Source organism: Xyrauchen texanus, chromosome 28 (genome assembly GCF_025860055.1).
Source record: "Xyrauchen texanus isolate HMW12.3.18 chromosome 28, RBS_HiC_50CHRs, whole genome shotgun sequence".
NCBI lineage: Eukaryota > Metazoa > Chordata > Actinopteri > Cypriniformes > Catostomidae > Xyrauchen > Xyrauchen texanus.
The window spans coordinates 35,247,254-35,319,342 of NC_068303.1; the positions used below are offsets into that span (position 1 = coordinate 35,247,254).

The 72,089-nt window shown below is 40.3% G+C and overlaps 1 pseudogene; it reads left to right on the forward strand.

The window, feature by feature from the left end:
- The first annotated feature begins 20,884 nt into the window (after positions 1 to 20,884).
- Positions 20,885 to 58,492, forward strand: LOC127621719 (centrosomal protein of 128 kDa-like; annotated as a pseudogene).
- Positions 58,493 to 72,089: the final 13,597 nt, after the last annotated feature.

A 72,089-nucleotide genomic window follows, 5' to 3' on the forward strand; every position in this document is an offset into this window, starting at 1 on the left:
CCACGAGCCGGCCAGAGGCGAGCTATTTAGTGGGGTATGACAGGGCGCCCTTACCTACAAGGTGGGGCGCTCCTTGTACAAACACAAGTACACATCTTATGTACTGAGTTTTTTGTGTACTGGTACGCATAATAAACCCTCTAAGTCGGTCAGAGACGGACCTTATAAGGGAGGAGATAATGCCCAGCATGTACATACTCCAGCTCATTCCACAGTCAGACTGATAGAATGTTGGAATGTAGTGAGGGGACATGTAGGTTATAAAACCTGATAAATGTCGAAGGCGAGGCCCAGCCTGCCGCTGCACAAATATCTTCAATGGGTATCCCACTCGACCATGCCCACGAGGAGGCCATGCTCCTTGTAGAGTGAGCTCTGACGCCTAAGGGGCATTGAAGGCCCTTGGCTTCATAAGCTAGCGCTATAGCATCCACTATCCAGCGCGATATTCGTTGCTTTGAAACAGCGAGACCCTTAGTTCGGCCGCCAAAGCATACGAATAATTGTTCCGTCTGTCTGAACAGTGCAGAACGTTCCAAATATACTCTGAGCGCCCTGACCGGGCAGAGTAAATTTGCGTCGCCTTCGTCTGCTGAGGACGATAGCGCTGCCAGAGATATCACCTGTGCTCTGAAGGGTGTGGAGAGCACCTTAGGAATATACCCGTGCTTTGGCCTAAGGACAACTCTGCAGTCGTTATGTCCAAATTCCAGGCAAGCAGCGCTTGATGACAGCGCGTGCAGGTCGCCCACTCTTTTAACTGAAGCGAGTGCCAGCAAGAGCGTGGTTTTGAGCGAGAGCTGCTTGAGGTGCACGGTTCGGAGAGGTTTGAACGGGGCACCTTTGAGTGCATCCAGGACCGTGGCCAGGTCCCAGATCGGCACCGAAGGTGGGCGAGGAGGGTTCATCCTCCTAGCGCCTCTTAGGAAACGAACGATCAGATCGTTTTTTCCTAATGAATGTCCTTTATCAGGACTGTGTGACGCCGCTATGGCAGCCACATAGACTTTGAGCGTGGAGGGTGTGCGGCCCGCCTCCAGCAGCTCCTGCAAAAAGGCGAGTACGCTCGGTATCTCGCACGTTTTGGGGTTCAAGCTCTTGGTATCACACCAGTCACTGAACACTTTCCACTTTTGGGCATACAAGCGCCTCGTAGAGGGGGCTCGTGCTTCAGCAATGGTTTTCAGAACTCCACTGGGGAGGTTCTCGGGAACCCGTTGAGGGGCCATGCATGGAGGGCCCACAGATCGGGGCGGGGATGAAGAATCATCCCGCTGGCCTGTCCGAGGAGGTCTTGCCTCAGCGGAATCGGCCATGGGGCAGATTGCATCATCTGTACCAGCTCTGGAAACCACGTCTGGTTTTTCCAGAGTGGGGCTACCAGGAGCACTGCACATTTCACCTCCCTGATCCGACTGATGACCTGAGGCAGCATCGCGATCGGGGGAAAAGCATACAAGGGGCGGCTCGGCCAGATTTGGGCGGCAGCGTCCGTGCTTTTGAGAAGAAGAGAGGGCAGTCGCGCGTTTTCCTTGGAGGCGAAGAGGTCGACCTCTGCCTCGCCAAAGGTTCGCCATAACCACTGAACCGTCAGAGGGTGGAGAGACCATTCTCCTGGGAGAACTTTGTCTCTGGATAGCATGTCCGCTCCTTGGTTCAGGACGCCTGGCACGTGCGCTGCTCTTAGCGAGCGCAGGTGGTGTTGTGACCATAGAATGAGCTCCCTGGCCATAGAGTGCAGGGAGCTCGACCTGAGTCCACCTTGGCGATTTATATACGAAACTACCGTCATGTTGTCCGTTCGGACCAGGACGTGTTCGTTTTGCAGGTACGGAAGCAGGGCTCTGAGAGCCAAGGCGACCGCTTTCATTTCCAGACAGTTTATGTGTAGGCGCTTTTCCGGGTTTGACCAAAAACCGGAAACAGGCCTGCCCTCGTAAAGGGCCCCCCATCCTATTTTGGAGGCATCTGTCGTGATCATTTTTCTCCGCGTATTCACGCCCAGACTCACGCCGGTTTGATACCATTATATGGCTTTCCAGGGCGTCAGGGCTTTTATACAGCCGTGATTCGCTCTGATCAAAAAGTGGCCTGAGCGCCACGCGTGAGTGGGGACGCGGCTCTTGAGCCAGCGCTGGAGAGGACGCATGTGCAACAATCCTAGCTGGAGTACAGCTGATGCCGAGGCCATGAGGCCGAGCATTCTCTGAAAATCGTTTGACGGGGGCTTGCGCGCCCGTTCTGAACGATGTTGCAAGGCGTCGAATAGAAAGCGCGCGCTCTGATGAGAGGTGCGCTGTCATCTGCACTGAGTCTAGCACTATTCCCAGAAAAGAAATATTCTGGCTGGGGGATAGCACGCTCTTTGCAAAATTTATTCTCAGACCCAGGCATTGTAAATGGCTGATAGTCCAAGATCTGTGTGTCATTAACTGAACCTCTGATTGTGCTATGATTAGCCAATCGTTGAGGTAATTCAGTATCCGCACTCCCCGCTGTCTCAGGGGGGAAAGTGCTGCATCCATACATTTCGTGAATGTACGGGAGGCCAATGATAGGCCGAATGGTAGTACTGTGTACTGGTATGACTGTCCCTCGAAAGTGAATCTCAGAAAGGGCCTGTGATGAGGCGCTATCGGGATGTGAAAGTAAGTGTCTTTCAAATCCACTGATAGAAACCAATCCCGGGCGAACTTGTGCGAGGATGTGTTTGGTTGTTAACATTCTGAACGAGCGAATCATTAACGCTTTGTTCAGATGTCTGAGATCCAGGATGGGGCGAAGGCCACCGTCCTTTTTCGGGACGAGAAAAATAGCGGCTGTAAAAACCCGCCTCGCTCAAAGAGGGAGGAACAGTTTCTATAGCGCCCTTCTCTATCAGTTTGAGCACCTCAGTGCGTAGAACATGTGACGCATCTTTCCTCACTTTCGTCTCGACCACCGCTGAAAAGCGGGGTGGTCTGCGAGCGAATTGAAGTGAGTATCCGTGTTTTATTATGTTCAAAAACCCATTTCGGCATGTCGGGATTTTTTCCCAGGCTTCTGCTCGCACAGATATGGGCTGAATGCCGGCTGGGGGTGTGTCGCAGTGACGTATGGGCCCCGCCGGCAAATCGCTTTGTGCTAACACAGAATCTACGGCTCTCAGAGGCGCAGGTGCGCGCTGAGCAGCTGTATTGAGTGCCGAGTGCAGAGGTGTGTGTGAGAGTACAGGCACATGCGCTATTTCCGAAATGCTGACAGCATGAGTGCTTGAAACTGTATGAACAGTGTTTTGAAGTGGGGGTGCATTCATCATTATGGGCACGCGCGCCACGTTCATAAAGCTTTCCGCATTTAGCGGGGAGTTTCTTAGCTCGCGCATTACATCTGTGATGTTTGCGGCATAGCTGTTTGAAACTGTGTGGGTAGCTGTGTGTAGGGGTGCGTGCAATACAGCAGGCACACGCGCTACACTTATAGCACTTCCCGTTTTTACTGGGGAAGCGTTTATAACTGTGGGAACAGCGCTTGTGTGTAGTGGTGCATACATGACAATAGGCACACGATCTACATATTTGAGACATCCAGCCTGAGCTGGGGAGGTGTTTGGCACTGTTTGGACAGTACTGATATGTGGGAATGCGCACTTTAGCATGGACACGTGAACCCTTAGTGACACAGGCAGAAAATGACTCTTTTGGTGATTTCTGTGTGTCGCCGTGAAAACGGCGTTTGATTGCAGGTGAGCGAGTTTTATGACTGGCCCATTGACTGCTGTATAGACATTTCCAACCGCCTGTAAGGGGACTGGGTAATGTTCTAATGTTCTACACTGAGCTTACAGCTCTCAGAGGCGCGTGCGCGCGCTGAGCAGCTTTGTTGAGTGCGTGTGAGATTACAGGCACGCGCGTTATCTCCGTAATGCTCTGCAGAAAGAGCCGGAGAAATGTTAGAAACTACAGTGTTTACGGGTGGGGTTGCATACATAGGCACGCGTGCCACTTCCATAAAGCTTCCCGCTCTTAGCGGGTAGTTTCTTGGCCCGCGCGTCGCATCTGTGATGCTCGCGGCTCTGTTTGGAACTGTATGGGCAGGCTTATGGGTGGGGGTGCATACTGTGGTAGGCACGCCGCCACATAAAGCTTTCCGCATTTAGCGGGAGTTTCTTAGCTCGCGCATTGCATCTGTGATGCTTGCGGCATTTAGAGAGCTGTGTGAAACTGTATGGGTATGTGTGTGTAGGGGTGCGTGCATGACAGCAGGCACGCGCGCTATACTTATAGTACTTCCCGCTTTTACTGGGGAAGCATTTATAACTGTGGGAACAGTGCTTGTGTGTAGTGGTGCATACATGACAGTAGGCACGCGATCTACATTTATGGGTCATCCAGCTGGAGCTGGGGAAGTATTTGGCACTGTTTGGACAGTATTGATAAGTGGGAGTGCGCACTTTAGCGTGGACACGTGACCCCTTAGTGACACAGGCAGAAAATGATTTTTTGTGTTTTCTGTGTGTTGCCGTTAACACGGCGTTTGAGTGCAGGTGAGCGAGTTCTGTGACTGGCCCATCGACTGCTGTACAGACATTTCCAGCCGCCTGTAAGGGGACTGGGTAATGTTTTACACGTTTTGCTTGCTGCTGCTGAGGCGGTCTCTTCCATGCTGGTGCCCGGCTCGTGTCCGCAGATGTCGATGGCGCTGGGTCGAACGAGCCCGGCCAGTCGTTGGATGCAGCGTCAATAGAAAGAATGTCATCCTTTCCATCGTCGTCCCTGGCGCGCGAACGAGACGAGACCCACCGCTCTGTTGGAGGGGTGCTGGTCCGCCTCGTGGGCGGCGAGGAGATCTCTGGTAGCGGTGAAGTACGCGGGGACTGGGCCGGCGTGGCGTCACCGAAGTCTACGTGCTCTGGCAGCCTCTGTGAGCGGCACTTTTCTTGCGTGGCTCGAACAGAGGTGGCAGCACGGTGGCAGCCGGCTCAGCTGCGGTGAAAGCGGCAAAGCGAGCGCCAGCTCGGCGAGGCCCAGTGAGTCGCATTCGGGGCATCCGCCCTGAATGAGTGCAGCTTCTGCGTGGTCTGGTCCCAGCGAGTGCAAATGATGTGACGATCCCCGTCAGGAAGAGGGCCTCTGCACGAGGCGCAGGCTGAAGGCATCTGAAACAACACCTTAGAAACATCACTCTTTTACTTAAAGCGTCGCGGGGGCGAGCGCTTGCAGTAAAAGGATATGCTTAGTAAAAGGATATGCGATGCGCGCCGGATGGCGTAGCAGAAGGCTTCGAAGGCGGCTGAAGGTGCCGGCGTCCTCTCAGCAGTCCCGCTGTAAGCGTGTCAACGGCGGCGAAAGACTCCAACAATCCGGAGGATCCAGCGAAGAGAAGGTCTTCGCTGAAGGAGATTAAATCTAAAGAACCGGAATGACGGGATGCTCATTATATAGCCCTCATATGCTAATTTCAGCAGGCTATGAGCGCGCGAAAGCGGGGCGCGCCCCCATTGGTGGCGCGTTCTAAATCGCCCGTCATTGGTTCGAGCAGTTGCCGCAGCACAGCCAATGACCGAGCTGCCTCGCTCATCACTGTCTGCTGTGCAGCTGCAATGCGTTTTACATAAAGACTTCAATATTTCTCGAGAAACTGAGTTTTCCCATAGCGTAAGCTACTTACGCAATAGGAGAGACCTCTCGATAAGGGAACTGCAGAACCGCAGAACCATACGTCATAGCAGTGTGAGGACGACAGCGCCAGCCTAACCGTCTGATGCCGGAAGTCGGCGCGGCAAGGCATTGCGCTACTTCAGCGATTTGGAACGTTTTAAAGTTTAAAAAAACTTTATTATAAATACTTTTTTTTAAACGATTTCATTGAAAAGATATATATATATATATATATATATATATCAATTCTCAAATAGTATAAAAGATAAGAATTATGTTTTGTCCAACAAAAGACAATATACTACTATTAACAAATGTTAATAGTTTTTTAAAAGTTAAAATGATACTTTATCCATTTGTTTTGTTGAGTCAAATGATTAACAATATAAATTTAACAAAGCTTAAAACAAAAAAATACAATGAAAACAAAGCTTGAGCGTTTGAACATTTGATTTAATTGAAAATAATTTTTAATACTCAACCAACAATTTTTTTCATAGAACACAACAATTATATGATGGACTGAAAAAACACAAATGATTAATTTAAATAAAATTAGTTTTTTCCTCAAATCATCTTTTGAAATATGAAAAGAATCACACACTAGCTGTACCTGCTCCAAATAAATAATAGTAATTAAATAAAAATACAAAATTGAACTAAATAATAAATAAATTATATAAAACTAAATTAAACCAAAGAATATAAATCTTATAAAAGTTATGCAGGCACACATTTAACAATAATTCTCAAGAGAAAAATAATTAAAATAAATAAAAACTCCATACAAATGCAGTTAATCCTGAGAGCCTTTCATCATGACACTTGCTAAGAAAAAGTTCCATGTCTTCCTTAAACTGGAACTGAAACATGAAAGGCTCTTTGGCCAGTTCCAGATCATCTTTCTTTTCTGCCTGATCAAGTTTAAAGGGTAACTAAACCCTAAACCAACTTTTTTTAGTTAATGATCTGTAAGAATGGGGCTTTATTAGTACTGGTCATTGATTCAAGTAATTTTTTTGACATTTGTGTATAAAGTGTTTTAATTCTACAATATATGGTGTAAAAACGTCTGAGTGCTGCCCTCTTCAGGTTGAACGGTGGCTACTGCAGTTGAATTTTCCTATTGGCTGTTTGCGGTACTCGTGATGTAAGCGGTGACAGCTGACGTAAGCAGGTTCCAGCTCACCACGCCAGATTCATGTACATGTCGTCTTGCGACCGTTTGAGGAATAATAATAACATAGAGTCTGACAACAGCTGTCAATTAATCCGTCACTAGGAGTCTCAGGTCCCCCCTGCTCGGTTCGTTCCCTCTATCCCGCCGGGTCTGCCCACTTTTCCAGCATTTTCAAATATTTCTAGTGGGTGGAGTCAGACTCTGAGCAGGTGTTTAGTTACCCTTTAAGGGCCTTTTCCTGGTCTTCCTTATTTAGGTTAAGATACCACGGCTCATCCACAAAAGGCTCACCCACAAAACCTCTGAACGAGTGGCAGTTTTCCCGGAGCCATGCAGCTCCTGTCCTGAGGTCTTTGACTATCTGTGGTTCCTTGAGAGAGGAGCACAAAAAGGAATGAAATATTTAATTCATTTAAAAGAAATTATTCTCACAAGAGAAAAGATGGTTTGCACCACATTTAGCTGCTAGCTAATTTCCATCTGTTGTCCCTGGGGAGATTGGAAGTGTCCTCAACAATACATTGTGTTTTAATCAGGATGCATGTAAATTATTGTTTTGAAATTATGCTCTTTCATGTGCCCGTTTGAGACGATAAAAACATACCTTGTCGTCGATTTCAGTTTCTTGTGCTTTAGGTGGCACCTGCACATCAACGGCAGCATGTTTCCTGTGACAAATTAATTTTTAAGTTAATTTATAGAGAGAGAAAAACTTGAGAGCGAGAGAGTTACCTTTCAATGGCAAAGTTCTCCATCAGAATAAGGCACCACCATTTTCGAATAAGAGGGAAATCAGACTTGCATAAGGGGGGAAAAAAGTGTTAATAGATCAATTTAATAGATTATATTATTTAGTTAAAATATATATTTTTAACAAAGACTTACAGCTGTGAAATCAAAGGGTGCCTCAAAGACCATCACAAAAGGGCAGTGAAAATTTCTGCAGCATGTTGTGCATTGCTCCAAAGGTGGTAGCGCTGAAGCTCTCTGAATCGTTATGTGGTTCTATAGGTGAAATAAAATACAATTAATGCAATTCTCATGGTCAGAAAATTTAACAAATGCCGTAAAATACAACGCTAACAACAAATTAAATCAAAAACCATGAATATGTAACCTAACAAAGTGATACAATCCAACTGTAAAATAACGATACGTGATCAAGTGCCTTCGTCACAATTCACACTTAGTCACATTTATTATATAGCACTTTTTACAATACAGATTGTTTCAAAGCAGCTTTACAGGGATAATAGGAAAATTATGCAACAAAGTTTGTCTCTGTAGATCTAGAACAAAATAGTGTCATAATCCAGCTTAAGTAAGTTCAGTGTTGATTAATTTCTGTTGTAAAAAAGTTATTAATTCTGTTAATTAATCTATATAGCCATTCTGGAGAAAACAGTGATGTTATCATCCAGTTCAGTTCTCATATGTCAATGACAGATCAATAGTATTGTTGGATATTAACTTACAAAATACTTAGAGCCGTTTTGCATAAGCGTATAACGTTAAGTATGTTGCCTCCATCAAAGATATAACTTCTTTTTACCTTCTCTTCTTCTTTTCCTTGTTCTACCGTGTGCTCCGCCATAGTTAAACATGAACTCCGCCCACTTCCGGCATTAGACTGCTACCCCGCCCACTTCCGGCATCAGACGGTTAGGCTGGCGCTGTCGTCCTCACACTGCTATGACGTATGGTTCTGCGGTTCTGCAGTTGGTTATTATTGGAATAACTCCAGAACGGAGGGGCGGGGAGACCAAAGCTCATTATCATTTAAAGTCATATGCTCTGAAACGGCGTGCTGAAAACAGAGCTGTTTTTGAGCAGGTAAAATTAGTGTTTTCTTAAAATACTAATGAGAATTTTTAATAAAAGTATATTACAAAGTTTTCATTTAGACCCTAAAGATTCATATTAACTTGTACAAAAATGGCATTATATGACCCCTTTAAATGAATAGGTTTTATCAATGTTACTTTCATTAGGATACTATGAAAATTGTTTATATTTTATAATTACTGTTAAGCATTATAGCTAATATGAATGTAGTAATACTCACATTAACATGTTATCTATATTACCATACAACAATAAAACCACCTGCCTAATATCGTCCCCCTTGTGCTGCTAAAACAGCTCTGAGGCATGGACTCCACAAGACCTCTGAAGGGGGTCGCACACCGAACGCATCTGGCGGAAGATATGGCTCGTTCTAAAATTAGAAACAACAATTTTCAATGAAGGTATGCACACTGCCACCACCACTCGGCGTCTGTCGGCAGCGCCCAGCTACGGCTCTGAAGGCTGCACAAATTTCTGCCGCACCGCTGAGTGCAACTCGCATATTTTCCATTAAATTCAACCCAAATATTATCAAAGGACATAAATTATTTACTTGAGCATTCTTCAATCTATAACAATGGAAAAACCTTGGTAACCGCAGCGACGTGCCCTAAATTAAAAGCTTAATTTAATGAACGAAACAGCTTTCAACAGTGTTTGATATAATGGCAATGGTAATGGTTTTCTAGTACCAAATTGTTAATTTAGCTTGATTACTCAAGGATAAGGTGTTGGAGTGATGGTTGCTGCAAAGGGGTTTATAATGGGAAATTAAAATCCCCTTCCCAGTTTCAGTTAAATTTAAGAGTGAATTTATAGAGACAAGTTCATTAAACTCAAAATATTAACGATTCAGGTTACTTAAAATTGTCTGTTTCGGGAACTCAAAAGAAAGTTCTGTATACTAACGAAGGTTAATTTATTTGAACTAATTTGTATGATTTAATTTTTCCCTACTCAATACCATTAATTATTTTGAGCATTATGGTTTACAGTGATATATATATATATATATATATATATATATATATATATATATATATTTTTTTTTTGAGTTTCTATGAGCATTTCTATTGAAATTTCAATTTAGCAGTACTGCAATTATTTGTAAAAGTATTTAAAATAACATCAAAGATGCAACTATCACATCAAGATATTTCAATTCAACAATATTATGCTTAATGTAAGACTTTGTACTATATTGACACACAATATCCACATGTGAATGAGTGTGTGTGAGAGTGTGTGAGAGTGTGTGGATGTGTGTGTGGTATGTGGGGGTTGTGTATGTGGTGCTTGGAATGTTGTGTATGCACACACAGCCTTTCTTCATTACTTCAAACACCTCAGATAATGACACAATCTCTTATATTGCATTTCATTTATACTGGTAATAATGAGAGGTGAAAATGTATTATACATTAGGTAAAATAGAAAAAAGATTGGCAATGATTATATTCTGGTTATTGATTATATTCCTTTGTGATTTAGTAATTCAAGCATCAGAGGTTTAAGTTGAAACAAGAAATAAAGAAACAGCTCTGAGCGTGTTTTGTTTTTGGTACATCCTGTGTTTCTTAAGTCTGTGTGGAAGTAATCAAGATCCTTTCTTGTGTCTCTCTTATCCAGAGAATAAACTGATATCATACACCTCTCCTGATTTTGTACCTAACAAATAATGTGTGATGTTTTTAAAGTTGCTATAAATATTTCCATATTCCTCATTTTAGAATCTTAGAATGACATTTAAATGTAATTGAACTTGTTACAATTATTTAATGACTTTTATTATTAGGCTAAATAATTTCTGCCCAGCCAGTAACACTTATAGGTTTTATATGTTTAACATGACTTAATGCATTAGTTATCATAAACTAGCAATGAACAATATATTTTACAGCAGTTAATAATCTTGGTTAATGTTAATTTTTAAGTATACTATGGTTAATTTTTAATTCATGTTTGTTCATAATGCTTTATCTAATGTTTTTTTTTTTTAATGTTAGTTGATGTTAACTCTTGCATTACCTAATGTTAACATTTACAACCAACTTGTAAAGTGTTACCATATAGCCTAATCTTTAACAGTTTTGTTGTTTATGTTCATTAAAAAAGCCCATATGAGAATTATTAGGCCTATGTGAATATAGACATGACACTGAATCTGTTAACCATTATAATCTAATGTGTATTAATCTTATTAACCCTCATGTTGTTGAAACAGAATGTATGTTTTTATGTTATGCAGAAATAATAACAGTCATTTCTAAATAAACGTTTTATTTTCCCTTCAGATTCTTTTATGTAATAAGTTCCTCTGACTAAATTATATCCAAGTAGGAAGATTTTGTTGAAGCTTTTACCCTCTGTTGTCTCACAGAGTAGGCACTTTTCAGGGATGTGACATGTATCCTTTCTAATTAAGTTGTTTCTCTTTTGAGTCATTTTGACCCCCAGAAAAACACATTGAATCAAGGTGGAATTGTGAATTTTATTAAAATAGCTTGCTGGCTTCTGAGGCCATGTGAGTTGTCGGGAGATGCTGACTTTTGGGTTATAGTGGCATGTGCTCCTGCTGCGTCTTACCAGAAGTCGCTTCTGTGCGTTGTGTCGTCGTTGCCGCTGTCAAGCATTTCATTCTGCCTTGATGAATTTTTAAACCCCTCTCGTTTTTGCAGATCCTACCGCAGATGCACTGAATTGTCGATGTCGTAATTCGTTTGTTCTGTGTCGTTGTCCTTGAGTCCGTCCTGTTGGGGTGCTCATCCTCCCCCCTCTCGGGCACCCCTGGGGGTATTTTTCTTTGTAGGTTTAGTAGCTTGCTATTGGGTTCTTCCTTACGGAAGAAGTGGTTTGGGCTGCCAACCCTCTCCACCCCGGGTTGCCGTCTCTCCGGCCGTCGTCTGTCTCTCCAGATGTCACCACACTCTTCGTGGTTGTCACCCAGTCTGTTCCTGGTTGTCACTGGTGCTCCCAGAGTTTTCAGTTTACAGAAACATCTACCGATGCACAACCTTGGACACATCATCAGTGTTGTTTCCAGGAGTCACTGGGTGTTTCGGGTCTTACAACAGACACCCTCGTCCAGGCGACCCGACCGAGGCTGATCAGGCCCCGGCCTGTGTCCAAGTGGCATTCTACTGCCCCCACTGCTCTCCCCTCTTTAACCAGAGCCATCTGGATGCTTTTTCTGCTGCCTCCACGTTGTTGCCTATGGCTCTTCTTTGATTAGCACCTTTTATGCCCAGCATACCGTAGGCCTTGCTCAGGGAGTAACTAGCAAATCCCCTACTGCCCACCTCTACTGGCATACACCTGGTCCTCCATCCGTTCCTCCGACAATCCTCCACCAGTTCTTGGTATTTCTCCCTTTTTCTCTCTTGAGCTTCCTCCATCCTCTCATCCCAGGGCACTGTCAGCTCTAACAAGATCAGATGTTTGGTGGCCTCAGAGACCAAGATGATGTCAGGTCTCAATTTGGACTGGGTGATGTGTGTTGGGATTTTCAGCTGCCTTTCCAGGTCGACTGTCATCACCCAGTCTCGGGCCGTGGAGAGCAAACCTACAGAGCAGTTTAAAAGAATATTGGCTGTTGTAATTATAGTCCCACATGAACATGGAAATGTATATCAGGGTAAGCTTCTTGCAGGCATGGTGTACAGTAAACAAACCACCATGTATGGTAACTTGATATTAAATACGTATTTAAATGAATAGGTTTTATCAATGTTACTTTCATTAGGATACTATGAAAATTGTTTATATTTTACAATTACTGTTAAGCATTGTAGCTAATATGAATGTAGTAATGTTCACATTAACATATTATCTATATTACCATACAACAATAAAACCACCTGCCTAATATCGTCCCCCTTGTGCCGCTAAAACAGCTCTTGAGGCATGGACACCACAAGATCTCTGAAGGGGATCGCACACCTGACGCATCTGGCGGAAGATATGGCTCGTTCTAAAATTAGAAACAACCGTTTCAATGAAGGTATGCACACTACCACCACCACTCGGCGTCTGTCGGCAGCGCCCAGCTACGGCTCTGAAGGCTGCACAAATTTCTGTCGCACCGCTGAGCGCAACTCGCATATTTTCCATTAAATTCAACCCAAATCATTATCAAAGGACATAAATTATTTACTTGAGCATTCTTCAATCTGTAACAATGGAAAAACCTTGGTAACCTTTGTGTATACAGCCAGCAACCTGAACCGCAGCGACGTGCCCCGTGTTTGATACCTGTACCTGTACCTGTGGCATGTTGTGCATGTGCACTGTCTCGTCCGGTGTGCCTTGAAGGTGTCTTGTGGTATCTGGTACCAAGACGTTAGCAGCAGATCCTTTAAATATAAGTTGCGAGGTGGGGCCTTCATGGATCGGACTTGTTGGTCTAGCACATCCCATAGATGCTCAATCGGATTGAGATCTGGGGAATTTGGAGGCCAAGTCAACACCTTGAACTCTTTGTCATGTTCCTCAAACCATTCCTGAACAATGTTTGCAGTGTGGCAGGGTGCATTATCCTGCTGAAAGAGGCCACAGCCATCAGGGAATACCGTTGCTATAAAGGGGTGTACGTGGTCTGCAACAATCTTTAGGTAGTTGGTACGTGTCAAAGTAACATCCACATAAATGCCAGGACCCAAGATTTCCCAGAAGAACATTGCTCAGAGCATCACACTGCCTCCGCCGCCCTGACTTCTTCCCATGGTGCATCCTGCTGCCATCTCTTCCCCAGGCAAACGATGCACACGCACCGGCCATCCACATGATCTAAAAGAAAATGTGATACATCAGACTAGGCCACCTTCTTCTGTTACTCTATTGTCCAGTTCTGATGCTCACGTGCCCATTGTAGGCACTTTCAGCGGTGGACAGGGGTCAGCATGGGCACTCTGACCGGCTACGCATCCCCATACATATCAAGCTGCGATACTCTGTGTGTTCTGTGTGTGTTTTTGAGGTGCTCTGACCCAGTCATCTAGCCATCACAATTTGGCCCATGTCAAAGTCGGTCAGATCCTTATGCTTGCCCATTTTCCTGCTTCCAACACATACAATTCAAGAACTGACTGTTCACTCGCTGCCTAATATATATCCCACCACTTGACAGGTGCCATTGTAACAAGATAATAAATGTTATTAATTTCACCTGTCAGTGGTTTTAATGTTGTGGCTGATCAATATAGCCTACATAAAAATGAATTGTTAGGCCTAGTTGTTTTATATGTGTACTATAATGTGCTTTTCTGTGTATAGTGAAATTGTTTTTGTACTTAGAAATATCAATTGAAATGATTTGACATAATTACAGTTTCTGTATTTACAGTTATAGAATCTGCATTTAAAACTAACACTTGAGCAAAAACATGCAGTATTTTCACAGTTTAATGGCATACGTTAAATTCTAATGAATGTATTTAAGTTTAGCAGGGAAATACATTTACATTGCAAATTACACCAGGAATACTTGCTGGAAATGTCCACCCCTTGCTGAAACGGAAAATATTATTGGTTAGCAAATATCCAATCGTGTCTGAAATAATTCGTTTAGTCGGACTGTCTGTCTTGCCAGTGCCATCAGTTGTGCTCCCGCTGTTCCGTGGGCATTTTGAGAGAATATCTGTGCACTTTTTTTAAAATAAAATAAAAAACAATTCACTCAACGGTGCTGCGCCGTCACGTTAGTAGATTGAATGTTCTGGGCCAAAAGACTACTCGTTGTTCCGGCGGCCATAGGCCGGAACAAAATCCTTAAAAAGATAGATGGGCATACGCAAAATCCCAAGAAAGAGGTGGGCATACGGTGTATGCCTGCGTATGCCCTAGACCACACTATTGATAAAGAGCAACGCATTTAAGAAATATGTAATTATATATAAAAATAAATAATAATATCATTTTGATAAATAAATAAAATCTGCTGGATACACCACATTTGCATTTCCTGCATTGCGATGACAGCATAGCCTAAACATTCAATCAAGTCAAATCAAATGTTTAATCTTACATTTCTTAAATCCAATAAACTACATTTGAAAAATAAATATCAATAAAATACATAACAGATAAACTATTAAATAATTATGATATAATTATTAAAATAAATGGTCAGAAATATATATAGCGGTATTAAATCCTCTTTGAGACTCATTTTACGCTATAAAATATATAATATAATATAGTAATATTGTGGCGATTGGCTTATTATGTTAAAAGTCTAGTCTTAAGTAATTTATTATTATTATTATTATTTTGTAAGACCGGAGTTTCCATGTGTAAAATAGGTACAGCCATGGTGAAAACGACACCTCCCATTATGCATTGTGTTTGCTGTCTTCCTCTTAAGCGGTCAGAGTATGGCTCTGCCGTATACCGATCACACAATATATACGTCAAAACGCTGAGCACAAGGGTGGGCGCAGATTTATATTCGTTTCTTGCAGTTTATAATTTTTCTAGATATTATACATGCAAGAAAGGACCCTTTCAAAGCTCAGGAAAGAGAAGAGAGCTAGTTGCACGTGCAAAGCTAACTAAAGATTTTAACATAAACCTTCAGTGACCAGGCACTTGTTTATTTGTTATTTAATTTACCAAATGAACGACCAACAGCCTTAAACTGTTAATGCTCGCAAGGTGTAATTACATGCATCTAGCTGCTATCAAATCAGATACTGCAGATAATAAGGACAGATGGAGGTGGTTTCTGATACCAGATTGGTGCTGTTGTTTATTTTCAGTGACATGGACTCCTCCAGCGAAACTGACACCTATGGAGCTAAAACTATGACTAATGTTTTTGAGCATAAAAGCATGTTGAATTGCTCTAATCGAAAAAATAAATGCATTGTATTATCAGTGCTTGCATTTTAATGTGTTGCATTTACAGCTATTGCATTTTGGGAAGCAGAATTTTAACTAATTTCATTATTAAAAATTCAATAATAAATATTCACCTACCAAAGTTAATTTCCAAAATATTCAGTTCATTTGAAAATACTATCTAGATATTTCGACAGATAAAATTCAGCCTGCTTTATTTTGCTTAACAAAAATGCTTCCTCAAATTCAGTGGTTCAAATTAAGTTGGCAATTCAACCTTCCAACTCCAGGAACTGCAGGAAAAGCAGCAGATTACCGATGCACAATCTCAAACTGGTGATATTCGTTCTCACCAATAGGTGCTGCAATGTGATCGGGTGTTGACTGCCGAAGACCAAAGCTACACGTAGTCAGAACAGTCGTGTACGTTTTGATAGATTGTTCCCCTTCTGTCGCTCTCTCCACGTTGTGTCAGAGAAGCGACACTAGGGGTCTCTCGAGCGCCGATATCCACCTCTGATCTATGAAAAAAGACCAATCAGAGTTGGCAGCCGGTATTTGCATGTCCCACCCCCGGACATACGGGTATTTAAGCGGCGCAAATATGGGAGTTTATTCAGAAAATTTCTTCGGAGCCGATGGTCGTGTCTGCAGTTTGCTGCGTGTTACACACCGAGTTCCTGACATTCCTCTGCTGCATGCTGTTGGATTCTACGGCGCACAACAGCGGCTTTCTCCTGTTTGCACGGCTGTACATTCCTGCCCCTGGGCGCATCGACAGTTGCACATTAAAGAACTCTCACAAATTTTTTTCATAAAAGAGTGATTTTATTTAAAAGAGCGGCGTTGAACGTCCTTTTAAAGACGCGTCTTTATAAAGATGCCTTTCCGCCCCTGTGTTGTTCCTGGATGCGGTAGAATGCTCTCCGCTTCAGATGGCCACAGGCGTTGTCTCATGTGTCTGGGTAGCGATCACACCGAGGCTGCGTTTGTGGATGGTTCATGTTCTCACTGCGAGAACATGACCATGACAACGTTGCGATCGCGGCACTCCAAGCAAGCCACTAAGCAAGCCACTCCAGCCGCCCCCCGCGTTGCTCCTTCTTCCCACGGGATTGAGGATGATGCGGTTGGCGATGGAGGTGATGGAGGCGATTCGGGGATGGTAGCGGGTGCAGCTCCGCCGGGTATGCCCCCTCGGACCACCCGCACACCCAGGCTGAGGCCGACGTGCAGATGACCAACATGCTTTCCCGGGCAGCCACTAGCGTGGGCTTGGATTGGAACCCTCCATCCTCCCCACAGCCATCACGGCTGGATGACTGGTTCCTGGGGTCTGGACGCCGCTCACTGCCTCGTCCCACCCCAGTCCCGTTCTTCCCGGAATTGCATGATGAGCTGACGTCTTCGTGGAGAGCACCCCTCTCCACTCGTCACACCGCCACCTGCTCATCCTCCCTCGCCACCCTCGACGGCGGAGCGCACCACGGGTACACGGCGATTCCCCAGGTGGACAGGCCAGTTGCGCTCCACTTATGCCAAGCCCTACCACCTGGCGGGGCCACCCTGTACTCCCTTCCCAGACCTGTAGAGCAACATCCTTGCTGACCGCAAAGGCCTACAGCGCCACCGGACGCGCCGCTTCCGCCCTGCATGCCATGGCTCTCCTGCAGGTCCATCAAGCCAAGTCACTACGAAATATGCACGGGGGTGGTCCTGATCCCGACACGCTGCAGGAACTGCGCTCAGCGATCGACCTCACCCTGAGAGCGACAAAGGTCACAGCGCAGGCGCTCGGGCAGGCAATGGCCACACTCGTGGTCCAGGAGCGTCAACAATGGCTGAACATGGTCGAGATGCGTGAAGCAGACAAGACTCGCTTCCTCAACGCTCCTGTCTCCCAGTTTGGCCTCTTCGGCGACACCGTTGAGGACTTTGCCCAGCAGTTCTCCATGGTGAAGAAACAGACGGAGGCCATCTCTCACATCATGCCTCGCCGCAAACCTGCCGCTACGGCTCATGCCCCGTCTGCTCGCCGAGGGCGTCCTCCCGTGGCCAAGAAACCTTCAGCTCCGCCTCAACCCGGGCCCAGCTCTCAGCCCCAGCGTCGAGCCAACCGCGGGAAGCGCATACCCCCTGTCTCACGGACCCCCTCGAGGACCCGGAAGGCTCCCAGGCGCTCCTGAGACAGCCCACCCAGAGTCCAAGACGTTAGCTCCGGAGGTGGTAAGACCGCTCCGTCCCCCGGTGGAGGGCTGGGAGGAGAATTTTGTGTTTTTTCATTTGCCACAAATTTGCAATAAAAGAGCTATTTCCTTTGTCTCTGGGTCACATGGCCCGCAAATGCTGTTTTCACGGCACTCTGCTTTCAGGCCTCAACAGTCCCGGCTTCCTGGACGTGGCGTCCCCGCCTCCAGCCCCACGACTGTTCCCCGGCCGGCCGGTTCAGACGAGTCCAGAGGAAGCAACATCAGACCTCCTCCTCAGTCACGAACCCGCCCCCTCCCGGGTGCGCGGAGCAAGGTAAGTGCTTCGAGTCTATTCTCAGCACCAGAGCCTTGGGCCATGAAACGGGCCTTTCCATTGATTGGTCAACCCTTCCCTGACTAGTATTGTTTGTGTCTCAATCATTCCTTAGTCCGGTTGGCATAGACATCATCAGTTCCTCAATGCCGTTCAACAGAATAATTATCCACCGCTGCTCAGTTTTTGTTGCAACTACAGTACATATTGTAAAGAAATTGTGGGATTTCTCATCATACTTTGACATTATCTTTTACTTGTGAGTTCTAGGTAGCTCAGGTAATTCTGCAGTGTTTCTCCAATCTCATCTCCCTTGCATGAATGGGAATAATAAAAAAAAAAATGATCTCCTTTTCTCCCCAATTTGGAATGCCCAATTGTCACTACTTAGTAGGTCCTCATGGTGGCGCGATTACTCGTCTCGATCCGGGTGGCGGAGGACAGGTCCCAGTTGCCTCTGCTTCTGAGACTGTCAATCCGTGCATCTTATCACGTGGCTCATTGTGCATGACACCGCAGAGACTCCCAGCATGTGAAGGCTCGTGCTATTCTCCGCGATCCACGCACAAACTTACCACATGCCCCTTTGAGAGTGAGAATCACTAATCGACCACGAGTAGGTTACCCAATGTGACTCTACCCTCCCTAGCAACCGGACCAATTTGGTTGCTTAGGAAATCTGGCTGGAGTCAGTAAGCACACCCTGGATTCAATACTCACTGAGCTACCCAGGCCCCAACCTTACAATTTAGGGACTGGTACATTATTTAGAAGAGCTGTTGGAAAAAATCTTTCAGCGATGCATCGCGATTCATACTCTAACGATTCTGAATCGATTCTCAAAGAATCAGAATCAATTCTGAGTTCAGTTTAAATCACAGCAGAGCAGTGGTGCACGCAAAAGACAGATGTGGAAACAAAGATGCAAGCTAAGTGCATACGCTAAAGTCAAGTGCACAAACATGACTGTTTGCAGACCAGCTGTATCATACACATGACCATTTGTGCCAAATTAAACTACAATATCTAAATTCTTTCACAAACACACGCACATTGCAATGGGAAAGTTTATTTGTGATAAGAAGCCAACAAACAACAATAAAGACGATCTTGCACCCATAATAGCACTGATTTGCACACAACAGGGGAAAACATAATAATATAATCAGTTGAAGTAATAGTATTCAGTGTGATTTGATGGAGAACCAATTTTTTTTTTTTTTGTGCTATTAATAGATTTTTTATAAGGTTCTAAAGAAAGAAACTGAAAAACTGAGATACTCTTTTATAGAACCATTTATTTAATCTTGTGGATGTTCCATGTTTTGTTCACAGCTCGTACTGAATGTAAAAGGCCAGTTTATAATTGAATCGTTACCCTTTGAAACGGAATCGAATTGTGAGGCATGTGAAGATTCACTCCTCTATTATTTAGGGTATTATTTATGGACAGGTGTTAGTGTCTATAGACCCTTCCCTGTCTAGTACGGTTTGTGTCACAATCATTTCTTAGTCAGGTTGTTTGATGAGAGAGATAATATTGTAACAGACATTAGGACACACTTGCACTTGGAGTATAACCGCTTGGAGAAATTGCACTGCCGCCTCAGAGGGTCCAGGCATAGACATATTCAGCCAGTGCATACATCCCCCTGTCTAGCTATCTTCATTGTTTCAAGTGACCGAAAACATCCCCAATTTTTGTCAATCACACATCATGTCTCTTTTCAAATCCACACTGTAACGAACACAAGTTGAGACAGTCACAATTTCGGGGTAAAACTGCTTTATTAATCAAAGCAGGCAACAGTACAAAGGGCAAATCCAGAGAAGCGTAGTCCAGTGGAGCGTTAGGTCAAAGCTGGGGAATCAGAGTATATCAAAGGGGCGAGACAAGCGAGAGGAAAAGACAGGGGATACTAGGGGAACACTAGAGCTGGCAAAGCGAAGGGGTAAACTAAACAATAACCATCAAGAGTGAAGCGAAAGGGCAGCGTATAAATAGGGGAAAACGAACAGTGCAGGTGAAACTAATAATCGAGTGATTGGGACGAGTGCGGGTGAAACTAATACTCTGATGATTGTGAGCGAGCCGAGAGCCAGAGGGGGCGGGTGCAGGTGAAACTAATAACAGAGAACATGCACGCTAACAAGGGGACTGTGGAGTTAAATACGGGACGAAATGGGCAAAGAAGAGGTAAGGGCAAAACGGGACAAGGTGAATGTTACACACACTCTCTTTTTATTGCTTTCCTTTTGACTCTTGCTTCCCAAATCCAAATACAGGTGTGTTTAATCAAGTTCCCGTCCACGCAAGTGTAGCCTCGGTCTTCAGCAGTCAACACCCAATCTCATTGCACCTAATGGTAAGGACGAATAGCACCAGGTTGAGATTGAGCATTGGTACTCTGCTACTTCTCCTGCAGTTCCCGTATGTGGAAGGTTGAATTTTCAACCGAATTTGAACCACAAAATTTTGTTAAGCGAAATAGAACGGGCTGAATTTTACCTGTTGAAAAATCTAGATTGTATTTTCAAATGAACTGAATATTTTGGAAATTGACTTTGGAAAGGGAATATTTTTAATAATTAAATTAGTTGTGAAATGTTTCCAAATGAAATATTCAATGCTTAAAAATACAACGATATTAAAATTCAGCCTCACAAAATGCAATCACTTAAGCATAAATTCAACAGATTTAAATGCAAGCACTGTAAGATCAACACATTTAAATGCAAGCACTGATAATACAATGCATTTCTTTTTTTTTGCGATTAGAGCAATTCAACATGCTTTTATGGGTCATAGAAGTTAGTCACAGACCCAGAGGATGTCGATCCTAGGAGACAGAGCCGAATGAGACCTGACAGCAGGCTTTCCAGGGATACACATGTGTCAGACATATCAGTCAAAATTGACACTTTGGCAAACACTCTACAGGTAAGCTGCACTGATTTACTCAACAACGATGTGTGATCTATGGTACACAGCAGGTATTGCCAGGCTCTTGTGACTTAAAGGCTTGTGCTTTGGTGCAGGACACAAGCCGAAACCTAAACAAAGTTGACTGGATGTTGGGGAAGAACAGGGAACACACAGATGACCAAGCAGAAGCCATGGCGACGGTGAGTATTGGTGCTCAGAGCCATATGGGATTGTCTGTGATTTCACATAAGGGTTTTGTTATGCGAGTATTCCCTGCATTCTAGCTGAGGGAGAGCTCAGAGGAGTCCATCCAGCACCTACATGAGCAGTGCCTGAGGAGGTCCCCTAGGGGGCGGAGCAACTCTCTATCCACACTGAACACCAGTGATTTGGAGGACAGCAGCGGCACAGGTACGGCACAGACTATAATAGGCTTGATTTAATAAATTGGAGCTTGTTTATACCTTTTCTTTTCTCTTAAGCAATTTTTCCTTCAAGTAATTAGAGTCTTCATGCCAATATAATATGTATATATTTATCTTGTTCACCTTCAGTAGATTATCTAGGTAAATTGATAAAAATATGTGGACATCCCCTTCTCATTAACTGATTTGGCTATTTCAGCTCCACCCATTACTAAGCATAAAATCAGTCATACTGTCATGGACACTCCTTGGACAGATATTTTGAGAAGAATGGGGCTTATCTTTCCTGCTCCAGCTACAATGCCCCTGTTCACAGAGTGAGGTTTATGAAGAAATTGTTTACTGAGTTTATTGTTGAATCAAGAACTTGACTGATCTGCACAAAGCCCAGACATGAACCCTACTTAACACATTAGGAAGACTTCAAACACCAACTGCGAGTCAAGCCCCATCGCCCACTATCAGTGCCTTTCTTGTGTGATGAATGAACGTGAAGCAAAAAATCAGTGTAATCAATATCAGTTCAGTCACACCCTACCCTATTTTGGTGCAAATTCAACAGTTAAGCTAGCCAAATTAGACCGATGCCAAGATAGGCAGGTTGGACGACATGCCTTCATCCAAGAAAACTATGAACAAATTTACACTAGGCTAAGGAAATTCGTATCGAATCTACATTAGAAATGGATTCATGGGTAAATCACACTTTTGTTATGCATCTACAAAATTGTCAATTTCCCCATACAGTTTATGTAATTTTAATAATTTAGCATGGTAATATTAAAAGTGCATGGTAAAATTAAAAGTGTGATATTCTCAGTGAGCCTTAATTTATTTTATTCCTTGTGTGAAAATGTCCAATTGCATGGATAATCACCAAAAAATAAGTAATTATTCAGCAGGTCATATAATCTCAACACAGTGGTGCTCATGAATGTGCATCCAGCAGCTATTTCTCTATATAGTTGTGTCCCAAATAATGCACTATACTATGCACTATTCAAACGCATGCCATGTGTTGCCGCTAGCTTTAGCACCATGGTCCCTTTCAAGGCAAGTCAGTCAACTTGGCAGCCATCTTTGGAATGCTCCCGAGCAGGCTGGGCAGCTCTTTTCTATGTAAAGAAGCGGCATAAAATTGCAGTTATTATATACTTGAGTGGGAGAATTCTCCAAAACAGTTCGTCAAGATTATGATCAAAGAACATTTAAAATCATCACTAAAATCTGACAACAATGATAACATAAATTGTGCTTCTTTAGCTCAGGTCATGCTTTAAAAAATGCCATTTTCAGGCTGGTTCAGCTAAAGTGCATGCGCTTTCTCTAGATGATTGATAGGCGATCTAAAAGCTGATTTGCTCTTTTACCTGTAAGGCAGGACTTTCTTTTCTACACCTGTTGGGTGTTCCAATTTCTCCCATTCATTTTAATAGATTTCTCTGCTAAATAGTCTCTGGGCAAGCTCAGTTCAACACTTGTACTGTATCTTAAACAACATACATATTCACACAGTGTGGGGTGATGGTAAAGCATTCAACTCAAATTTGTAAGGTGCTGTCTTCACTGATGTTTTGCTAGTTGCTACATTTTCCATTATTTACAACTGTTTTGCTAGACAAGCATCGCAGCCAGGTAACTCCACCCCTTCTGCTACGTACAGCAAGCCGCGACAACTCAGTGCATCATCCAACGTTCCACACTCCATTTTGATGGTTGAAGAAGTGCATCATCCATGTACTCATTGTACAATTGTTTTTGTTGCATTTTCACTGAGAGCAACTTAAATACATTTAAAAGTTTGATTTAAATTTACTATTGTAAACAATAACAATATTAACAATAAACAATGTATATGATTAACTGTGGTGTGTCGCTTGCCACTGAAGCAAAACCCGTTGAGAACCTCTGTTTTAAATAATAGTATGCATTATACTATTATACCGCATGGCAGGGACTTAATATGGTTCAAGGAACAAAAACGAATGAAATACTGCAGAACGTTATAAAAAACTGGAATAAAGTCTGTTACAATTGTTCCAAAGTGAAAACTTTATTTTTAACTGCTGGTAACCAGTTATTAACCAGCTAATGTCGCTCTGATAATTTTTCCTGATAATTTTTGATCAAGTTAGGACATTGTCTTTTAAGTTGAACAGTAGCATGTGCTTTGATCCTGAAGGAAATCCTTGCATCACACATTTCTTTGCCTTTGTGGGTGTAGCTTTCAGTGATGTGCTGAAGACCTTTATGACAACTATATAGTATAATTACTACATATAAATGTTCAGTTAATACAGATACAAGGAAAATATTAGATATGCAATAATAGATTAGTTTTGACTGAGAAGCAGATCTATAATTAAAATTAAATTATCGATACAGTTTATTTTTTAACTTGGGCCTTTGTGGGTAATGTTTTGTTTTATATGGTTTATTACAGTTAAACAGCCACGAGCTATGAGTGTGTGCTCCCTTCTTTTTTACCCCAATGCTGGTTATAAAAAGAGTATAAAGTTGATTCATGACTTTATTAGTGCCAGAGGAACATCTGTGCATGTGCTGTCTTTGGGTACACCCAGGTTTAACCTCCTGAGATCTTGTGGACCATATGTTATGGCTTTTCTGTAGACTATGCATAATTTAATTTAAACACTGATCTCAGTTCAACATGGTGCCGATCTCAGCTGAATTTGTCTTTGGGAGAAATGGCAACAAAACTACATCTGGTAAGAAGCCTCAATACGTTTTTACATTAAAACCTGTTTGATTAAATAGAGTCAAGTCTCTAGTTTAATCCAATATGCCATTTTAAATATGTCATCGATTTATAGCGAAACGGCACACTGTTAAATACAATGATCACGTCCGTGGACTATAGGCTCATTTTCCTTAAAATATACTATATTCAATGTGCAATATCACATTGAAAATCAATGGATGCATCCAAAAGCTGAAAACTGTTTACTTTCAGAGCCTGTATATGGAGTTAGGATGACAATATGGTGCATTTCAAAATGTCCTAAGACCAGTGCAAACAGACAGATAGTCATTCCCTAATTAGGGAGCAAGGGAGCATCCTACATCTTTCCTATGAAAGTGCATTCACTTCTAACATTGTCAAAAGTTCAGTTTCAGGCTGCAGATGATGTTTGGACCACTCAACATGTATGACAGACATGGGACCATGTAACCAGTACAAAGATTCATAATTTTTCATGCAGAATGTGAATTTAACATGGTTGGCAGTGATTGGATGATGTTGGCTATTACTTTGAATATTAATTATTTATGTTCATTTCTGATGTAAATGTCTGTAACATCTCAAAAACATGAATAACCAACACTATTGGAAACATAAACAATCTGATATAATATTTTGTTGACTAAAACAATTGGCATTACTCACCCTTAGCACAGAGTACTGTCATTTTAAAAAGAACGTTATTAAACGTTTGTGATGAGGAGGAGGGCGTGGCCGGGCCAGAAGGATGGATGCCTGGCGCTGACTCATCCTAATCAGCCGGGAGAGGGATTAAGAGGAGAGAGAGAGAGCGAGAGAGAGCGAGAGAGAGAGAGAGAGAGAGAGAGAGAGAGAGAGAGAGAGAGAGATGCACACAGAGTTGTGTACGTGTGTAAGTGTTTGTGTTGTGTCTGATTAAAAGTCTTCTTGATTGTTCATCCGGTTCCCACCTCCTCCTTTCCGATAAGTAAGAGACCTATTTGTTACACCACACTTTTATTTCATTCTGACATGTTTTCATTTTAAAAGAAGGCTGCGTAATGCCGGAAACAAAGAAATACAGTTTCTGCTCAGAACAAACCCTTTTAGTACCTGGTGCATAGTAAGCAGTACAAATGCCCCAGATCTCTGTCCCTTGCCTTGTAGATAGGAGGTGCTACTTTCCCACGTCACCACTGAGAGTTTATGGAAGTAAGGGCACAGGTAACAGAAGACAGTCCAGATCTGTCGCAGTGCAGTTCAGAGACTCCACTCAAGCTGAAGAGCAGGTAATACTGTCCACCTGAGACCCAGACCTGCTTGAGTTTCAAGAGAGGGGTTGTGTTGCCCTGGAGATCCAGAGAGAAAACAGAAATACATTTAATACAATTCTTATTAAAGTTGGAGTTGTTTGCAGACTTTTAAGAGGCATTAATACAATCCATCAACAGATCCTACCTACAGTATATATTAGATATTCAGTCACCTAAAGGATTATTAGGAACACCATACTAATACTGTGTTTGACCCCCTTTTGCCTTCAGAACTGCCTTAATTCTACGTGGCATTGATTCAACAAGGTGCTGAAAGCATTCTTTAGAAATGTTGGCCCATATTGATAGGATAGCATCTTGCAGTTGATGGAGATTTGTGGGATGCACATCCAGGGCACGAAGCTCCCGTTCCACCACATCCCAAAGATGCTCTATTGGGTTGAGATCTGGTGACTGTGGGGGCCATTTTAGTACAGTGATCTCATTGTCATGTTCAAGAAACCAATTTGAAATGATTCAAGCTTTGTGACATGGTGCATTATCCTGCTGGAAGTAGCCATCAGAGGATGGGTACATGGTGGCCATAAAGGGATGGACATGGTCAGAAACAATGCTCAGGTAGGCCGTGACATTTAAACGATGCCCAATTGGCACTAAGGGGCCTAAAGTGTGCCAAGAAAACATCCCCCACACCATTACACCACCACCACCAGCCTGCACTGTGGTAACAAGGCATGATGGATCCATGTTCTCATTCTGTTTACGCCAAATTCTGACTCTACCATCTGAATGTCTCAACAGAAATCGAGACTCATCAGACCAGGCAACATTTTTCCAGTCTTCAGCTGTCCAATTTTGGTGAGCTCTTGCAAATTGTAGCCTCTTTTTCCTATTTGTAGTGGAGATGAGTGGTACCCGGTGGGGTCTTCTGCTGTTGTAGCCCATCCGCCTCAAGGTTGTGCGTGTTGTGGCTTCACAAATGCTTTGCTGCATACCTCGGTTGTAACGAGTGGTTATTTCAGGCAAAGTTGCTCTTCTATCAGCTTGAATCAGTCGGCCCATTCTCCTCTGACCTCTAGCATCAGCAAGGCATTTTCGCCCACAGGACTGCCACATACTGGATGTTTTTCCCTTTTCACACCATTCATCCCTCCTCCTTCCCGGGTTTCGGCACCGGTGTAAGAACTCCACGTTCGGAGATGGAAGGGAGGAGACGGAGAGCAATGATGCTGTCAAGTAAGGCTCTATATTTCTCTGCCTTCAACACTCCACGTGCACTCTTCTCAGAGCTTTCTAAGTTCAATCTGATCAGTGTCACACAAACTTTGTCAACATAAACTTCTCTGAGACTTCAGCTTCACAGTACATATAAACTTCGATATAAACTCGTCAGCTACACAATAAACATTTAAAAAGACATGGCAGTCACTGGTCACTCATGTAGTTCTCTCTCTCTCTTTCTGGCGGTGGCGTGGCCGTTTATATGCCGCACTCCCCATGCACACTGGAATTAAAGACAGGTATTAGGCATGATTTAGATCAGGTGTAAGCGCCCTTACCACTTTCTGTCTCTCCGGATGGACGACGCCCCCGCTGCCACAATTACACTGTTATGTAGCCTAATATTATACTTCTGGCTCATCAGACTTCTGCAGTTCTTATTTCATTTAGAGACTTCATAACTTGTTGAAATTCATTAATTAATTCAGCTACTGCTCCAACTGATGTAAACTGTAAGTTTTTTGATTCACTAAAAAGAGCCAGCTCATAAGATTCATTTGTTTGGGAATCAGAATTCATTGAACATGCTATGTTTCACGCTCTAGATTACGTAGAGGGCAGCACTGCTGCTGAATTGCAGTGCAGGGTACATTGTCAGAGTACACCAATAATAAAACCAGTAAACATACACAGAGTATTTTAGTTAGATTCTCCATCTGTATCAGTGGAAAATTGCTGGAACCGTTAACAAAACCGAAAATCATACGGATCCAGTGTAAAAAAAAAATTAAACCAGTTCAGAACAAGAACTGATTCTTGGTTCACAACACAACTCTGGTAGGTGTGTGGTATGAGCAAGATCTTACAGTATATCAAAATATGAGTAATATTATATCAAGGTAGCGCTATATAACTATAGTTATTTTTACTGGAAGTTAAACATTTTTTTTTTAAACAAATTATTAAAACATTATGTAACATCAGAGATAAAAACTAAAACCTCATAACTGTTATATATAATTAATATGATTTTACTAGCCATATTTAAAGCATTTTAATAAAGCTGGGTTGAAGTCTACATTAATGCGGTAAGTTGTGGCATTGCTTGGCAACAATAAACCACCACCCTGGACAAGAGCTGCACATGGAGATGTATAGAAACTAAATCACTTCCATTCTTTAACTTTGCGCAGTGTTTTAAATAATATCTATACAAGTAGAAAGTGCAGTCTGAATCAGCGTATAAGACCATGTTTGCTACCATTCAATAAATTAGCATTTTTAGTGGTGCTGTCTAAGGCATGAATCACTATTGCTCATATTTTGAGTCAGAGACGTGAACAAACCTCTAACACTAAGTATGTGACTCGTCCCACACCGGTTGTGCTACAAACATCAATAAAATCACATGTTCCTTAAATCACAAGTTTTTGAGGAGCGGGGGTGCTTTTTAAAGGAATATTCCAGGTTCAATACAAGTTAAGCTCAATCGACACCATTTGTGGCATAATGTTGATTACCACTGTAAAGTTGTTTAATCCTTATGTTGTGTTCTTATTGGACCATTTCCTTTACATTTTATAGTTTTTATTTCACTTTGTTACACCTGTTGTGTTCCCGGTCAAAAATGACCGGCCTTTGGTAATTAATGGATTAGACTACAAAATACAGAAATATTACGTGTTCAAGTCATTGTTTATGTTATACAGTTGAGCCAAGACCTCAGAAATTGTTTTTTTATGAACCTCCACAAGTCTGGTTTATCCTTGGGAACAATTTCCAAATGCCTGAAACTACCACATTCATCTGTACAAACAATTGTACACAACTATAAACACCATGGGACCACTCAGCCAAAATACAGCTCAGGAAGGAGACGCATTCTGTCTCCTAGCAATGAAAAGTGCAAATCAATCCCAGAACAACAGCAAAGGACCTTGTGAAGATGCTGGAGGAAACAGGTAGACAAGTATCTATATCCACAGTAAAACGAGTCATATATCAACATAACCTGAAAAGCTGCTCAGCAAGGAAGAAACCACTGCTCCGAAACCACCATAAAATTGCCAGACTACTGTTTGAAAGTGCACATTGGGACAAAGATCTTACTTTTTGGAGAAATGTCCTCTGGTCTGATGAATCAAAAATTGAACTGTTTGGCCATAATGACCATCGATATATTTGGAGGAAAAGTTAAACAATTTAAAGGCAATGCTACCAAATACTAACAAAGTGTTTGTAAACGTCTGACCCACTGGGAATGTGATGAAAGGAATAAAAGCTGAAATAAATAATTATCTCTACTATCCTGACATTTCACATTCTTAAAATAAAGTAGTGATCCTAACTGACCTAAGACTGGGATTTTTTCTATGATTAAATGTCAGGAATTGTGAAAAACTGCATTTAAATATATTTGGATAAAGCATATGTAAACTTCTGACTTCAACCGTATGTATGTTTCTGGAAGTAATAAGGAAGATCGTGACAAAACAACACTTTATTATATTTATCTGTGTCTGTGGGATTTCCATACATGTTTACTCACTGTGGTTTGACTTAATTTGCTAATTGCATTCTACTAATTTATACCTTTACAATGATGTGTAACACATGGCTATTTCATCTTTTTTTTTATATTTTTACCAACTCATATATGAATATAATTGGTGTAATAACAAATTTGCTAATTATGAGAACAGAACAGTTCTAATTTGTCAGCAGATTAAAAATAATAATTTAAGTATTGGTAGGATCAGCTTTATGCATTGTAAAGTCCAGATTATAAGCTTTAAAATGACACCTATTTTGTTTAGATCAAGCAAGAAGTTATTAATATATTATGTAATTTATTATTTTTATTATTATTATTTCCACAGGGAATGCCCCCCACTGGCCTTGATTAAATTAATCTTTATATAAATACAAATATGTATATATTTTCAAATATGTTCAAAAAAGTCATAATTACTGTAGTTGATGTAGTTGAAAAAGATCTAATGCAGTATCTTGTAATAATACAGTACTGTGCAAAAGTCTTAACACATAAGATGTTTCACAAAAACAGTTGTCTTAAAATGGTTATTTATATCTGCTACTTTAGTGTGTCTATAGGAAAAATACATTTTAGACTCCCAAACATTTCTTTTGCAAATAGAATTGGATAGAATAGAATAGAAGAACAGGGCCCTGCAACAGCTGGCACGGCCCTCACAAAGCCCCCCACTGATCATCATGTCAGTCTGAGATTACACAAAGATACAGAAGCAATTGAGACTAAATAGATAGACGAATTGTGGAGAATCCTCCAAGAAGCTTGGAACATCCAATCTGCCAACAATCAAGAAAAGAAAAACTGTGTCCAGGTGTAAGTAGGAGAATTGGTGATGTTTTGAAGGCAAAAGTGTTCACACCAAATATTGATTTAGCTTTTTAATGTTTGTATGATGTTAACTGATTAATGAAAACTATTTAAGAAATCCTCACTTTGAAAGTTTTTCCACAAGTGCCTAAAACTTTTGCACAGTACTGTATATGCAATACGAGAGATTTATAAACAATCTTAGTGGGTCGGTAATTTTTGACCGGGAATACAAAACAAACAAAACACAAAGGTTAAATGATCCTTTTAGGGTTTACAATGTTGCATGGCAACAAAATTGTAAAACTGGGTATAATTTACACAGAAAAGATTAAGTGATTTTATCTCACTAAAATCATATTAACACATTTTTGACTTGTGGCTATACTTTTGAAATGAAGTATTTTAAAGTTTACGTATTGACCCCATTCATTTCCAATGTGAGTGCCTCACTAGAACCCAGATTGTTGCGCTTTTTAAAGAAAAGGAGGGACGAGTCGAAATAATTTCTTTGTGGTAATCAACATTATGCCACAGATGCTGTCGATTGAGCTTAACTTGTATTGAACACAAAATAGTCCTTTTAAATCATTGGGCTTTAGCCTGCTGGATGATAAAACGGCAAAACAAAAACAATCCCACAGATTTTCATTCAATGAGTGACCCGAGCCATATCTGGAGATTATCATATTAGAGCTCTTGAATTTGACCAGTAAGCAACAACCTAGCAACTGTTTAGCAACGCCTTGACATCCAACCACTACACTTTAGCATTGTGTTAGCAAGGTTTTTTTTCTAAGAAAATGTAAAAATGGACTTCTCTTTGCATCTCAGATTCACTCAGAGACCTGTGGAGCGTGTTCACTGTTCAAAAGTGAAGCGTTTATTTTCTTTTGATGGGCAGCCATGTCAAGAAACCTGTTTGAAAACATTTCAAGTTAGTGGTATAAATTAAACACTTCATTTTTAAATATTTTGTGGACAATTTAGTGCATTCTGTCCTTCAAAAAAGGACTGACATTGGAATCTGGAAGACATTTGAGAATATTTCAGGCCACGTATGTCCATCACAGAAAGAAGAACCCGTTAGTGATGCTAATATCACACCACATACCTGGTTTGCTTTTATTTCTAATAGCATCCTGTTGTGCCAAGCGACAACTAATGGTGGTAAATTACCCACTGCATGCTGTGAGGGCATAATTGATGTGCTGTGCTTGAATTAGAATTTTGACTCTCAGTTGAATATAGTTACTAAGGAGACCTGTTGAAGAGAACATAATACATTTAGCTGGATAACAGTAATTTGCTGTATCTGAGCACCAAAAAGCGCATGTGGAGTCAGCTTGAGTTGTGTGATGTGTCTCAGGTGTCCTTACGGGTGGAGAGACGTCTAAAGGAGATCGAAGATGAGATGTGCTCAGGGCAACAGGTGCTTTCTCAAAGATATCCCGGAGAGAAAGCAAAAAACATATCTGGTGAACTGCAGGAGGTAGAACCCAAACTGCATATTATTATTGATTTACTAACATTTTAAAGGGGTCATATCATGTGGAATCAAATGTACCTTCATCTTTTGAGATAACAGAGCTTGATGTAAGGAGACCGTGGTGATGGTAACACACTCAATTTCTTTAATCACAAATTTACACTTACGCTTATTTAGCATATTCCCAGTAAATTTCTCTCTCTGGCTGAGAGAAAGAAATATTTCTTGAGATGAATCTTTTTTTTTGATATCTAGTGTTTTTCTTCTGCTGTCTAAAGTTTTGATTCCTTTGAATTCAAACTAAGATAACATCAATTCATAACTGTTTACACGTATGTGTAAATTGTTAACCCTTAAATGTATGGTCATTTTCCCAAACACACTTACATATTTGGGTCTTTAGAGACCGGCACTTATATCTATCTAAAACAGATGTACAAAATACCCAGATTGTGTACAATAAAAAAAAAGACAATTACAAAACAATAAATTAAATTGTATTTTTATATATTTGTATATTTTATTTTTCATAAATTAAAGAGAACCATATGCTTTCATAATAATCATGAGTCTCGTGGAATAATTTATTAGACTTCTGAATTATAATTTTGTGTCCTTTTGAAGCTTGAAGATGTGGTCACCATAAACTGCCATTTTATGACATCACTGAGCACACATTTTTTTTTCACAATTGCTCCCTTTGTGTTAAGAAAAATAATGAAGTCATATAGGGTTATAACAACACAGGGGTGAGTAAACAATGACTGAATTTAAATTTTTGGGTGAACTTAATGAAAATTAAGTATTTTTAATTGTCACAGCGCTCACTTGCTGTGACACGCCCCTACTTCTTAGCTTGATTCTTTATCTGCGATGTTCACAACATTACTGAAATAAACAATTTTGAACACAATATTACTCTGTGATGGTGGGGGTAGTTAAGCGCCAGTTTGTGAATGGAGAGCGAGATCAGGAGATGAGAATGGTAAGTATAATCACCTGGCATTGATAGTCTCTAACAGCTGTTTGTCATTGCAGTGAGAGTGCAGACAGGCTTGAAAAGAGAGTTACGAGACACAAGCTGGAGAAAGACTGTGAATTTATGTCTGCTGAAAAGTGTAGTTTCAGAGTACGATCACTGAAAAGCATAAATATTGTGTTTCAAAGAAATAAAACACTGTTTGAGTTGGATTTGCCATCTCTCACTTCCTCATTTTCCCTAACTGTGAACATTGTTACACTGGTGCCAAAACCTGGGATTAAGGGAGAAAGAATGCCACCATGGATCCCTAACCTCTGGAGGACTTGGTCAAGACCATGGACAGCATTCATGTTCGCTGTCCTTTTCTGAATATTGCGCCGCCGTTTTGTGGTCCGTTCTGCATAAGTCAGTGGCTGAGTTTTGCTTGTCGTGGTACATTAGTTTCCCTGCAGAGTTCAAGGCCGACCCACCGGCCCGCTCGGTTCTCCAGATGGCCAATCTGCCCCTGATCGGCCCCAAAGTGCGTCGGCCTACCGGAAAAATGCCTGGTATGCCAGATTACCAGTTCAGCCATGTCATGCAGGCATCGCTTTGTGTTGATTATGGTGGACTACACAACTCAGCACTGCATGGGTTCTCCCATTTGAATTATTGTATAGGCATAAGCCTCGTGGTATCTTAGATGTTGTGAGTGAAAATTGAGATGAGGGACCTTCAATCAACAAAAACGAAATTCAAAACGTTCTTGACCTGAGAGCAAAACTCCACACATTGGGGCAACTATCATTAGGAGAATTTGCTACAGGCCTCAAGAACTTCAGACCCGACTGTATAACAGGGGAGCTCGGCTACAGGAATTTACACAGGGAGATAAAGTCCTTGTATTACTACCCACATTATGCTCTTAATTGCTCGCAATGTGGCAAGGGCCCTTTGAGGTCACACGGTGAGTCAGGGAAGTCGATTATGAGCACTGATAGGGGTGGAACACATCAGATTTACCACCTCAACCTCTTAAAACCATGGAAGGAGGTAGTCCGGTGGCTTTGGCGATGGTAGTACTGGAGATTGAGAAGCTTGGGCGGGAGGTGAACTTAAATGCGGAAACCACCTCTCACCGTCGCAAATCACGGATGTGGCCCAGTTGCAAAGACAATTCTCTGATTTTGCTGTAATTGTAAAACATTTTGTGTCAAGATACGAACAGTGGATAGACAGATATACACATCTGTTAGTTTGATTAGGTGGTTGGCATTTGGCCATTTTATGATTACACTCAGAAATGTCCCGGTTACGTACATAACCTCGGTTCCCTGAGACGAAAGGTACAAGACTTCATACATGACCTATCTGACACCTCTCTATAATAACGCCAATATTTTAATATTGGCTATGGTCATACCGCCCCTTCCCGGTCATACGTACCTCGCCCCTTCCTGGTCATACGTACCTCGTAAAACACCATATCAAAACAACTTCAGGGGTAGTGGTACGCAGTCATCCCTACCAATTTCCCGAGCACAAAAACAAGTGGCTTGAGAAGAATTAGAGGCCATACTAGATATGGGGTAATAGAAGAATCCCACAATAAAGGGGCCAACCTGGCGGTACTGGTTCCAAAAAGCGATGCTCGGTGCAGTTCTGTGTAGATTATAGAAATGTCATTGCCGTGTCTAAATTTGACATGTACCCAGTGCCTTGCATTGATGAACTGCTCGATCGGTTGGATGTGGCTTGCTTTTATTTAACAAAGGTTTATTGACAGATCCCCTTATCCACACCATTTGGCTTTCACCAATTCATGACCTTTCCGTTTGGTTTGTTTGGGGCCTGGCTACATTCCAGCGCCTTATGGAACAAGTCCTCAGACCACATTCTGCGTTTGCCCCTGCCTATCTGGATGACATCATTATATACAGTAATGATTGGCATCTGCATATGCAGCATCTGGGGGGCAGTTCTGAGGTCGCTCCGAAGGGCGAGAGGGCAAGATGGAAAACCCAAGGGCGAGACGGAAAACCCCAAGAATTGTGCATTTGGACGGGTGGAGGTATGGTATCTGGGGTTCCACTTAGGTCATAGGCAGGTGCGCCACCAAATTTACATTTACATTTATGCATTTGGCAGACGCTTTTATCCAAAGCGACTTACAGTGCACTTATTACAGGGACAATCCCCCCGGAGCAACCTGGAATTAAGTGTCTTGCTCAGGGACACAATGGTGGTGGCTGTGGGGATCGAACCAGCGACCTTCTGATTAACAGTTATGTGCTTTAGCCCACTACACCACCACCACTCCAAATTGATAAGACCGCAGCAGTTGCAGCCTGCCCAAGACCCAAGACCAAAAAGGAGGTGATACAGTTCCTGGGGCTGGCTGTTATTGGAGGTTTGTGCCTAATTATTTGGATGTCACCAGCCCGCTGACTAATCTCATTAAAAAGGGAGCCCCAGACCCGGTACAGTGGTCGGAGCCGTGCCAACAGGCTTTTATGCAAGTGAAAGCTGCACTTTGGGGTGGGCCGTTGTTACATTCTCCTGATTTTTCTCTCCCTTTTGTTGTTCAGACTGACATATCTGACAGTGGGTTGGCAACCGTGTTGTCCCAGGTGTTTGAGGGGGAGGACCTCCCGATGCTGTAGATCAGCCTGAAGCTTTCGCGAGAGAGGCAAGGTACGGCACCGTTGAAAAGGAGTGTCTGGCCATCAATTGGGCGGTCCTCACCCTTCAGTACTACCCCCTAGGATGGGCTTTCACCCTCTGTTCAGACCACACCCGCTACAGTGGCTCCAAGAAGGATGTCAGCGCGTGGATCCCCCGTTGGTATCTGGCCCTTCAGCCTGTTAAGTTCGAGGTGGTCCACAGACCAGGAGCGCAGATGACTGTTACGGACTTTCTCTCCACAAATGGGGGTGTGTGTGTGTGTGTGTGAATGGAGAGCGAGATCAGGAGATGACAATGGTAAGGATCATCACCTGACAATGATTGTCTCCAACAGCTGTTTGCCATTGCAGTGAGAGTGGAGGCGGGCTTTAAGAGTGAGCCGTGTCTACCAGTCATGAGAGAGAGTTACGAGACAAGAGCTGGAGAAAAACTGGGGGAATTTATGTCCACTGAAAAGAGAAAAGCATAGTTCCCTTACGACTCAGTTCACTTGACATTGCGTATTAATGCATATGGGGAGTGCCTACACACACGACATATTTGAATCCTCTCTATAATAACGCCAGTATTTTAATATTGGGTATGGTGTTTGAGCACTGCCTGTTTTGGAGCGAAACTGACCGCTATAAAAACAGGTGCACAGACACCATTTCCTCAGAATGTTACTCAATCTACACCACGCTATAGTTCAGGTAGAACTATTCTTTTGACCACTAAAGATAGCTACACTAATACTCTTCCAGCTCTATCTCATATACTCAATAAACCCCAAAGCCCAGACGAACTTGATGAAATAACAAAAAATTTAAATGCAGTCTTCTCTAGCACCCTTGATGTTGTCGCCCCACTTCGATTAAAGAAAATTAAAGAAATAAGCCCTGCACCATGGTACAATGATCACATTCATGCTCTCAAGAGAGCAGCTCGGAAAATGGAACGCATGTGGAAAAATACAAAATTAGAAGTATTTCAGGGTGCATGGAAGGATAGTGTCTGTAGCTACAAACACACACTCAAAGCTGCCAGGTCAGCATATTTTAGTAAACTCATAGAAAATAACCACAGCAATCCTAGATGTTTATTCAGTACTGTGGCTAAATTGGTTAGGAATAAAGCCTCAACCGAACCAGATATTACGTCACAGCTCAAGAGTAATGACTTCATGAATTTCTTTACAGATAAAATTGAAATAATCAGAAATAAAATTGGAATTATGCAATCATCTGTCATTACACCTCAGAAAACAGTGTCGAATAATTTTCCTCATGTGCAACTTCAATCCTTCGCTATCATAGGTCATGAAGAGCTAACAAAACTTATCGAAACATCAAAAGCCACAACTTGTTTGTTAGATCCTATACCAACTAAGCTCTTAAAAGAGGTATCTCCTGTAATATCAGAACCTCTTCTTAATATCATTAACTCCTCGCTATGCTTAGGACATGTCCCAAGAAACTTTAAAATGGCAATTATCAAACCGCTTATTAAGAAGCCACAACTTGATCCTGGAGAACTTGCTAATTATAGACCGATTTCAAATCTCCCGTTTATGTCAAAAATACTAGAAAAGGTAGTATCCTCCCAAATATGTTCATTTCTACAGAGAAATAGTATATATGAAGAATTTCAATCAGGATTTAGGCCTCATCTCAGTACAGAGACTGCACTTATCAGAGTTACAAATGACTTGCTCTTATCATCTGATCGCGGCTGCATTTCTCTTCTAGTGCTTTTAGATGTTTAGTGCTGCATTCGACATGATAGATCACGACATTCTCTTGAATATGCTGGAGAATTATGTTGGAATTTGTGGAGTTGCATTGGCATGGTTTAGGTCATATATAGCAGACCGCTACCACTTTGTCTATGTAAATGAGGAATTGTCAAACCAAACAAAAGTAAAATATGGAGTGCCACAGGGATCAGTTTTAGGGCCTCTGCTTTTCTCCATGTATATGCTTCCCCTGGGAGATATTATCAGGAATCGTGGAATAAGTTTCCACTGCTATGCTGACGATACACAACTTTATATTTCTTCAAAACCTGATGAGATTTCACAATTCTCAAAATTAGCAGAGTGTTTCAATGAAATAAAAGATTGGATGGCCAGAAATTTCCTTCTACTCAATTCTGACAAAACAGAGGTTCTAATTATTGGACCAAAAACTCTAAAAATAAGCCACTAAAATATAATTTGACTCTAGATGGATGTACTGTTACATCATCTTCAACAGCGTAAGAACTTAGGTGTTATATTTGATACCAATCTGTCCTTTGAAAATCAAATTACAAATGTTTGTAGAACAGCATTCTTCCACCTAAGAAATATTGCTAAATTAAGGCATATGCTCTCGGTTGCTGATGCCGAAAAACTAATTCATGCTTTCATGACCTCAAGACTAGATTATTGTAATGCATTACTGGGAGGATGTCCAGCAAGATCAATAAATAAACTTCAATTGGTTCAAAATGCAGCAGCCAGAGTGCTGACGAGAACCAAGAAATATGATCATTTTAGCCCCATTTTATCATCGTTATATTGGCTACCTGTTAAATTCCGTATTAATTTTAAAATTCTGTTAACTACGTACAAAGCTTTGAATGGTCTAGCTCCGCAGTACTTAAGTGATCTTCTACCACGCTATATTCCATCACGTTCATTAAGATCGCAAAATTCTGGTCTGTTAATAGTTCCTAGAATATCAAAATCCACTAAAGGAGGAAGATCCTTTTCATATTTGGCTCCTAATCTATGGAATAGTCTCCCAAACACTGTTCGAGATGTAGACACACTCTCTCAGTTTAAGTCTAGACTAAAGACTCATCTATTTAGCCAGGCATACACCTAATTTATCCTCCAACCCACAATTAGGCTGCTTTAGTTGGGTCTGCCGGAACCAGAAACCAGAAACATTGAGCATGATCTCTAACTCTGCAATAAATTGAATGGCATCTACGCTTACATCTTTTTATTTGTTTCCCTGTCTCAACCTCGGTACTCCTATCCTGAGGTCACCAGAACCGGCTGGATCCAGCACCATTCCTACTTCATGTTGGACTCCACTGCTACATGTCGCAGAATGATGATGACTAAATGCAGCCGGTGCCAGCCAAACATCACTTCAGTCTATTATGATGGACTTCAGAGGATGAAATGATGCCAACTCCAACCTGCATCACCTCGGCATATTGATGGACTACGATCTTGAAATGAAATGCATGGACTAACTATTGACAACAGAAGCCTTCATCAGCCAATTAACAAGGACAATTGCATCTATGTGAACTTCTGCAATTAATCAAGATGGACTTCAAAGACTTTGGTCATTAATCTTACAGTTCAAACACAATCGATGTTTAATCACTGACCCTTAACACTTAGTTTAATAATTTTAAACCATGATTTTACCTATACATAATTAATATTTACATTACATTCATAATGTTAGCCAGAGGGGAACTGGCCCCCACAGTGAATCTGGTTTCTCCCAAGGTTATTTTTCTCCGTTAATCTACATCTTATGGAGTTTTTTGTTCCTTGCCACAGTTGCTTACAGCTTGCTCACTGGGGTTATTAATACAATTATCATTTAATTATTTTTAAACACTATTAAAAATAGTACTTTATCTAAATTACACAATGATGATTAATTGATTTTTTAGACATTACAGTTTTATCGTCTGTTAATGCTGATATTCTGTAAAGCTGCTTTGAAACAATGTGTGTTGTGAAAGGCACTATACAAATAAAATTGACTTGAAATTGACTTGACAGTTGTTAATAAAATATGTTGATTTGCGCATGCTCTCCATTAAGACCGCACTACTACTGGCTCTGGCCTCAGTAAAATGGGTAGATGACCTGCATGCACTATCAGTCAACAATTCATGTCTGGAGTTTGGCCTCAGTCTTTCAAGAGCCACTGTCAAACCTAGAAAAGGCTATGTACTCAAGGTTCTGACCACACCCTTCAGGCGCAGGTGGTTCACCTTCAGGCCTTCTTCCCTCCTCCATTTAATTCAGATGAGGGACAATCATTGCATTTGTTATACACTGTGCGGACTCTACACACATATGTTGAGCGTACTCGCAGTTTAGACTGTCTGATCAGCTCTTTGCTATGGAGGACACACAAAAAGAATGTCCGTCTCTAAGCAAAGACTTTCTCACTGGATTTTCGATGCAATTACCCTGGCTTACGAGTTGCAGGATCAGACTTGCCCAATTGGTGTTAAAGCACACTCAACTAGAGGCATGGCCTCCTCATGGGCATGGACGAATGGTGTGTCCTTACAAGACATATGTTTTGCAGCAGGATGGTCCTCTCAAAACACATTCGCAAGGTTTTACAACCTAGATGTAATGTCTCTTTCTTCACAAGTCACACTCTCTGTTTAGAGCACTTGCTATTCATTGGCCATATATATACAGTATATATATACTTATGCCCTTCCCTTTAAGTACGGCCTCCCCATCATTTACACAACCGCCTACATTCAGGCTGTTATAATTACATAAAGTCACAAGCACTTTCATTATAAATATACTCTCTTCCCGACTGGGTTCATAAGGAGTTGATTATACTATATGACTATATTTAATATCGTTATGAGCGCTCTCCTCCTGGCCATCACAAGGATCACTCACTGCGGCATGTTTATGTCGGTCGTCATCCCATAAAACTATGCCGCCAGGTTTCCTCCCGGGGAAGTTATGTCGTGTAGTGCGCCGTGATGGGATTCTGTTCCCCATATGCGTTAATACGCAATGTCAAGTGAACCGAGTCGTAAGGGAACGTCTCAGTTACATACATAAAATCGGTTCCCTGAGACGAAGAGAACGAGACTTTGCGAATGCTAGCTGCACTACAAGACTGTTTTTATAGCTGCCAGTTTCCGTGCCAAAATAGGCGGGGCTCAAACACCATAGCCAATATTAAAATATTGGCGTTATTATAGAGAGGTTTCAGATAGGTTGTGTATGATGGCACTCCCCATATGTGTTAATACGCAAGGTCTCGTACTTTTCGTCTCAGGGAACCGAGGATATGTACATAACTGGGACATTTCTGAGTGTAATCATAAAATATCCAAATGCCAACCACTTAATCAAACTAACAGATGCGTATCTGTCTATCCACTGTTTGTATCTTGACACAAAATGTTTTACAATTACAGCAAAATTAGGGTTGACTTAAAAAAGAAGAACCAGTACATACAAACTACCAGTAAAACCTCAAAGGGGATTTCAGTTAAGTTTCAAACCCATTACAGGCTCAAATATCCAGATAACATTACAGCAAACCCACTGTAATGTCCACTGTTGTGACACAAAACTAGGTTTGTACTGTGCTCTTATCAGCAGGGGGCAGTGTCTTATCGTGTTTTGCCTCTGTTAACAACACCTCATTTATCTGAGAGACTGCTGATGAATGAAACCTCATTTACATCTTCTCTCCATCGCAGTTCACTAATGAAAAGTCTGCGTGCCTCAGGCTTGGAGAAATAACGCATTTGTTGCGAAATTACGAGAAACAAACAAGACGAGCAATTCAGAATAGAAAAACAAACACTTAGTCACCAAAAAAGCTGTTGAGAAAAACATTGTCCCGCTCCTTTGCACACCCATATGATCTAGACAGCCGTTAGAGCGGTGAATGATGTCATTATAGCGTTTTACAAAGGCATTTTCTCAAAGATGTGTTTCTTGAAAACGCATGCCTCATAGACTGATTTTATGTCAGTCACAAACAACTTTCTGATGGAATCAGTAGCGTTTCAGGTGATACTGTATACTCAAAATAGGGATGGGACAATATGCAACGATTCAGTTTGATATACGATATGAGGTTCACGATTTTATATAATCTCGATTCGATATAATAACATTTAAATTACATAAGTATTAAAAAATGTTTGAGCAAAATAAAGTTCTTTAACACACAGTATAAATGCTCAAAGTTTAAATAATAAGAATAAACTTTCAAAAGTAGTGGGCTACATTCAGGCAGATCAGGTGCATAACAAGCAATAGAACTGAACAAAACTTGTATATTTATATTTTAATAATTTGATTGTCATTATTATTATTATTATAATAATCAAAATGTAACTTTGTGAAATAATAAATACAATTCTAAATTATATTAATTCATATTATATCATGTAATTGTATATAATAATGATATGAGCCAGTGGCGTGACTGGAGTCTGCCAAGATCAGGGGCTGAGCCCATGGTCCATTAAGAGGTATACTGTGAATGAAGTTTTTCTGAATGAGTTCCCAGCCCTGCTAAATGCTTATCCCCCTTGCAAATGCAGTTAATCCAATAATAATAATAATAATGTATTTCTAAGTGCCTGTTAAGGTCACACAAAAATGTAAATTCTATCATAATTTTATCACCTTCATGTTGTTCCAAACCTATGTGACTTTCTTTCTTTCATGGAACACAAAAGGAATTGTTAGGAGGAGATGCATGTTAGTCTCAGTCTTCACTGTCATTGAATTGATGAAAGTAAATGGTGACTGAGGATGTCTTTCTGTCTAACGTCTCCTTTTGTCCACAGAAAAAAATAAGTCATACAGAATGACATGAGGGTGAATAAATAATGACAGAATTGTAATTTGTTTTGTGAATTACAGTTCACTAAACTTTCTGAAAAAAAAAAAAAACAAACAAAAAAAAAACAAGCCTTGGCTGGTTTGCTGGGTTTAGCTGGTCTCCCAGCCTGGTCAGACTTGTCTGTTGGCTGATTTTAGAGGGGGTTTGGTCACTTTTCAGCTGGCCAGCTTAAACCAGCAAAAACCATCAAACCAGCTTTGGCTTGTCTAGGATGTTTTTAAGGAAATACTGATGTCTGCCTACCATTTCTTGATGCCATCGTTCTTTGAATGTATTGGATCCTGTTCTCACTGAGACTACCTGCTACCGTGATGTAAAAAACTGTCTAATATCCAAACTGAAAAACAGAATGAACAACTAATTTTATCATATAATAAAAGGAAGCAGCTGGCTAAAGGGATTAACCTGGGTGACTGGAATGGGATCAACAGTCTGCCGCTCTGGTCTGGACCAACACCGTTGCATTTCCCGAACATTACCGAACAGCCTCTTTTAATTGTTTAACCCCTTGGAAACTTTGGTGATGGAGGTGTGGAGTTTGTGGAGAGTGAGACAGAGAGAGTGAGTATGGTAAGGTTTGACACCTGTGGGAAATCACCTCTAACAGCTGTTTGTGTTTCCAGTGAGAGCAGAGAGGGATTTAAATCCAGACTGTCAGAGGAGAGAGAGAGATTTGCACGGAGCAGTGTGTCTGTGTGTGGACAGTGTGTTGAAGCTGGGAAGCATTTTGGAAGTTTGTGTGGGAAATAAAAACACATGTTGAATTGTTGCCCATCTCCTGCTTCCTCCTTGAGAGAGTTGAAATAACTTTGTCACAGTGGTGCCAAATCCTGGGAGGAGGAAGGATATGCTGCCATGATGTCCTTATCGCTGGAAGAAGTATTCAAGTCCCTCGCCAGCATCCAACAAGCACAACACCAGGCCCTCATGGAGCTGCGGATGGAGCAGGAGAAGCATTTCAAGGTGCTCCTCCAGGCTCAAATGGAGGACATTGCGGTCAAATGGAGGATGGAGGGTGTTGCGGTATTTGCTGCCCAAGGAGGGGGCTTCAGCTGTAACCCCAGCAGCAGCTGGACGCTCGCAAAGATGATACCACAGGATGACCCGGAGGCCTTCCTTGAGCTCTTCTAGGATGGCAAGTGGGTCCAGTGCCACCTTCCATATAAACAATATAAAAAAATATAGAGCTATGCCACGCTATGTTTTTTTTTTTTGGTTCACGATATATTGATATTCGCTATATCATCCATCCCTAAATATAAATGATTTATATATATGGAAGCGTAGCATAGTTCATACATCATTAGCTGGGTAATTCCTAGCCAATCGCATGTAAGCCATTGCTTGATAAGTCTGCTCACAATCTATCACATTGCTGTTTCAGTGTGCTAACACAGACAACCTCCACCACCCCACCACCACCAGTTGAGCTCTGTCCCACACGGGGGTAGGCTCCTCGCCCCTGCCTCCTATCTCTGGCAGGACATGACGGTTCCGGGCACAACTCCCTCGGCCCGCCGGACGGGGCCTACGCCAAAGAGAGAGACATTGCTTTCTGTTATACATATAATGGCATCTTAAATCTCACTCAAGCCTGCGTGTCTTCCCGATAGATATATATATATATATATATATATATATATATATATATATATATATATATATATGTATATGTATATGTATATATATGTATATATATATATATATATATATATATATCCATCCATCCATCCATCGATCCAACCGCTTATCCTGTGTACAGGGTCGTGGGGATGGAGCCTATCCCAGCTAACATTGGGCTAAAGCGTGGGGACACCCTGGACAGGTCGCCAGTCCATCGCTAGTATATATATATATATATATATATATATACTTTATATATATTTATACACAATATAATGTTCTAATATTAGACTTGTTTCCAGTAAAAATATCTAAACACAAAGACAAATCAAGAAGCAAAATAAAGCAAGCAAAAAAAAATTCTAAAAAAAGAAGCCTAATTTAAAATGTAAAATTAATTTATATTTCTCAACCCCATTGGCAACTACTTTTTTTCTGGTTAATTACACACTTCCCCAAATCTTGTTAGATATCTCTGAAAAAATGTCCTTCACTATTCACTTTTATTTAATCTTAAAATGAAAGTGAATGGTGACCGAGGCTAACGTGCTGCTAAAAATCTCATTTTACATTCCGTGGACAAAGTCATGTGGATTTGAAACAACATAAGGGTGAGTTAATATGACATAATATTTCCCTTTAATACGTTGTTTTGTTCATTAAGTAAATGTATCTTGTTTTAAGGATGTTTAGATGTATTCACTGGCAAGCAAGAACTAAAATACTAATTAAGATAATGATTTTTTTGCAGTTTAGTGTAATATTATAAGGGTTGGGGGTCTCTCTATGATACGATTTAACATCTTTCTATAATTACGCTTGATATGACAGTTTATGTATGTCACTCCAATGACAGATAGCTTGCATTCTAGTTGTTCCTTTCAAAGCTATATGCATTCTGGAGCCATGCATGCTGGCTTCTCACATTAAATTAAGGCATGTGGCTCACAATGCATGACAGTTATTATTACCATTGCAGCACAAGTGTTTTTCTTTTAAATCTGAGAAAACGAATAACTTTTGATTACTTCAGTATAACTCTCCCCCACTGTTTGTTGACCTCATTCCACACATTCTGGTATATTACATCTTTATTATATGCAGAAACTCTGTGGTCTACATAAAACAGCATACTAATTAGAGCTTTCTAAGGCAAGCATCATTATTACTACTGCTTATACTAAGTGTTGCAATGCAAAAAAACACATCTCTTTTCCCCGAAAAAATATCTGAACATTATTAAAATAAGATGCATTAGCAAATTTACCCAATATATTTAATTTTGTTTTCAGAGAGAAAAAAACTTGATTCAAAGGGAAAACAAATACATTTTCTTAACCTATTGACAAATAGTTTGTATCTTGTTTTAACCTTGTGTGACCCTGCGTCCACAAGCGTGGACATTGTATTTTGGCTTTTCTATACTCAACACATCATTTCAATTAATAAAAAACGACTGAATACTGTTCACAAGACTCTAAACTGTCATTTAACCAACTTTTGTGAGTCACAACAGCATGGCGTCGATTTCCGTGAAGTGCTTCTATGGGTGCGGAGCCAACAAAAGTGCCTCTCGTAAGAAGCCTCTAAGTTTTGTCATTGAAATCTGCTTGAGTGTAAAGAGTACCATCTCTAGTTTCATTTGATATGCAACTTTATAAAATTCATAAATATTTCGTGCATCAGTGCGCTGCTAAACAAGATGTCCACATATGTGGATTTTGGGAAAATATTCCCTCAAAATTTGAAAAAAACATGTTTCAACAACTTTCAACAACTCATTTGTGGGTAATTTCACTTCATTTTAATATAAATTTGGTAAACATTAACATTAGTAAATGCATTTCTATCTTCACCGTGCCTTTTCACATTGAGAATCAATGGGTTCATCCATAAGCACAAGGATTTATATGGAGTTAGGATGAAAATAAGGTTAATTTCGAACTGTTCTGAGACCGCAGACAGGTAGCACACTGGAGGTTATGTCATTCACTAAATAGGGAGTAAGGGAGCATCCTATAGCTCTCCATGAATCCTATAGATCTATTTTAAGTGCCGTTTCTTTGGCTGTACATCAAGTAATGATAAAAATGCAAATGCATTTGCAAACCTGCAGCTGATATCATTGTAAATGCTTACAAGTAAGAAGAAAAATCAAGTCAAAGAGTTATTGCTAAACCAAATTGTACTGGCAAAAACACAAGTACAAGTGCTCAGTTTTCTTTCAGGGATCCAACAGTTCCGTCCGTCTGTCCGTCCGTCCGTCCGTCCGTCCATCCATCCATCCATCAATCCATCCATCCATTCTGTTGTATTGCTAGTTAGTGGGGTATAGGAGAAAGGCTATTAAACTTTTCTTTCTGTCAACTCCACTCTGTGTCCTCAAAGGCTTTGAGGAGACATGACGTCCAAACCCCGGAGGCTGATGAGACTTTCAGAAATAGACTGCAGAGATCAGAGAGTGAGAAAAGCAAGGTGTGCGTGTCTTTGATATTGACTCGACATGTGCAAATCACATAAATATATTATTAACCTCAGCACCTTATTTGCTATTCAGCTAGGCTCATGTAAACAGTGATTGCCTCTAAAAATGGCCTGTTAGTTTGAAACTACACGATCATATACACTTTGTAGCACAATCTGCAATGTTTTAATTTCTTTTGATCCCATAACTGTGCTGGACTGCATTAAAGATGATGTAAGTTTTTAGTGTTATAGTCCCCATGAAGTGCTTTGACGAGTGCAGTTTTCTTTGAACTGTTGGTTTTTCTACTGAAACATGAAGTTTTTAAACATAAACATGAAGCCTTTTTAAAAAATAGCCAATCACAGCCAGTGAAAACCACACTAGGGATTTTCAGACTGTTTCATAATCGATTGTCTTGGAAAGTAATGATCAATTAATCGATTTAACCGAAAAACGGAAAATGACACGTGGATGACGCCAAATAATATGTGCATGTAGCCTACTGATTAAATTGTATTTAAATGTATACACTTAAGAAATGCAATTATTGGCATTTTTCTCTTAAATATTCTTAGTTCAGTGTATTTTTTAATACATTTATGCTATGTTTAGTATGAAGTTGTGAATAGTTTAATTACTGTTAATGAATTACTGTTAATAATAACTTCAATACAACATAGATTTTTGAGTTCTTTAAAACTACACATTGTGGATCTTGGGATATTTCGTGGGACTTTTTTTTAATATGAAATTAAGATGAAGCATAACAAGCTGCGTAAACACAGTACATAACCTACCGCTTCTCTGGTGCTGGTGAGATGTCAACTGAATGTGCCTTCGTGCCTGTTCCAGTGATCACTGACGTAATTGTAGGTTGGGATGAAACAAGGAGACTAGCAGATGAACAGTGCTTGTTGTCATGTTGTACTTTAACACATTTTCAAGGTGTATACATAAAACATAATATTCTTTTATAGAGAAACTCCAACACAGATTACACTGAGCATGTGTGGTTCCTCTTCTGCGATATGGACAAGGGATAAGGTTGCCAGGTCCAGTAAAAACGTCCAGCCCAAAGTCTGCTTAAAAGCCACCCAAAATAAGCTAAAAATAGCCAACATTTTTAATTGTCCAAACGCTGTAGAAAAGTACAAACCAGGACATTAAAATGCATGTTTAGTATCCCTCATATGTTTTAATTATTTAATTTTTTTGACCGTTCACAAATTGCAATGGTATACTACTCCATGCTGTTTCTGCAGTATGTAAGACTATTGTGTAATTGTGAGGATCCAAACTCCTCACCTTTTGGAGAAATTTGCAGTTTTGAAACCATAATCGGTCACTTTTGTGATTATGAAGAGCAATGATTAATGTGCAAAAGTGACAAAAGTGATATTTATACGCTTTAAGTTTCTTTCACATGACTCGCGACAGTGCTGCAGAATACATTGAATTATATGAAGTGACGCTACTTTAAAGTGAACACTTTGAAGTGTTTTCACACACACACATTTTTGCTTCACCAATTATGTCTTTGAGAGTACTAAGCAACAATAAATATTTAAAACTGTCCAAATTTGTGAAGAGACATTGAATGTCTCTTATAATAATTTATTTTAATTAAATATTACCTTATCGTTTACGAAAATCAGAGACCCCAGTTATTGAACTAATTTAAATACACCAAGAAAACGCTTTGACCTAAACACAACATTTACATTTATGCATTTGGCAGACGCTTTTATCCAAAGTGACTTACAGTGCACTTATTACAGGGACAATCCCCCCAGAGCAACCTGGAGTTAAGTGCCTTGCTCAAGGACACAATGGTGGTGGCTGTGGGGCTCAAACCAACGACCTTCTGATTAACAGTTTTGTGCATTAGACGACTACGCCACCACCACTCAATGCTCTGAAACACAAACAAGTCCTTTTATTACTTTCTGCTATCAAAGCAACTGCAAGATTTTTTTCACTCTTCCAAATGCATGTTTTCAATGTTTATTGTGCACACCTCCCACTTTTTTACGTGGCAAACTCATAAAATCGCCCCTCTGTGACGCTTTCTGCAACTCATGTCATATGGAGGGCGATGCGGTGTTTGAAGCTGGTGTTGAACAGAGCATTGATGCCTCGACTCAACTCACTTTGCAATGACGAAAATCTCATAATTATTATTATTTGTCTATTATTGTGGTCATTTCTGATAAAAGCCATGCTCAGCAGTTTAAATAGACCACTGTAGGAAAAATATATTCTTATATTGAAATCAGTAAATTTGTAGCCACGTAAGTTTTAATAAAGGAGAAGGTGAGGATGTTAATGAAACTCACTATTATTCGACTATTATTGTTGTCTTTTTTTGGATGAAAAATAATGATCAGATTGAAGGAAGACTATAGATCTGCTTTTTTATTTTAATGCTTAAACACTATAAAGTCTCTTGGTAGATTTCAGTCATTAACAACTCAAAATGATTCACTGACTCACTCGTAGCACATAAGATGCTCATTTGTCGCCACCTAGTGACATTTCCAGAAGGGGTAACTGAACTAATCAGTTCTTAAAATTTAACAAATTTGTGAAACAGAAGCAAGCCTCACGAAATTACTCTGTATTTTGCAGCTAATTCTGCACAATTGTTAACTTGAATAAACTTGAATCACTAAAATAGCTGGAATTGGTGCTTTTATATCCCCAGAAAAACTTTTTGTGGACCAGTGATTGTCTTACCTTTTTCACCCCTCATGAGTTTGCATCCCTGTAATTAGTTAAGGCATTGCAAGAACAAATCTACAAATTATAAAAGAAGCAAATTTGTTGTTTTTTCATGACCTATTTAGCGCTCTTGCCACCTGTGACCTCACACAGCATAGCCTACCTATGTGACTTGTTTTTGTAGTTTTTTGCATAGCCGAATTACAAACATTACAAGTAAACATGCTAATAAGAATAAGAAAACATGGACAAGTTCTTGAAAAGGAAAAAATATTGACGATGGTTAGATAAAATTAGAATTTTCTTTCAAAAACATACACATTTCATAGTAATTCCAAACTTGCCTGTTAATGCACTACTGTAGCACAATACAACCAGAGCACACTGCATGGAATACTATATTCTTTCATGAAATGAGTTCAACTTCAACCATGATTTTTAACCTTTCTATGTTCTTCTTAACTCATTATTTAATTGGACTGCCTAATTATGTCAGAAAAGGCATTCTGACACAAAAGTGTAATTATTTTCATATTTATCATTATTAATAAGTTAATAGCTGGATGCCACTATCAGACTTTAACATGCAGCAAAGACTACAATGAAGTATACAATGTGAATGATTTTAACATTGCTTGCTTGCATACTGTATCTATTTAGGGGCCAAGCACTGAAGGTGCATAGCCCCTATTGTATGCGTTAGTTCGGGTACAGATGGTTAGATGTTAAGCAAACAATCAGTTCTCGTATTCAATGTGGTGAATGCAGGAGAAATGGGGTGGAGTAAAGACCTGAGCGACTTTGACAAGGGCCTAATTGTTATGGCCAGATGACTGGGTCAGAGCATCTCTGAAACGGCATGGCTTGTGGGGTGCTACCATTCAGCATTGGTGAGTATCTACTGACAGTGGTCCGAGGAAGGATAAACCAACAGGGCAACAGGGTGTTGGGCACCCGAAGGCTATCCCGTCTGGTCTGAACTGATGAAGGATGAAGGTCTACAGTGGCACAAGTCACAGAAATTGTAATGATTGTTACAGGAGGAATGTGTCACAACACACAGTGCATTGCACCATGCTTTGTATGTGGCTGCGTAGCCACAGACCGGTCAGAGTGCCCATGATAACCCCTGCCCTCCGTCAAAAGCAACAATGGGCATGTGAGTGTCGGAACTGGACCTTGGAACAGTGGAAAAAGATTGCCTGGTCCGATGAGGCCCAGTTTCTTTTAAATCACCTTGATGGCCGAATATGTGTGTGCCATTTACCTGGGGAAGTGATGGCATCAGGACGCGCTGTGGAAAGACAAGAAGCCAATGAAGGGAGTGTGATGCTCTGGACAATGTTCTGCTGGATAACCCTGGGATGGCCATTCATGTGGATGTCAATTTGATACGTGCCACCTACCTAAACGTCGTTGCAGGCCAGGTACACCCCTTCATGTCAATGGTATTTCCTGATGGCAGTGGTCTCTTTCAGCATAAGGATAATGTACCCTGCCACACGGCACACATTGTTTGTGAACGGTTTGAGGAACATGATGAAGAGTTCTTCTGTGGGATGTGCTGGACCAACAAGTCCGATCAATGCGCGGCTCCACCTCTTAACCTACAGGACTTGAGGATCTGCTGCTAATGTCTTGGAGCCAGATACCCCAGAAAACCTTCAGGGGACTCGTAGAGCCCATGCCTCGGCGGGTTGGTGCTGTTTTGGTGGCATGCGGAGGACCAGCATCATATTAGGTAGGTGGTCATAATGTAATGGCTCATCTGTGTATTTTTGTTGTTTATAACTGCTATTGCTCAATAGACCTATGACCTCTGCAAGTTTCCGATGTGGATGTGACTCCCCTAATCTTGAGCCGTCTTCACGCAAATTCAGCACAGATGCCTCATCTGCAGCTGCAAATGTCTTAAAAACAGACCGAATTACACAGACATTTTAACAGTATAGACAAGAGGTTGAATACATTTATAACTTTTGACCTTTCCAATAAAGCCAGCTCATAATGTTGCTAGTCTCTGGTCTTCTAACTTAAATAATTTTTAGTTTAATTTTTTGTTTTTTAACCAAATGTATACACAGTTTTGGCAATAATATCATTATGTATAATAATTAACAGATTTCTCTTATTCACCCATTCAACCATTTCTGACTCACTGATTGGTTCTTTCTTTCTGCAAGTCATTCAGAATGTTCATTTTGATGCCTACAGCATAGGCAGCCTCAAGCTGTGCATTGCTTCAGCGGATGCACCCAGTGTAGACTAGTCAAGTGTAGTGTAATTGCACCTGGCAAATAGTGCTTAGTATTATTTAATAAGGTGCAATCTATAATAAGCCTTATTTGCATAAAAAGGAGGCATGTTTAATGTCTTCGTTTAAATATGCATGGTGCAGTGTTATACCAGTGTAGATAGCACCTTGGTTAAACTCAAATGCTGGTTGCTTACTGAATAAAACAATGTTTTTGTGCTAAAGCGTCACAGTTATTGAATTTGCAGCTCAGTAGCAAGTAAATTAGATATGTAGAGCATGACTGAATGTTCAGCTGTATACAGTCATTTTACTTGTCGATCAGATGATTCTTGGCCAAAATAAGATGGAAAGTTGCTCAGCCTTTGTGCCAAATGTCAGGCTATTTGATATAAGTGTCACTATATTCACGTTGGGCTGTCTACAGATGGAGCAGGAGTTGAAGAGAATCAGGAGGCAGCCGCATCAGTCGGAGGGTGGACGAGACACCCTTCTCCAGCAGGTGAACCTTTACCTTCTTCTGTTTATCTGCTTTTCTGGGATCTGCCAATCACAGCACTGGATGATGCAGAGATGGACATTTTCATTTAAGACGTGTGTTTGTGCTGTCGGCCTGCAGATGGATGACATGCATTCACAGCTCCTGAGGACGGAGAAGGATTGTGTAGAATTGCAGAGGGTGTTGTCTTCACTCCTATCTCAGCTGAGGAGAACAGGCGGACAGCAGGAGAGAGAAGCTCTGGGCCTTGGCCGTGGTAACATGCTCATCATGATTAGCAGTGGGAATCTTAGGCTTTTGAATCAATCAGTTCAATTTCGATTCAGACTATGTGTTCACTCATATGAAGAAAGATTTTTTTCTTTGAATTTTTGAGTAAGCGGATGTGACACAGGGCTCCTCTGTGTCACTGTGTCATTTACACTGCATGTATAAACCTACAACGACAAATTACATTTGAATGGAGCACTTTGCGTTCACTAAAATCCTTGTTTATATTTTCGTGGGAGTCTGGTGCAAACCTCTGCAGATGGTGCGTCACGGGGCATGAAGCGGTTAATCTTCACATACTCATCAGGAGCTGCACACTGTGCGATCCATGGTGTGGCTCATTGAGACGGTAGGTGTTTAATTGAATGAGACACTCAAACACGGTGTTCATTCCCTTATTTGGACTCAAATGTGTTTAGAATTTAAAGTGCACATTAATTGCAATTAACTGCGATCAGACGATTATTTAATAATTGGGACAGGCACATATACATATATACACACACACCCACTGAGCACTTTATTAGGAACAACTCTACACCTGCTTATTCATGCAATTATTTAATCAGCCAATTGTGTGGCAGCAATGCAACGCAAAAAATCATACAGATATGGGTCAGGAACTTGAGTTAATTTTCACATCAACCATCAGAACAGGGAAAACATTTGATCTCTGTGATTTCGACCACCACATGATTGTTGGTTTTACTGGCTGGTTTGAGTATTTCTGTAACTGCTGATCTCCTGGGATTTTCACACACAACAGTCTCTAGAGTTTACTCCGAATGGTGCCAAAACAAAAAACATCCATTGAGCGGCAGTTCTGTGGACGGAAATGCCTTGTTGATGAGAGAGGTCAACAGAGAATGGACAGACTGGTTTGAACTGACAAAGTCTACGGTAACTCAGATAACCACTCTGTACAATTGTGGTGAGAAGAATATAACCTCAGAATGCTGAACTGAGATGCGGGTTGGCGCTGTTTTTGTGTAACGAGATGGACCTACACAGTATTAGGCAGGTGGTTTTAATGTTGTGGCTGATCGGTGTATGTTTATGTAACCCTAGTATTGATTTAGGGGAGGTTACAGTGGTTTATAGGTTGTGCACTGTTTTACTACTGTGTGTGTGTGTGTGTGTGTGTGTGTGTGTGTGTGTGTGTTTCTTCCAGAACGCACAGAGGTGGAGAGTGAAATTAAAGACCTGCAGGTGAAGCTAGATAGAATTTGAGCTTCCAGTGAGGTAGAAGAACTGACATGAACCGTAGAGAGAAAAGAGAGAGAGAAATCAGCTTGCTTTCCGGGTCAAGGTGTGTGGGTTTGATATTGTTTTGTGGGAGTGCTCAACAGGTTTGACTTCATCTCTGGTAAACTCTGATTTTTCAACAAGAGCAAAATGATTTCATTAAAGTGCAGATAGAGAGGAGGTGTAGAGGGACTGCCTGTCTCACAGTCTCTGTTTATGTCCCAGAACACAGATCACTACATTCAGACACTACAGAGAACTCCGGGTTATAGCCTTAAGCCTCCACAAAACACTTTGCCAACACGCTAAATAAAGAAAAATACTACTTAGGATGAAAAAGAAGTTCTTCTTGAAGAAAATAATTTATTTGAAGACATTCCTGGTATTAGATCATGAACATTTAGAATGACATATCTCTCTCAAATCTTCAGGGAGTGATTTGATTAAAGGATCATTTATAATTTAGCACATTGTTTTCTTTGTCATTCGTTCATCACTCGGTCTTTGGTTGAGTAAAGTTCCAGTAGCACAGAGTTTGTTCAAGTGCAAGACAAGATAAATTCAGCTTTATTGCCAAAGCATTGCAACGTTATTTCTATACAAGTTTTGACAAATAACACAATAGAATAACAAAAAGTAATAATTAAAATGAAAAAATACAGAAGTAAAACATGTAAATCCTATTAATTGTCTCTAACTCCATGATCGCTCGAATTACTACTACACTATAGCTGAGAAATAGAGTTAAAATAACAGCTTCAGCATTACTGCCGAGCACAGCAGAGAGTGGCGGCAGATGGAGTGATAAAACATGCTCAGCCACGACAGATTATGACTAGCAAGGGCCCCGGGGCCAATATTCTTCTAAGGCCCCCCGGTCCAGATATCTCTTAATGTTAAGATCTATACAATCTATGTTCATTGATTTAAGTCTCTTTTAATACCTGTTCTTTTATGTACAGTCAGATTTATTCAAACACACAGCACAGATGTAGTAAAGCAACAGCAATCACGTTCGCTGAACAGACACTGTTCTTAAAGAGACAGTGCCATTTTAATGTTTGTCATAATGTAATCTCAATGTAAATACTACAAATTATGCATACAAAATGCATATATTTACAGGGGCCATAATAAATTATGAAATATTTTAACTTCAAACACTTTAAAAGGATATTTCACACAAAAATTAAAATTCTCTTATTATTTACACACCCTCATGTAATCGAAGATTTGTATTACTTTCTTTAATCAGCACAACACAAACAAAGATTTTTAGAAAAATGTCTCAGCACTGTAGGTCCATACATTGCAAGTGAATGGTGACCAGAACTTTGAAGTTCCAAAAATCAAATAAAGGAAACATAAAAGTTATCCATAAGTGTGGTTAAATTCATATCTTCAGAAGCCATATAAGAAGCGATAAGCGATATAATAGGTTTGGTAAACCAATATTTTTTCAACTCTTCTGAATGATGGGGTGCGTGCGTTTCCTTCAAAGACTTTACACTCCATTGTGAGAGCTTCGAATGGCTGGAAGGTGTGGGGCTCAGAAATAATGGTCAATTGATCATTTTTTGTGAGATTCTGTTTGGAACAACCCTACAGCTTGGATACCATTATTATTCTTCTATTGAAAAGCCCCGCAAAGGCATTTTTTAAGCCTTTTCTAAGTGTCCAAAAATTCCCTAGACTACATTACACTGACAGAATGTTAAAATGATTTACAAGTCTGTTTTGGAATGTTCGTGATTTCAAACTTCAGCTGACAAAATTTACACACAAGCCCTTTAAGATGCTGTCTTCTTTCTTTCTTTCTCTCTTTCTGTAGAACACTTGAACGTGAGTGAAATACTTGTAGCATAATTCAGATAGCTCATGGAGTGGAGTGATTTCCCATCACATCACGATCGGAGTGGATTACTTTCACCCTAAAGCTGAGGAATATAATTAAACTAACAGCTGCAGAATTACTTTTCATCATTGCAAGGAAATCACTCTCTCTGCTCTCTCTCTCTCTCTCTCTCTCTCTCTCTCTCTCTCTCTCTCACACACACATCCTTGTTTCTCAAATAACTTGTTAGAATCAGCCCAATCTGTCGTTACTAATTCTAAAGTGTGGTTTTCGCATTTTTAGTACTAGTAATGGCAGATCATGTGCTATAAGAAAGTAGTACCACACACAAGAGCTTATTTATTCATGTGTTCGTTGAACTGTTGTATAAAAGTAAAATTACTTGCAATTGTGCTGTATTGTCCATCAATCAGCATGGCTCTGATTACCTGCGGCTTTGTGCCTACTGCCAAATCACAGCCATGCTGATAGCTCTTACTCGTGTGATATTGGTTCAATGGAGCATTCTAACGGAGTCAAGCATCTGTGACCATCACTGTTTATGGACTAATTCATGAGTATTAATACCAAATGTTATAAAAAAAAGGCATATGAAGCATAGACATTATTGAACGTTTATTTATATAACTTTTTTTTGATTGTTGTGTCCTTTTTTTTTAATAAAACCAGACAATTGACAAGTAACCGCTGATTATCTACTATTGATGAGTTACTGCTTATAGTATTTATCAGCCCATATGACAATGTTTTATTTAAAGTTTCTATTTTAATACAATGTACATTATTGTAAGAGTACATGTTTTGTTTCCCTTTGTTTGTGTGAGCAGGAAGCATGGACATTTCAAAATGTGGGTGGTAGTCAGTGTTTAATTTTTTTTTTGCTTATTACTGGGATTTTATCTGCACAATAAACACACATCTGGGACTTTACTCATTTTGGAGTCTTGTTATCTCTATGTCTGTGCCTGTCACAGCAAGGATTGTTTTTTTTAACATTCAATAAATTGATTTAAAAAACGATTGCCCGATTAATCGGTTATCGCCCTTCTAGTTATCGGTATCTCCAAAGTCCACTTTCTGTCGACCTCTGCTCTGATATTAATATCTTGTGTCATTTTGCTTCTCAAGTAAACATTTTTAGACCTTTTTTTACTTGAAAATAAGACAAATTACTTAATTTTTTTTTATTAGCAATGGCAATAACAAGATTAATATTACTATGAATCTTAGACGCTCTGTTTTGGGCTTTGGGATACAGTTTAGAGGGCACTGCTGTAACTGATTGACATGTCAGGTCAACCAGGGCTGTAGGGTACTTCATTACTTTGCTGAAAATGTACTTTACTCCAGTACAATTGAAACTGCATACTTGTACATTTACTCAATTAAATTTCCAGGCTAGAGTCATGATATCTACTCATTTTAATTAGACCGCCAAAGTAACATGTCCATATTTTGCTGGTCATCGTGACTTAGTTCACATAAAAAGGACGTTTCTGTCATCATTTACTCACCTTCGTGTTGTTTGAACCCGTATGACTTTCAATCTCACGTTGAACACAAAAGGAGGTGTTAGCCTTAGTTACCATTCTCTTTCATTTTATATAAAGAGATCCTTTTCCCCCCAATGGAATGGCATTTTTTTACATTTATATCTGCATTATTTTGCTTTCCATGTGTAATTATTCTGCTCTGTTCTTCAGAGTAAATAGAGTGAGAGCATTTTCAGGCAGCAGGCAGAAGACGCACAGCAGTAGCTCACCGATGCCTTTGGACGTCTCGCTCAGTGCGAGGAGGACGAACGCCACCGTGAGATGGATTTGGCCGAAGCCCGCTCACGGCTCGTTGCTTTAGAACAAGAGCTCAGAGAGGTCTATAAGAAGAGGCCCAGAAGCAGATCTCCCTGCAGACCCATCTGAGAGAGGAGAATATTAGGCTACAACAGCGCTGGGACCTTCAGGAGCAGAGAAGAGAGGAGGAGCAGAGATATTTGCTGGATCTCCAGGGCTCAGTGAAGAAACTCAGCACCACAAGAGCTGACCTCACCACCAGACTGGCCAAGGCACAGAGCTCCCAGAAAGAGCTGGAAAAACAACTCGGTGTGGCCCAGGAGACCTCCTCTTTGGTGCGACAACTGGAACTGGAGTGGGAGGTGCATCAGAAGGAGCTCAGCCACCTCCGAACAACCCATCGAGATGGCAAAGCCAAACAGGTTAAAGATGTTGACGACACTCTCTGATTATACAAACGCAAGCAAGAAGAGCTGGAGGTTCTCGTCAGAGACCTTGTGGTTCAAATCTATCACGTGTCCTAACTTGAGGTTTGCTACCTGACCCGAGCCCATTGGGACCTGACAAACTGTTGGGTTTTTGGCTGGGTTTGGCTCAGTTTTTCAAGAATAACTTTGGGTTTGGGTTTGTAATTAATTACAAATGTATTATTGTTATTATAATAAATATTTTTTAAAATAGGATACATTTATATAATATGTATATCCATTTTTTTTACATTTAAAATGCTCATTGTTAGGACAGAAACTCACATTTACATGAAAGCATGCTTTAATCGCTTGTCGGTTTATTGCATTGCATCTGTATAGGACAGAGGAAACCTGTCTGTTAATGATTAATGGCTTATATTTCGACACTCATCACCACATGCACATACACTCTCAATTCTAGGTTAACAACAAACCCAGAAGGGCAGGTTCTGCCCATAGCTTCAGACAGAGACATTTTTAGATGCCCTGTTTTATGCAAAGAGGTTACATTGTAGATGATGTTGGCTGTGGGCTTGAATATTTGAACCTGTTGTCTTCCTCAGGGCATCTAAAGAATAACATTAGCAGGTATTCACCAGAGAGCCAGATTACACCCAAAGGGTCTTGAGAAATCTACATGATTATCTTGCCCCTTGAAATCCATTAGGGTCCTTTCCTCCAAGCTAGTGAAATGCACCTTCGAATAGGTGGGAAGTAGGGATGTACAAAACTACACATTTTAAAAATATTCGCATAGGATGCGTTCTTGCATTTAACAACACCTGGATAGAGTGCAACATTATCTGGACATGTTGTTGAACTATATTTAAATTTGAACTATTTTTAAATGTAAATTTCAATGCTAAAGTTTTTCTCAGATTACAAATTAATATACAGATTTAACTATAAGTAACCCATTTGTAGGTTGATTTCACTTAAAAGTGCAACTTTCAGGCACTATGAAAACATTCTTCTATTTGTTTGAATGGCCCGTCCCTGTTTGCTCGACCAATCCGATCGGAACATAGAAAATATAACCAGTCCTTTAGACCACCACATTGGTGGGTAAATAAGCAATATTGCCCGTCATGCGCATGATATGAAGGCTACCTGCATTTGGCGGGTGCTTATTTCAAACACTGTGCTGCTATTTAATATCTTTGTTGACTTCCAAACTCCATGGATTTGTAATTTCTCGATAATTTCGATCATCATCTGTCAATGAGTGTCACAATCGGCATTGATTAGTCAGATATCGTATCCAATTACGTTGTTCTATCTTCTTAAACGTGGGCTACTTTGATGACTGTAGCAGCAGTGCTTTAAAGGCATAAATTAAGGGACAGAACTTCTCAGAGGGGGGTGGGGGCAGTATTGGCAAACTGTGGCATTCTAAAGCACAACTAACACACACTAAAACCTTCTCTGAGTTGAACATTTTTCATTTAGTTTTCGCTTTAATTAACAATAGTAATGTTGGACGAGTCCCCCTGGGAAGGGAAGAAAACAGTATTGTTTGTTGATGTGTAGTCAGAGGCCATTGCAGATAATAAAGTAAGGAGAGTTCTGCAGGTGAAATGATTTTAAACTAGTTTATTCACTTACACAGTTTGGGTTTTTATTGAGGTGTTCAAGAAATAATTCAGTGCTGAATTCTGCCACCCACTCCGCATTACTTGCAATGCTGTTTGGACTGCGTGTGACCTCTTACAGAAATTAGTCCACTCCCAATAAAAATGGCAAAATATGACAATTTAGTCACAGTCTGGAGCCCTGGCTTTCTATATCCAACTTCTTCTAAAGGCCCTTGAAAGGTTTTAAAATGTAAATTAAACATTTAAAAATATATATATTTTCAGTGAAAATTTAGCGTTTTATGGTAGGAACACCCAATAGGTATTATAGACATGTAAATTTTATTGATGTATTTATTATTCTGAAGCCAGTATTTCAACTTTCAACCACATTATGATAATTTTATGATTTAGTACATTAAATATATTACATATTGCTCCTTTAACCATGGTTGTACAACAGAAATACTGTAGTTTTCATATAGTAACCATGATTATACTATATATTGTAAACATGACAGTAACCATGTTGATTTTTCGGTTGCTGTGTTTTTACTACAAATACCATAATTAAACTTTGGTTACTGTAAAACAAAGACTTTTAGTCAGGGCAAACCTGTTGAAGTGTTTGTTACCAAATAGAGTATTCTTACTCTGGATTTGGCAGTAATATATATATATATATATTCGTACTTTCCAAATACCAATCCATGACCCTAAAACTGTGATACAAACTGAACCATGAGAAATTGTAACCGTTACACCCCCAATACAAATGTGGTCAAAAACTCATGTGTCCACATCACTTTTGAGGTGTAAACGCCAATCCGTCCTGTTTGCGTCCTGGTAGAAGTGAAGCGTCACCCCTCACCACAATGTCAATTACCGCGCTAAAACCTAGCCATTTACGAGTGGTTTTAAAAGGAAATAACCGTCTGATCAGAACATTTTAAAAAGCAGATACATACACAATCATGAGAGCTTCACTGATCTTCTTTAGTGTGTCTAATATCAACACTGATGACAAGCAGAAAGCTCCTTAAATACAAATAATCCACTAAAATAACAGATAATTCTGCTTGACATGTTGCGTTTGTGCTTCGATTAAATTTCCACCTTGATTTCAAACTGGACCCCCAATTTTATCTGGGAGAAACAGTGCATCGTTTTAAAAACATTTTTTTTTTTTAGCTTTATTCGCATTTCTTTTCTGACTTTATTGCGCTTTATTATCATGCAGTAACACACTGACAGAGTGATTGATGTATGTCGTCAAGAAACAGAGACCCTCCCCTCCAAATCCAAACACCAGTGGTCACAGGATACACATTTAAACGACCAGGTGTAAACAGCCATGTGTCTCATCTGACCACATGTGATCGGATCACCACAAACGCATCTTAATACCAGGTGGAAATGGGGCCAAAGTTGAAGAAGTTCGAAGCAAGTTGTTTTTGCTGCTAAAGCTAAAGTGCACACTGTGCGATTATTATTATTTCTGTTTTTGCCAGACTGCCAGGGCAGACTGTGTGGAATTAACTTTATTTTTCAAGTCTGACTTTATTATATACATGGTCTTAGGACAGTGAGATGGAGAGTGTTGTCTGAAGAATTGATTTGGCTGACAGTGAGCACATCACACTAAGCTATCAACAACAGCCTATGTTGTGCTACAATGGAAAATATCTTTTAAGATTCCTGAAATTTGTCTCAGACTGCAAAATCATGGCCAAAATTGTACAGTGTGCACTGGGATTTAGTTTAAATTATATATATATATATACATATATTTTTTTTTTTTTGGACGGAGGAGAAAAGGCTAACTGCAGAGGACTCTACGGCGGAGCTGCGTGAGAAAATCACTGGCCTTCAGAAGGAGCAGGAGTCCATCCTCCATGCCGTGGGGACTCAGACTGACTCAGCCTGCCAGTTCTTGTCAAAAGACTCGGCCGCCAAGCTTGAAGTGCCTACGCACACTCACACACTGCATTTAAAGGCTGTCAAATACAAATTTGAAATTCGAGTATTCGTCATTGCACATTTGAATACTAAAATGAGCATTCCAATTTTGAATATTTGAAAGCACTAATGATGAATTGAATTCTTGGGATAAAACAGGTGCAGTGCAATGAATTAACTGGCATGCGAGTGTCTCGAGATGCGTTTTAAAGAGTTAATTTCCTTTTACTTACTGCACGAGATGTTGAAAAAAGTAAGACTTGATGCAATAGTTAAAGATGTACATCAAGCACATGCTTACATTGAAAAAGATGAATGTGCTTGTGGTGAACGACCCTTAAAGGTGGTAAACATGCTCTCCTATCAGTGTCTCACTGCAGAATTATTAGATGCGTAGACTGCGCACATATAACTGTTTTTAATGTTTACAACCGTCCATTAAAGCTGAATATTTTTTTACTTAATATTTAAAATGATTAACTTGCAAAGTCTTTTGACTTTATAATTTTATGCACATTTGTTATCAGCCAGATACTTTTTTTCCACAGTAAACAATCGCCACAACATGGTGCTGACTGGTTTATATTGATATTTAGCGCCCCTTGTGGACATAGGGCAAATCTTGTAGATTGGTTCCCCCTACCGGAAATAATGTCTTTAAAATTCTAATATAAATCGAATGTTGGTAATATTTTAGTGAAAAATTAGAATTTAGTTTCTCAGCCCTGTTGACAGCCCAACTGCATTTAGTCACTTCATACATACTGTATGAATGTGAGGCTCCAAGCCCGTCTAATCCTGCTCCACAAACAAACCTGTCTATTTATGGATTTTCCAATATGCGCAGCCATGTCATACTACAGAAATGAGGTCTCTGTGGTTTCAAGATATGTCTGTATTGATGGTGTGTGTCAGGGATTGTGAGAATACTTTACATCATAGAACTGTCAAGACTGGAGGTTCGTAGTTCAGTGAAATGGAACAGGAATAGAAGACTTGAAAACCAGGGGTAATTTATCATTAAATTGTTCCATTAACTTTGACCCTATTTACATCTGGTATTAAAGGTATAGTTCACCCAAAAATGAAAATTCTCTCATCATTTACTCATTCTCATGCATACGACTTACATACATTCTCATGTGTATGACTTTCTTTCTTCTGTAGAACACAAACAGAGATTTTTAGAAGGATATCTCTGCAATGTAGGTACTCACAATGCAAGTGAATGGTGACCAGACCATTGTAGCTCCAAAAACAACATAAAGGAAACATACATGTAATCCTTAAGACTCCTCGTGTCTTCAGAAGTGATATGAAAAGTGTTGTGAGAAACAGATCAATATTTTAGTACTTTTTTACCCTAAATCTCCACTTTCACTTTCAGATTTGAAAGTGAAACTAAACAGCCACCATATGTGACTTTCAGATGTAAAAGTGAAAGAGGAGATTTAGAGTAAAAATAACTTACATTTTGATTTGTTTTTCATCCACACCTATCACATCTGAAGATATGGATTTCACTATTGGAGTCATATTGATTTATTTTATGTTTCCTGTAGGTGATATTTGGAACTACAGAGGACTGATCACCATTCACTTGCATTGTATGGACCTACAGATCTGAGATATTCTTCTTAATATCTTCGTTTGTGTTCATCAGAAGAAAGAAAAACTACTAGAATATTGCATTTTCCTTTGTGCCTTTGCCTGCTGTTGGCAACAATGAAACTGCTTCTCTCACCTAAACGTTGCCCTTACAACTCGTTGTTGATGCATATTATTTATAAAGGAATAGAAGATCATTCTTTTTCTGTATTTCGTCAGAAGACTTGGAATGTATGCTTCTATTATTTAGAGTAATTCTTTTTGGTACTTTTTTTATTTAGATTTTTTAAATATGAAAAACAGGTTCAAAGGTTAAAGGTTGACCTTAAATGTTTTATTTAAATTAATTGATTAATCATCTTTTTTGAGAGTACTTGACTACAAAATTACTTGAAATGGCTATCCATAATATGAGCTGGTTCTTTTATTTTATCATGTCTGACTTGAAATAAACCAATATAATTTACTGTGTTTTGTGTTCATAAGGCTTGTGAGACTTTAATCAGTGTAATTACAGGATTATTACTGATATAGTGTAGCAGTGTGTAGTTAAATGTACACAATGTATTTTGTTATAATCAGGGGAATTTATAAAAACAATAAATAAAATATCTTCATTAAAAATATGTGTAATCACAGTTTTGCAAGAATCTGTTCTATTAAAATCTGAAATGATCAATCATTATTTGGTAACAGGCTACTGAGGGTAGTACATTCAATAAGAATTGCATTTCTTATTTCCAAATATTGTTTCCGCAATAGTACTAAAAGAACCGTTTATGGAACTGTTAAGGAACCGAAATCGTAACATTTCTTACGATTCTTTCAAGGGAAAAATTCAAATGCTAGAAAAGTGTAATATAGGCCCCCTTTATCTTGATATCTCAAACTGTGACAGACAATCCTCCTGAGCAATCAGTAAATTTACTCTGTGACTCAAGTGCTCCAAATCAAATCTGCTTACATAGAGAAATATATGTTAAACTAAAGCTGAGCTCTAGTAGTGCTAAGTGTTCCCATCGGATGAATGGATCTTGCATCTGAGCTGTTAACTCACTCCCTGCTTGCAGGATGTCTGTACTTGTTTTTCAAGCTGTTTTTAAGTACAGTCTTAACTCTGAGCTCGAGCTGTCATCAGCCACATTGCACCCTTTTATGTTCTACTGCAGCCTTTGCAGACCTTTTTGTCTGCTACCAGCAGCCACCTTTGATAGTTCAAGAATTTTCTTTTTGAAAAATGCCCCCCTCCTCCGTCATGTGTTTGTGTCAGCAATCTAAAGCGATATAGCGACGTTCAGACGTGCTCAATGCGGGAAATGTCAGGGGAACACAATCCACCTTCACACGCTCGCATTTTTTAAAAGGTGACAGAGCCCCCTCCCGTGCGTGCTCGCTCTGAAGGCATACGCCGTCACTCTAAATTTGTAGATCTGCTCCTTTTTGTTTAGTAAAGTGATTCATCTGTGCAGTGGTGTTTTCCCAGTGAGCTGAAGATCTTGGAAGTGTACGGGCCTCCAGTTGACTGTCATCGACTTGGGATGCATTAGAGGAAGCTGACGCTGAACGATTCGGAATATTTGTTTTCTGAACCTCCTCAGAGACGTGCAATTTTACATAGAGTTTCTCATAATACAGGAGTTTCTAGTTGTATGACATTCATGCATAATTTGTATAGCACACCCAAGGTTATTATAGAATGGTGAAAATGTCACAAATTACCCATTCACTTGAATAGGAGCATATGTAATTTTTATTTTTTTGCAGAATACAGTTATAGATACTTAATTAATCTAGTTATGTTAGTTATAGTGTGTTAGTTTATATGCTTATAATATAGCAGCCTAATATCTATAGCCCAATATTTGTAGCCTCAGTAATTTAATATATACACAAACATTTTCAGCCATTAAAAACAGCTATGAAGAAAACAGTTTTTTTACTCACGTTAATGTGACACTTGGGACTGCCGCTCTGAAATGATGATGCCCAGAGATTGGATTGCATTCAGACTGGCACAGTAATGCATGGAGCTAGACCATGCAATGCAATGTAAAGATACCTTGTCCAAAACCCCCCGATTTGTAGCACTGATGGATTATTGTGATTGTACAGCTAATAATTAACATCAGAGAAATGTAGCCTCTTAGGCTATTTTCAGACTGCAGGCAAATTGGATCTTTTCAGGCAGAGTGTCCACACTATTAATTTCAATGATCAGATTTGCATGTTCAGACATAACCAACCTATCTGCATGGGTTGCTTTGGTAACGATGTAGTCGTACCCACATGACGAAGCTTTCAAAACAGATGCGGGAAATATTGAGGTGCATCTCGCTCTCCAAATAAGCGCCCTGTCCAGTTGCGGTGCAGAACTCCTCTGTCGCAACGGAGGAAACTGGTAAATATTATAATGTTCCGTGTTGCAGTCACCATTTTTTACATCATCATTGTGAGTCACATTAAGAGTGACGCAAAAGACCATTTGATATCCGAATTGAGCAGCCAGAGCGTCTGGACTGAGATGCATCTGAACAAATCAGATTTCAATCGCATTTGTTACCACCTCCCGATGTGGTTTGAATCAGATTCGATTTTTAGGGGCAGTCTGAACAAAGCCTTACAACGTTTACGTAAACCTAGAGATATTAACACAAATCGAAAATAGAGGTCACTGTTGCCCCAAAAATTTACAGTTCTATCCTACTAATTGGTCATTTGTACTCATGACCCAAAAATCTCACGACCCAGCAGACAATGATCTGCGACCCAGTGGTTGAGGAACCCTGATTTAAACCAGTGGTTCCTAACTTTTTTCAAGTGTGATCTTCTTTTAAGGATGACAAAATTTCTACTTATCCAGTGGGATGGTTGGGCTTTCATAGTAGATGTCAGGACTTCCAGTCATGGCTTAGTAATGCTGAGTAAGAGAGGCAAACTATATTCAAAAATAAGTCTAGCTCTGTACTTGTTCTTCAGGTACAACAGCACTGAAAGCCAGCCTCACTGAGAAAGGTTGATGCGAATGGGAGTAGTTTTTTCAATGCCATGTAACTCAGTCCTCGGTATTCCCTGTGCATGGATAGCAAAAATCTCTGTGAACCTCTGCTGCTTCAGGGCCACATCTGTTGCAATATCAACCAATGACCCCTCCAATTCACTCGGCATTCCTGTCAATGTTGTCTCTTCAAAAGGGTTTCTAATCCACTCTTCTATAACAGACACAGCTAGATTTTCAGGGAAATACTCACGGAATTGTACGTGCATTTCATTTAGTTGTGCCCCAATGACAAGCCGCAACTCATCTTTTGACACGTTGTTCAGAAATTAGTTCAGTAACGGGAAAGCATTAAAGTTATAATTTTCCAAGCGAGTTTGGCATAACGACAGTTTTCTGATCCGTGTCTCAGTTTTATCAGAAAGGGTGAAGAGCGACATATTTTTACCTTGAAGCCCTGTGTTCAGATCATTAAGTTCGCTGAAAATGTTAGCTAGGTATGTGAGGAGGGCAAGCCATTTTTTAACAGAAATTGTTTAAGCTTGCAGGGAGTTTCTCTCCAAAAGAAAGCGCCTACCTCCTCTCGGAGCTCATTGAGTCAAATGAAAGCTTTTCCTCTGGAAACCCACCATACATTAAAAAGTCACAAGCTCATTGCGCTTGTTTTGATTGCATTGACTGTGGACTGCTTTACGTCCCCCTCGTCGTCACACTTCTCCACCACCAGATTCAGGCCAGGGAGACCTCCGATCTGACTTACTCCCCACCTCCCTTCCTGGAGGGGAGGTGTTGCCCTTTTGGCCATCCTTCTCCACCTCTTGGGAAACTGAGAGAGATGAGGGGAGGTAGAGGGGAGAGCGAAAGAGCAAGTGGGAGAGACAAAACGAGAGAAGAAAAGTTGCTCGCCGGTCCATGGACACGCCGTCGCTTGGTCCTCAGCTACTGTGAGGCAGCGGTCGCAACCCCCAGGTTCAGAAACACTGACTTAGACCACTTTTACACAAATCCGTTTTCGTTTGAAAACTGTTTTTAGTTTCCTAACATCATTGCTTTCCAACATATTTGATAATGGAGAGCATTTTCGAAATGCACCATTGTTTGTTGGAGGAAACACATTTTCAGTGTGAATGAGAGGCGTAAATGTAGAAACAATGTATGCGTTTCCAAACTAAAACATGTTGGTGTGGACATGGCCTTAGTTTTCATAACTTAGGACCAGAATGATACTACACTGGATAAGAAACTGCAGCACACTTAAAATAACAACAAATTAGCTTCAAAGTTCAACTTTTTATTTGTCAAACATGCAACAACACAGAACTTACTGCAGTACTTACTATCAATGAAACGTTATAATTACTTACTATTAATTACTAATTTTGGCAGGGCGGAGGGCGGGGCCGTGTCGTGATTCTACACACCCGGTCCCTTATCAGGCTAATCCAGTTTTATTTTATTTTACAACATTTCACAGAGACTGCTATAACATAGATTGAGTTAACAATTAAAGATGCTCCCAGTACTTTTTTTTTAAGGAACATCATTCATACAATAGTTTTCAGTTACCGATGCCATTGTAAAAATTCACCATTCACATTATTAATTTAATCAATGAGTGAAAGTGTCAAATAACAGGACAGTTACTGAGATTAAGTGAGTAGTATTCGTCTGGTCATGTGATTCTAACATGCAGGGGAACCTCTCCATGTAGAATAAAACGGATTTTATAAGGTTACTGATATGACTGAGTCTCATGTGAGCGCTCATGATTTCATATATTAATATAATGTTTCAACATTACTATTCATGTCTTCAGGAGTAAAACTATTTTAATGAGGAAAAAAATAACAAGAGCTCCTTTAAAGGGATAGTTCTCCCCAAAATGAAAATAATATCATCATATCATAACATTATGAGGGTAAATCTGTTGCAAACTCAAGAGTTTGTAAATGTAAATTTGAGAACTTGTACAATAAATATTTGTACTTGTAAGATGAAATTTACACTCAAAGCACAATGTGAGTTGAATGCTGCAATCTGCACTCAGACAATAATCCATAACCTGTGTTTTGAATTCAAAGTAGCAGAGAAATAGTCACAAATGTGTAAAATGACATTAATATAAATACACTGACAGTAATATAATTCACTTCCGCAGTACAACCACACAGCGCCACTTACAACCTCTCAAATTTGCCACTGCAACTCACTTGTGCACTTGTAAATCAAGATGTGAGAGAGCAGACTACCGGTGCTGGGTGGGGCCAATGAACCTGTGACCAATCACTGGAGCTGGAACAACTGATGAATAACTGAATAAATCTATTTTCCCGCTGCACCTAAATTAGAGGTATAGAAATGTGCATTTTCTGATGTTTTTAGGCTTCGCTCAGTTCCCTTTAGCAGGGATGGATTACCGACCAGGTCAATGGGGCCAGTGCCTAGGAGCCCTTGACTACCTGGGGTTGCCGTGGGCTTTAAGGCTGCGCAGTCTAGTTTGGTGATCCCTCCCCCCGCTTGAAAACTCTTTTGGGCATGGTGAATGTTTGGGTGGAGGGGGATATATTTGGGTGGCCCTTGGAGATAATTGGTCCCAGGGCCTTTGCAAATCATAATCCATAATTGAGTCATAAAACACTCTGTTGCTCTGTGTTGGCCTTTCCCTCGCCAATATTTTATTCCCCCTCCTCCCCCCTCCTTTCTCCTCCCAGGTCGAGGAAGGCGGGGATGAATAGCCGGCAGACGGGGCGTAAGGCATGCCCCACCCCCCTGGAGAGGAGGTGGGGGATGTACATCCTGAGGCAATGCCAGGAGGGGTGTAGAGCGGAGGAGGGCGGTGCCGGGCTGGAACGACACACTCCCGGTCCCCAATCAGCCCGTTGGGGTGTGCGAGGGATAAAGGCGGCTGGTGACGACAGTTCGAGAGAGAGAGAATTACGGGCAGCTGCCCTGTGTGTGGTTATGTTTGTGTGTTTTTGGTTACGTTTATCATTAAACATTATTTATATTGTTAAGCCAGTTCTCGCCTCCTCCTTTCCCTTGGAACCCCACTTACATTGTGTTATACTGTACATAAACAGCTAGATGGATATGCAGTCGCACACAATGTTGAATCTTATGTGCCAAGTGGTGCGAGAGAGAGTCATCTCCTGTCAGTATGTGCAAGGCAAGTCCATGATCACATGAAATTTTTCCTGTGCCAGGGAGTCAAGACCAGGGGAGTGAAAACTTCCACTCTCGCAAGCTCGAGGCATGATCTGGTATCTTCAGCCGGAGCTGTGGAAACATCGTGTCTGGCCCCTGAATAGGGCTTGTCTGACACAGATGCGTTGTCACAGCCATTGCTCGACACCATACTACAGGCCAGAGCCCCCTTGACGAGGCAGCTATATGCCTTAAAATGGTGAGTTTTCGGTGACTACTTTTCCTGTCATAGCAAGAACCCAGCATATTGCCCTATGCAGTTTAGGCCATAACTCTGACTCCAGGACTGCAGAAGAACTCCCATCACTGGCTGGCTGAGGCTAAGGTACATGAATCATGTTCAGCCCTCTTCTCAGTGATAATTTCTCTAGCAGATATAATTTATCTTAACACAACTGCTGTTCTTTACTGTATCACATAGAATGATGCGATGTAAAGTTTTATCAGGTTTATATCCAAAATGTGTGTGTAGCTGGTTTGTTGCTCTGTGTTTGTAATGATGTGTCTAATGTATTACATTTTGGTGTTTTTCAGAGTCAGTAGAAAGGTCTCTTTAGTGTCCTAATTTTTTATAACTGTGACCTTAACCCTCTGGGGTCTGAGGGTGTTTTGGGCCCTGGAGAAGTTTTGACATGCCTTGACATTTGTGCTTTTTTCAGTTGCTTAAAAACATATTAATGGCTAAAGTCTGATAACACTGTATTCAACACAAACTGGGCTACAATAATATGTGAGCAACATGTATGTACAGGTTTGTATTTTTGAGAAAATAAGGTTTATGCATGGTTTTTGAAAAAAATACAATTTTAAGTCACTGAAATAAGGCCATATAACACATACTAAACATACTAAACATTTGACTTTTGAGAACTGGATCTTGAAGCCTAGAGTTTTGCTACAAAATGATGTGAAAATCATCCTGATCACTCATTCATACAAAACAATATAGTCATTTAACTTTTGTGTGACAATTTTAGAGCTGAATGGTAATATGCGAGGAGGCGTGAACGATCATGAATATTGATGAGATTCACACCTGAGGACACAAAGACCACTCCTCTGGGCCTATCAATGAGGAATGTGACAGAGAGAGAATTAATGGGAGGAGACTTAATGATCAAAATCAAGTTTTAAGTTAAAAGAAGTAATCTGACTATATATTTTCTTTACATAAAGACTTTACTTAATTTTAGACCTACACTACCATTAAAAGAAGTCTCTTCTGCTCACCAAGACTGCATTTATTTGATCCAAAATACATATGATAATATGCTGATTTTCTAATATGGGCATATTTAAAGTGCATTTTAACCTGAACAGATATTTGCAAGCACAAGCTTTGTTGATGATAACGAGTCAGCATAAACACATTAAAATATAATCTAACATTCATATTATTTTTATATCATATTACATATCATATTTATATCATACAGCATACAATGTAAATAACAACATTTACATGTAACTAAAACTTGCCTATTAGGACATGTCAAACTTTGAATCCTGTCTGGAAACAGTCCCACTAGTAAAATATGTACATGTTTATATAAAATAGCATGTCAGCTAATGAAAACTAAATGACTTACTCGTTTGAAATTGTATCCTCTGCTGGAACAAATCTCTCTTCAAAATACAAATGTCCACCTCTTCGTCTGAGAAAAATGTTAACTCTTCCTTAATAGCCAAGAGTTTGATCGCCTGTGTATCGTTACAAGCACGCAGAAAAGTTTAGTTGTGTTTGTTTACATCAAATCTCGCAGTCGGGGGCGTGTACTTTTCCCTTGATCGCCTCAGCACATTAGCGTATGAATGGCGCGCTCTGCTGGTGGGTGGGATCACATTACAGATAATGAGATGGACCGGTAAAAACTGTACATCGCTTTGTTTCAAACAGATTGCATTGCAGGAGAATATTTGTTTTAAAATTGAATTGTTTTATTTAAAAGTAGACATTTTAAGCTTTCTTTAGACATATGTTTCATGTTTGTGTGAGAAGAATTCGCGGAGTTTAAGTTAATTTTAGTGACGTGTTTCTGAAATATGATCGTGAACACAGAGACTGCTGAAAGCTTACCCTTTTTATTTTATTTATTTAAAAAGAAACACAAGGTTTTGATGTTAATATGAGTGTACACAAAAAAAGAAGACCCTCTATAGTTTATAATCATGTATTGATTGTATTTATATGACCATAAATGACGGAGTATTTTAAGTCTATGTTACTGCTATGTGAAAAAAAACAGCAAAACGCACCGGCGCGTTTGCCGACCCCAGAGGGTTAATTGCCTACCATCTGTAAGCTGTTAGTGTCTTAATGACTGTTCCACAGGTGCATGTTCATTAACTGTTTATGGTTCATTGAACAAGCATGGAAAACATTTACAATAAAGACCTGTAAAGTTATTTGGGTTTTTACAAAATTATCTTTAAAATATAGTGTCCAAAAAAGGGATGAGTTTAATTTGTCTAGTTTTCTTTTCTTTTTCAAACTCTTGTTCAGGAAAAAACAAATAGTGCTGGTTTTGATCTTTGAAAGAGTTTTCGTCAATGATAATGTCATTGATGTGCATTTGTATAATTTTCTTCAGTTAAAGAAGAATGAAAGAAGCAGGTCATGTAAATGAGCACAAACTCTGCATTTCCCAGTTTAGTCAGAGTCGTTTTTGTTTATTTTGAAGAAGTGATTGAGACTGAGTGGGAGGCCAGAGAGGAGCAGGCTGCAGCAGCACAGGGAGCAAATGGAGGCTCTGATGCACAGCAGATCACATAATGCAGTAGGACCGGCTCCCCCGAGACATCCGATCAGAGAAGAGAGGTTCCAGCTATTGCAATCTAGTCTTGATATTACAGCTTTACCGTAAAGTCATATCCCATCTGAGACTGCAAGTATTTTTTTTTGTTAATAATTTTGCATATTGTTGAACATGATAGTATCAACACATTTCAATGTATGAGTTTAAGGTGATTTTTGTTCACTTCTGGACAACAAACTATTTTGTTACTGTGTTGGGTCGCTGCTATATGTCCAATATAAAACATCTTGAATAGTCCTCAAGCAAAACCAGTTAAGAACCTCTTCTCTATAAATTGTATATATATATATTATATTTATAGCATGCAGTTTATCAAGAATAATGATTGATCAAACCAGACAAATTTCAATTTGGCGTTTTAATTCCACATTTCAAAGTACATTAACTGTCACTGAAACAAGAAAAATACATATCTATATATATATATATATATATATACACACACACACACACACACACACACACACACACACACACTAAAGAACATGCAGGTTTCCAATTCAATTTTGGTTAAAAAAAAAAGTGAGTTGTTATGAGGAACTGTTTGAGGGAATATAAGTTACAGACGCTTGACTAGTGCAGCCTGTGTCGGCACGAAATCTGATTCAAATATGGCAGCTTGTAACATAACTGGTTGTTGCAGAAACACATACACGTGACGCTACTCTGCGAGACCCAGTTATTAACCGTCACGGTGTGTACAGTATGAAAGGGTTAACTAAAAATGTATTTTACGTCACATTGAGCCGGCAAGCACTTTTGAATGATGACTCAAATGATCGTTTTCCCCCTGGCATAACAGTGAATGTCCACAAACCCTAAATTCAAATAGACTCTTTTATTCATGTTCAACAAATTCACTATTTTCCACAGCGCTGCTGAGAGCTCTGAATTACTCCTGTTGAGCTCCAGTTCAGACATAGTGTGTGAACTCTTGTATAGTCGACTATTCAGGCCAGCCAAAAAAAGACAATCACAGCTGATGGGGACCTTGCTTATAAGCTCCACAGTGGTAATAGAAA